The following is a 72,089-nucleotide window of genomic DNA, read 5'->3' on the forward strand; positions in this document are numbered from 1 at the left end:
TAAGGGCAAAAAGGTAGCTTCTTAGTATACAAAAGCTAATGAGAATTTGAAAAATATTTGCACTTGGAAATTAAATAAAACCTTAGTAACAGGGCTGTGTGCGAGTCTGGTGATACCTGCTCAAGAAGGGCCCTATGCTGGCGCCAGAGGAACATTGCTTGTCTAGGTGTTTTTATACTGCAGAGCTGGTTGGAAGACAGGTTACAACTGGAAAAGCCAAAGAAAAGCTTCCATTAACTTCATCTTATTTTAGGGTTCTGGCTCTTGGAACTCTTCAGCTTCCATCTAAGAATGTTGGTCTGTGTCTTCCAAAAGGAGACTATTTTTCTTGGTTGAGCTTTTCTTTTTCTTTTGATTTTATCTCCACCACTCTACAAGCTCTTTCAGCCCACCACTTTTTCCAGAAATGCTGGAAGAGGACCATCACAATTACTATTCTGACCATCAGTGCACAAGCTGAGCCGATGGCCAGAGCAAGGAAGTGGATCTCAGAAACACGTACAGTGTGCACGATGCTGAGCCAGATCTCCCCTATCAGCACATCAACATCAGATGGGTTCTTCACCCGGCAGGTTTATGTCCCACTGTCATCAAACTGCAGCTTCCAGAGGATGACGGAGACATCATACCGGCTTGGGGTTCCCATCCCAGACCACCTGGTCCTTGAAACGCCCACTCATGGGTTTGAAGGGATCCACATGGTAGTCGAAAACAAACTGCTCAGACATCCCCACCTCCAGGTCACTGTTAGTGCATCAGCCATAGGGGCAAAGCTGGAGAAAGTGCACAGAAGTTAAAGAGAATTAAATTGTTCTGTTCTTGCGTTTAGAGAGTGTACCATAAAGCTCAGGGATTTTTTTTTTTTTTTTTGCGGCACTCGGGCCTCTCACCGTCGTGGTCTCTCCCATTGCGGAGCACAGGCTCAGCGGCCATGGCTCACGGGCCCAGCCGCTCCGCGGCATGTGGGATCTTCCCGGACCGGGGCATGAACCCGTGTCCCCTGCATCGGTAGGCGGACTCTCAACCACTGCGCCACCAGGGAAGCCCAAGCTCGGGGATTTTTACTCTTTTTTTTTTTTTTTTTTTTCCGGTACGCGGGCCTCTCACTGTTGTGGCCTCTCCCGTTGCGGAGCACAGGCTCCGGACGCGCAGGCTCAGTGGCCATGGCTCACGGGCCCAGCCTCTCCGCGGCATGTGAGATCCTCCCGGACCAGGGCACAAACCCCTGTCCCCTGCATCGACAGGCGGACTCTCAACCACTGCGCCACCAGGGAAGCCCAGGGATTTTTATTCTTAAGAATAAAAATTCTCGGGAGTTCCCTGGCAGTCCAGTGGTTAGGACTCCATGCTTTCACTGCCGAGGGCCCGGGTTCAATCCCTGGTCTGGGAACTAAGATCCCACAAGCTGTGTGGCGCAGCCAAGGGAAAAAAAAACGAATAAAAATTCTCAGGAGTCACATGTAACTAAAGACTCTGAGAATAGAAAATTTGATTAAATCACATAGTAATCAAGTACAAAGATTACTACAAAAACAATACAGTTCCAGTCAATCCTTGCCTAAAGTATATTATCAAGCACCTGTGAGCAGCCCTAAATTGTACTGAAAACCACAGTACACTTAGGCCCTAGAGGGAAAGTCAAGAGCAAACCTTGATAATGCTTCCTGTCACTCCTTCACCCTAAGATTTTGAATGTCTGTGCTCTTCACAAATGAGACTTTATAAAAGCTGCTTTTAAATTTCAGACATTGGATCACAGTAAATTCAGTGTGAAATAATCCACTGTGGGATAAAAATTCACAGGGGTGACAAATGGAGTTAAGGATGTCTCTGGTGCCTTCCTTCTGAGAAATACTACACCCACAGAGTTACAGTGGATGGCTAGCACCTCAGAAGGCTACACTTCCTTCGGTATACAAGTGAAACTGCCTCAAGGAAACGGAAGCTCTTTTTCTGAAATGATTAGTGTTGAGTACCACACCTAAGACTTAAATAACAGGTTCTAACCCTCCAGGTGGAGTGAAGAAAGGCAGTGGCTTAGAGCAGAGACAGAGCCCCAGGGCAGCCCTTTCAAAGTGGTAGCTGAAGATAGTAGGATTTCTGGTTCTCTTTTCCCTTCATCTAAAGCTGCACTGTGTGATAAGGGGGCCATTTAGCCACTTAGGCTTGTTGAACACTGGAAATGTGGCTAGTATGACTGAGGACCTGACTTTTTACTTTGTCAAGTACACAACATAACATTTACCATCTTAACCATTTCTAAGTTCAGTAGTAAGTACATTCGGTATTGTGCAACCAATCTCCATAGTTCATTTTTATCTTGAAAACCTGAAACTCTCTGCTTATTAACAACTTCCCATTTCCTGCCTCCCCCGTGTCTGGCAGCATCACCATTCTAATTTCTGGCTCTATGAATCTGACTACTTTTGATACTTCATGTAAGTGGAATCATACAATACTTTTCTTTTTGTGACTGGCTTATTTCACGTAGCATAAGGTCCTCAAATTCATGTTCCAGAATTTCCTCCCTTTGTAAAAAGGCTGAATAATATTCCCTTGTCTGTCTACACCACATTTTGTTTATTCATTCATCTGGCAATGGACACTTGGGTTGCTTCCAACTTTTGACTATTGTAAATAATGCTGCTATGAACATTGGTGTACAAATATCTCTAGAGACCGTGTCTTCAATTCTTTCGGTTACATATCCAGAAAACAGAACTGCTGGATCATATGGTAATTCTTTTTAAATTTTTGAGGAGTTATCATACTGTTTTCCACAGCAGCTGCACCATTTTACATTCCTATCAGCAGCACACACAGTTCCAATTTCTCCACATCCTTGCCTTAATGTAAATTTAAAACTCATAATTCAGTTATGGAAAAACTTTTAAGTATGTTTGGACCAACATGGATATAGGAATCTGCTTTTTCAACTGTAAATTTTATGAAATCTAAATATACATTAAGTATTCCTAATAAAAATTAAACTTCCTGACTTAAAAGAATATATGGAGATGTGCTGTAAGTGGAAAACACACACCAGGCTTCAAAGAAGAAAAAAAGAACATAAACTGGCTTATTGATAATGTTATATATTGACTACATACGAGATGTTATTTTGGATATGTTGATCCAAATAATACTATTAAAATTAATATTACCTGTGCTTTTACTTTTGTAAATGTGGCTACTAGAAAAAATATAAATTACATTTGCAGCTCACATTATATTTCTATTGGACAGCACTGCTATAGAGGTAGCTACTACCACTCATACCACATAATAAAAGGCATCAGATTCTGGAAGACAAGCTCCTTCTGCAGTCCAAATTGTTGTAAGTCAAGCAATACCTTTTTTTCTTTTTTAAAAAAATTTATTTATTTATTTATTTGTTTTTGGCTGCGCTGGGTTTTCATTGCTGCGCACAGGCTTTCCTTAGTTGCGGCGAGTAGGGGCTACTCTTTGTTGCTCTGCGCCGGCTTCTCATTGCAGTGGCTTCTCTTCTTGTGGCGCATGGGCTTCAGTAGTTGTGGCACACGGGCTCAGTAGTTGTGGCTTGCAGGTTCTAGAGCGCAGGCTCAGTAGTCGTGTCGCACAGGCTTAGTTGGTCCACCCGCACCAGGGTTCGAACCCGTGTTCCCTGCATTGGTAGGCGGATTCTTAACCACTGCGCCACCAGGGAAGTCCCCAAGCAAGCCCTTTTCAACCTCTCTTCTGCCCTTGTTATCTATATGCATCTTTCTTTTACTACAGGAGGATTACCTGAATGAAAATTTCTATCCACTGTTACTGTGAAAAGCTGGGCTATTATACTTAGTCCCTCAGTGACTGTCTGGGGTCCAGGCTTGAGTATCCTATTTTCTCTGTTTTGTTGGTGTATCATAGCCTGATGCCTTCCATTACAGTATCAATTAACTCCTGTGCCTGCGTCATGGCTGGAGGCTGTGTGACGACACCACACCACAGAAAGCTCAGGAGATGTGTCCATGTGTTTGCAGAGTCGAAAGAGGCATTTTAATTTCTTCTCCTTCGACTTGGACAGTGCTTCCTTGACACAACTTCTCCTCCTGTATCTTTGTGATTCTTACCCACTTACACCTTATTTCCACTCTGAAAGCAGTCAGGAATCTTACTTTTGTCTATGTGATGACAAGATAGTGGGGCAGGACCTAGACTAGGTGTGGTCACTTTCAGTGACTGTGGCTACAATCCCAGAGGGATTGAGGGGAGGGGAGGGGGGGCTATGGGGCCCCAGGAAGGAACCCTGAAATGTCAGGTAGGGAAGATCCAGAAGCTGGAATTGAGGCAGAAGAGCTGTTGTGACTAGAGCTGTTGCTCTTGACTACACCTCTTCTCATTTCTGTTGCTCATACTGGGGTCACTCTAGATACAATAACCATCACCCCAGTTCAAAGCAAAAATAAGCCTTCTCCCTAAAGGGTAAATTGGGCATAAGCTTTTTTTTTTAATGTTTTTAAAAAAATTTATTTGGCTGCATCAGGTCTTAGTTGCGGCACGTGGGCTCTTGGGGCGTGAAGGCTCCAGAGTGCACAGGCTTAGCTGCCTCACAGCTTGTGAGATCTTAGTTCCCCAACCAGGGATCAAACCTGTGTCCCCTGTATTGGAAGGCGGATTCTTTTTTTTTTTTTTTTTGCGGTACGCGGGCCTCTCACTGTTGTGGCCTCTCCCGTTGCGGAGCACAGGCTCCAGACGCGCAGGCTCAGTGGCCATGGCTCACGGACCCAGCCGCTCTGCGGCATGTGGGATCCCCCCGGACCGGGGCACGAACCCGCGTCCCCTGCATCGGCAGGCGGACTCTCAACCACTGCGCCACCAGGGAAGCCCTGGAAGGCAGATTCTTAACCACTGGACCACCAGGGAAGTCCCTGGGCATAAGCTTTTTTTAAATAAAATTTTTGTTTTGGAATAATTTTAAGCCTCCAGATAAGTTGCAAAGATAGTACAGGGAGCTCCTGTATACCCTTTACTTTTTTTCCTGTATTTAATGTCTATATAACCATGGCACATTTGTCAAGACTAAGAAATTCACATTGGTATAATACTCTTAAACTATAGACTTCAGTCTGATTTTACCGTTTATGTCCTTCTACTGTTCTAGAATCCAAACCACAATCCCACATGGCATTTAGCATACAAGCTTTTCACATACCAAGACCTTGCCCCATTTTATCACTCACATTAATGTTTGTTTTGATTTCTCGTTAGAGTATAGGCTCTAAAGTTTTGTATGGTTATGTATAATTCATAAATGTAAGTTTATTCATACTGGTGATGCCCACCAAAGACTACCGAAACATAGTTATGGTCAAACAATGAAGGGTTAACTGCTGTAGTGAGGGAGACCCGACACTATGGGCAACCATGCATCTCAGGAAAGGGGTGTTAAAGAGGGCTTATTATAGTGCTTGGGCTTGTGTTAGGTGATTTGGGGGCAGGCCCAAGGAAACAGGGGTCTGCTCTGGTGCTGTCAGAAAGCGGGGCAATTCAGTGATTCGCTTAATAGTTTTTATCTGGAAAGCAAGAAAAGTGGATCATTAGTGAAGCAATAGTCATTCATGTTAGCTAGGGAAGGGATATTTGGTCATCTTTTTGTGGTTGCAGTGTCCATCTGTTTAGGCACGATTAGTCTTATTTTCTTCACCTTCCATCTCGTCAGAGACCTCATCTGACATCAAAATTCCATGACATCGTTTATGTATATCAGGGCATTCAGGCCAGCTACCAACGGTGGCTCTAGGGGCTCCTAAACTTCTTAGAGCTGAACCTGAGCATAATTAAGATGGAAAACAAAAGGAGATTGCTTAGCAGCTTTTGCTACAGGATATGACAACTGTTGGTCCCTACACTGCTAATTCGACACTGTTCTTGTGCTTAAAAAATAACTCGTCGCCAAGGGCTGGAAAGTTCGATCTGTTTTTTTCAGAGCAGAAACACGGCTGGTTTGGATGTAGCAGGAACTCAAATGACACTGAACTGGCGTGCGTATTTCTTCCAGAAGTGAAGGTCTTAGTGGTGACATCCTCTGCCCCAGCACTTTGTCTCTGAGGACCAGGCCTGAACCGAAAGCCCTGCGGACCTGAAGCAGGAGGTGAGCGGCAGGCAACGAAACTTCATCTGCTGCTCCCCATCGCTCACATTACCGCCTGAACCATCGCTGGAATTACTGCCTGAACCATCCCCCCCACCACTCGCATTACCGCCTGAAACTCCACCCCCCCAAAATTGTCTTAAACAGTCCCTGGTGCCAAAAAGGTTGGGGACCACTGGTCTGAAGGTACAACCCAAAGGAGCCAGGCGAGGTCCCGTGATCCTGCGGAGCAGCGACCCAAGACCTGACAGCACAGCCTGCGGCCGCTCCTCAAGTTCTGCCTCTGGAGCCGCCATTATCGGTCTCCGCTGTTCCCGGTTCCCTCCTTCCTTCTCAGCAGGAAATGACTCTCATTTCCTTCTACCACGCTGGTCTTCAATCCACGCGTCCTTTGGGCTCACTGTTTGGGGGACTCTCCCAGTCAGTAACTTTAGAAGCTCAGGCGTGCCTCACAAGCCCTCCCCTCCCCCGGAGCAGGGATCACATAGGTCCCGCGCCTCCCTTCCCAGCAGCGCCCGGCTCTGCAAGCCCCGGCCCCGCCCTGCGCCTGGCCGACCAATCCCCGGCTCCGCTCCGGACGCGTCACAATGGCGCCCTCGTGGCCCCGTCCCCAGAAGCCCTCCTTGGAGACCCCGTCCCGGCGCGCTCTTTGCGTCCTTCCGGCTCGCTTTCGGAAGTAGGATTGCGCCGCGTCTTCCTGGAGAAGAAGGTGGGGTTTGGCGAGAACCCGGAAGCGGGGCGGGGGCGCGGGTTCCTGGGGCTGTCGTTCCCTGATGCTTGGGCACAGGACCGACAGGGGGCAGAACACGCCGAGAGCCGAAGGGCTTCCGGAGGCGATGCATGCGCAAGACGTGCGGGAGTTGTAGACTCCGGCCCGCCGAGACTTACGCCCCTCGTAAGCCTCGCCCAGGGGTTTCCATGGTGATGGTAAACCGGCCTCAACTGCGACTGCAGAGTTCCCCGCGTTTCACCCTCCTCTAGGTTCTCAGAGGGATAGGGACGACCGAGGTGCTGGATGTGGAGAAGAGCGGGAGCATGGAGACTCGGAACCCTAAGTGAAGGGTGGGACGGGGGCGGGACAGAAGGGGACGAGTTTGGGGAAAATCCCTTTTTTAGGGCATGGATGTCGGAGAGTCCTGGACGGGTCCCATCTTAGGACCTGGGGGTATGAGAGGTCTGCGCCAACATGTAGGGACGCTTTTAAGGGTGTAGACGTGGTTGGAAGAAAGCTCTTTTTACTTTAGTTTGTTTTATTTCTTAAGGCAGTACATTCACATATTTAAAGACTCACAAACTTGCTTACTCAGAAAGTTTTCTCCTACCCATTTCCTGTTCCCTGAGGAAATATTGTCAAACCTTTGAATTTTTCTTCTCCAGAAGTTTTATTTCTTCCTTTTGTATCTGCATCTCTTCTCTGTATTTTTCCTTCATCAGCTTCACTAAATTTGAATACTTCAATCTGAAATATTTCCTGATTGATTTCCTTTGCCTCCTGGTCACGCTTTGCTGCAGCATGTGTGTAGTCAGCCATTTGCTCTTCTCTTTCTAGTCATACCCTTGACTACATTTTGCACTGGTTCCTTTTTGACATCTCACTTTGGAATGAGCCTGAATTCAGCAGGTTGTGGGAGTGGGTCCAGGGCTTTGTCTCACGCTCTCATATTTTTCTTTATTATAAAGATTTGATTGTAGTTATATTTTCCCACTTTAAAAATATGACATATACGAGATATATTGTAAAACATATCTCGAAGGTGTAAAGAATACTACTCAATCCGGGATCTGTGTATCCACCACTAATCTTAAGAAGTAGTACTCTACCCGGTCCCCTTTCCCATTAGATCTGAACACTGCTCTTAGTGGTCATAAAAGGAGGAATAGTAGGAATGAAGCTGTCCTCACAGTGCTTGTAGTCTGCTACAACTAGCATGTGGGCTAGTTTCAAACAAGGTGTAATTCTCTTAGAACTTGTTTCCTCCTGCCCTGTAAAATGGCATAATCTTAGGCTTAAAGGGAGGCTGTATGTGAAGCTTGGGCAGTTGGTACAGTGATTGCTGACTGGTATTTCTGTATTTGGGAGGGATTTATCAATGGCTTTCTTGACGCTTGATTGAGAGTGTTCCTTTTTCCTAAGATCTCTTACCAGTAAAGCTGCATTCATCTGTGACTGTGGATCTACAGAGTTGGGAGGGAAACTTTATGGGAAGACAAGCTAAGAGATAATAGCCTCTTTTATGTGGAAACCTTGACCTTTGTGGGTTTTTTGTTGTTGTTGTTGTTGTTGTTAATGTTGGTACCTGGCATATAAGTGAACCAATAAAAGACTCCTGGCTGTAAAAAAGAAAGAAAGAAATAGAACTCCACCTTTTTTCTTATGACCCTTTGTGTGATCCCGATCATCACAGCTCCCCTCATCACTGTCTTGAATTTTATGTTTGTCAATTACTTGCTTTTCTTTATAATTTGACTAAAATTGTATCCCACAGAAAAATGTATTGAAAAGTTTTGCATGTCTTTGGATTCTGTGTATATTGTTTCCATACTTTATGTTTTCTTCTGTGCCTTTCTTTAGTTAAGACCTTGTCTTAACCTTGTCTTTACTTAAAACCTTGTCTTAACCTTGTTTGTTGTCTTCACAGGAGTATTCCAAGACTAAGCGTAAAGCTATAGTAATTTTTGCTGTTTTATTTATTTATTTATTTTTATAAATAAATAAATAATTTTATTTATTTATTTTCGGCCATGTTGGGTCTTCGTTGCTGCGCGCGGGCTTTCTCTAGTTGCGGCGAGCAGGGGCTACTCTTCGTTGCAGTGCACAGGCTTCCTGGACTAGGGCCCGAACCCATGTCCCCTGCATTGGCAGGTGGATGCTTAACCACTGCGCCACCAGGGAAGTCCCAATTTTTGCTGTTTTATAGTATTCCATTTAGTAAATGGTCAACAACTTATTTCTCCAGTATTCTGTTAACGGACTTATATGTAGGTTGTTTCCAGTTTTTGGTATTATAAACAGTGGTGCTTTGAATCAGCACATATCTTCTGGGGCACATGTGCCAGACTTACTTTTGGGTCTATACATGTAATGCAATGTCATGTCATTACATGAGGGATATTGCTCTACTGTTCATTTTTTATGTTTTTGGGTTTGGTATAAGGGTGTACCTGACCTCATTAAATGAGTTGGGGCAGTGTTTCCTCCTCTTCCACTTTCTGAAAGTTATTGTTTAAAGTTGGTTTTAATTCTTCTCTAAATATTTGGCATATCTTTTCAGCAAAACCATCTGGTCTAGAGATTTTGGGGAGAGTTTTTAAATTACAAATTCAATTTTTAATTTATTATTTATTTATTTAAAAAAATCTAAGTACAGTCACTATTATATGTTTACAGCTCTTTTAAAAATGAATTTATTTATTTGTTTTCAGCTGTGCTGGGTCTTTGTTGCTGCATGTGGGCTTTCTCTAGTTGCGGCGAGCGGGGGCTACTCTTCGTTGTGGTGGGTGGGCTTCTCATTGCGGTGGCTTCTTTTGTCGTGGAGCATGGGCTCTAGGCACGCAGGCTTCAGTAGTTGTGGCACACAGGTTTCAGTAGTTGTGGCGCACGGGCTTAGTTGCTCCGTGGCATGTGGGATCTTCCTGGACCAGGGCTTGAACCCATGTCCCCTGCATTGGCAGGCAGATTCTTAACCACTGCGCCACCAGGGAAGTCTGCAAATTCAATTACTTAATAGTTATAGAGCTGTTCGAATTACCTATTTCATACTGGGGGAGCTGTGGTAGTAGCTTTTTGAGGAATTGATACGTTTCATCTAAGTTGCCAAATTTACGTGAGTAGAGTTCTTTATAGTGTTCCCATATTACCCTTTGAGGTTGTTTTGCCAAAATTGGAATATTTTCAGTCATTATTTGTTCGGATACTTTCCAGGCCCACACTCTTTTTTTTTTCCCTCCTGGGATCCCATGATGTGAACGTTAGCTCTTTTGTTATAGTCCCACAGTTTCTGGAGGCGTTGTTCACTTTTTTTTTTTTTTTTTTTTTGCTGTACGCGGGCCTCTCACTGCTGTGGCCTCTCCCGTTGCGGAGCACAGGCTCCGGACACACAGGCTCCGCGGCCATGGCTCGCGGGCCCAGCCGCTCCGCGGCATGTGGGATCTTCCGGGATCGGGGCACGAACCCGTGTCCCCTGCATCGGCAGGCGGACTCTCAACCACTGCGCCACCATGGAAGCCCCGTTGTTCACTTTTGATGCTCTATTTTCTCTCTCATTCAGATTGGATAATTTCTATTGTTCTTTATTCAAGTTCTCTGACATTCCCCCCTCTGTTGCCTCCATTCTGCTTTTGAGCCCATCTAGTGAGCTTTTAATTTTGGTAATTACATTTTTCAGTTCTAGAATTTTTACTTGGTTCTTTAAATCCTCTCTTTCTTTGATGAGTTGTACCTTTTCACTTGTTTCAAACATGTTCATAATTGCTCATTGAAGCATTTTTGTGATGGCTGCTTTAAATTCCTTGTCAGATATTCCAAATATTGGTGTTCATGTCTTCTGGTTTCCTTTTTTTTTTTTTTTGGCCACGCCACGTGGCTTGTGGTATCTAGTTCCCTGATCAGGGATCAAACCCGGGCCCCTTGCATTGGGAGTGTGGAGTCTTATCCACTGCACCACCAGGGAAGTCCCTGATGATTTTTTTTTTGATGCTGGACACTTCCAACATTTTCATGAGACTCTGGCTCTTACCCAAATCTGCTCTTTTTTGCAGGTTTTCTCTGACACCACACTGGCAAAGGAAAGGGAGATGCTACCTCATTACTGCCAGGTAGGGTGGAAGTTCAGGTTCTCCATTCGGCTTCTGTTGACTGTCTGGGGATGGGCAATGGGAGAGGTGCCTCATTCTAGGGGCCTGGGGCGGCTGTCAGGTTCTCTACTGGACCTTTAATGACAGCAGCTTGGCTGGGAGGGTGAGATGTGTGTGTTGCAGCCTGGTGAGGGGAAGTCTAGGCTTCTTGTTGGGCCTTGGCTGACGTGGGTGAGGGTGGCATCACACTTTTTTTCTGTGGAGCTTGGCTGGAGTAGGGTGGTTATTGTCTAAAAGTTTTGTCTTACAAGGCTGCCCCTTTCCTCATCCTTTGGCTCAGAAGAGCAGGCTTCTCTTAGCACCCATTGACGTTTTCAGACTGCTGGCTTCTCAGTGTAGAATATATGAGGCAAAAAGAAAACCCAGGAGCCCAATGTCATGTCATTTCTTGGGCCCCAAGATCCCTTCTTGGTCTGCTGTTTTCTCTCCACCGTGTTATGTTTATTTATATAATATTCAGGATGTTTAGCTGTATTTAATGGGAGGAATATGAAGCGCACCTTCTTTATCTTGTCCTGAACTGGAAGCTTTGCCTTCAGTTTTGAAAGGTATTTTTGCTCTCTCTGAAATTAGAGTCTGACAGTTTTTTCTTTCAGGACTTTAAAGATGTCATTCCACAGTCTTCTCTGTTGTACTGTTTCCGGTGAGAAATCTGATGTCATCCTTATGTATGTTCTTTATTTAACATGTCTGTTTTTCTGGCTAAGATTTTTTTAAAATCACTTTTTTTTGTTGTTGTTGTTGTTTTTGCGGTACACGGGCCTCTCACTGTTGTGGCCTCTCCCGTTGCGGAGCACAGGCTCCGGACGTGCAGGCTCAGCGGCCGTGGCTCACGGGCCCAGCCGCTCTGCGGCATGTGGGATCTTCCTGGACCAGGGCACGAACCCGTGTCCCCTGCATCGGCAGGCAAACCCTCAACCACTGCGCCACCAGGGAAGCCCAAATCACTTGTTCTGAGCAATTTGATTCTGATGTTATTTGGTGTAGTTTTTTTGGTTTCTTTAGGTTAGGGTTCATTGAGCTTCTTGGAACTGTAGGTTTATAGGTTTTTTTAAGTGTGGAAAGTTTTAGGCCATTGTTTTGTTACCAAACAGAGTTCGTGTGCCTGATGCAGAGTGAGGCCAAACAAATCAAAATGTTGGAGTTTGGAGCAGGGAAAGGTTTATTGCAGAACCAAGCAAGGAGAACGAGTGGCTAATGCTCAAAAGCCCTGAAGTTCCCCATGGTTTTAGGGGAGACGTTTTTATAGGCAAAATTTGGGTGAGGGCTGCAGGGTGTGTGACTTTCTTCTGATTGGTTGGTGGTGAGGTAGCATAGCTGAAATTCAGTGTTTGTGTGCTGGTACCGAATTGAATCTTGGAGACAGAGTTTTGGGCAAAGTACAAAAGTATAGCTTTATTGCTTTGCCAGGCAAAGGGGGCCACAGCAGGCTAATGCCCTCAAAACTGTGTCCAACCCACAGGTGGTAGTGAGGAGTTTTATAGTAATGGTTCACAGAGGAGGGCATGATCAGCTTGTGGACGTTCTTCTCATTGGTTGGTGGTGAGGTAATTGGGAGTCAGCATCATCAAACTTCTGGTTCCAACCGGTCTGGGGTCTACGTGCTTGTGGGCAGCAGACTGTTAACTTCTCCCACCTGGTGAGGGCTTCAGTATCTGTAAAGAGTTCAAAGAAATCGTCATGTGTATCCCTTGAGGGGGAAGCAGGACCCTGCCCCAGGGCTGCACTGTTGTTTCTTGACTGCTCCTCCCTTGTCCGAATCCCCTCCCTTCCCTGATTAGCAGTTGTTTGAACCTGCCCTTTGGAACTCAGGGAAGGTCATGGAGGCTGAATGAAGCCTATTTCCTACAAATAAGAAATGGGGGACACAGAAAGACTTGTGCTTGGGAGCCCCACAGAGTCCTGCTCAGTTACAAAACCAAGATCAGATTCCAGAACCAAGAGATTAGAGTAAAGAACATCATCCACCTGGAGTCTGAAGTTCATCCCCTGCCCCTGCAGCTGAACCATGTGGCTTGTGGTATCTTAGTTTCCCAATCGGGGATTGAATCCATGCCCCCTGCAGTGGAAGCAAGGAGTCCTAACCACTGGACCGCCAGGGAATTCCCCCAGAACCCGTCTTCAGCAAATTAAAATAAGAATCATCTGCAAAACACGTAAAATACAAATTCCTGGGTGTCTCAGTAGGTCAGCAAGAAGCTCAAATGATTCTGCTGCAAATGAAATATTGATTGTAATTTGAGAAATACCAATGAGACTATCAAAAAGACCAATTTAATGAAGAATCAGCAGGCTCCTAGGAGATATAGTCTCTCGTTTTAGGACAGATTTTTTTTTTTTTTTTGGTATGGACCATTTTTAAAGTCTTTATTGAATTTGTTACAATATTGCTTCTGTTTTTTGTTCTGTTTTTTTTGGCCCCAAGGCATATGGGATCCTAGCTCCCTGACCAGGGATTGAACCCGCACTCCCTGTGTTGGAAGCCGAAGTCTTCTACTGGACAGCCAGGGAAGTCCCTAGGACAGATCTTTTTTTTTTTTTTTTTTTTTTTGCGGTACGCGGGCCTCTCACTGTTGTGGCCTCTCCCGCCGCGGAGCACAGGCTCCGGACGCGCAGGCCCAGCGGCCATGGCTCACGGACCCAGCCGCTTTGCGGCATGTGGGATCTTCCCGGACCGGGGCACGAACCCATGTCCCCTGCATCGGCAGGCGGACCCTCAACCACTGCGCCACCAGGGAAGCCCCCTAGGACAGATCTTAATATATGAATGGAGATTGGGGTTATCTACCAGGAGTAGAGCCGTACCAGATAGCTCTTTAGCTAGTCCTGTGTAAAAAAGTGCTTGTTGATCTGGTATAGTTGAGAGGGAAGGCTAGCAATTTCCCCCTTAGAACATTTGGCTTTTGTAGAGATTTTGATTGTCATGGCTACAGGCAGTACTATTGGTATTCAGTGGATAGAGCACAAGGTTGCTGCTAAACATACATTGTGCAGGACAGTTCCCCAAACAAAAAAATTATCTGGTCCCAAGTGTCAATTTTGCTGCTGTTGAGAAAGCCTACTCTAAATCCTGTGTTACCTGAAAACTGGGTTCTCCTCTTGGTGGGTGTTGAGCCAAAAGACACAACCAAGCCAAAGATCGGGAGAAGGAAGGATTTATTACTTGCAGCAAGTAAGGAGAACACCGGGGATCTTTCCCAAAGCAGTGTCCCCCTAAACAGCAAAACTGGGAAAGTTTTAAGCTAAGGGTACATGCATATCCTTGAAGGGGCTTGAACAGGTGAATTCAGCATAGAATTGGGGCACAGGGTGAGAAAGTCCAAACTTTAGTTGATTGAAGTTGTGAAGGTCAGAAAAGGTCAACATCATCATCCCTTAGGTTCCAATTGATCTGGTGGTTGAGCTCTCAAGCGGGGTTTAAATTCAACAAAGCAGTTCAAGAAAGTGCCTCAGGCTAATCTTTGTCATTGAAACAGAACTGGGAGTCTTTGCAACGGATTTACTATCTTTGCTATTGTTATCTCTCTTGCCTGATAACAGGTTGTTCTTTTGTTCCCTTAAATCATTATTACTGAGACCTGTTCAAGGGCAAGCATTGTGGCCAGGCTTAGATTCCAAAATGGCTTAGGCCAAAAATGGCTTGTCTTATGACAAGAAAGCCATGCCTAGTTCTTTTTCTCCCAGGATCCCCTACCCAACCTTCTTACACCTGGACTAACAAAAGATCTTGGAATAAAGAGAAGAGTAATTGCTGGCAAGATTTAAGAGACATGGCTAAAGTAGTTCTAACTCATTTTCTTTGGGAGTTGCTACCATTAGCAATACCCACACCACCACCAAAAGAAATACTAAGCTTTGTGGCAAGAGAAGAATTAAGGGAAGAGTATACAGTGGCCCAGGAAAGCCCCAGGAGCTCCCCTTACATCCGTTCTGTGAAGACTGATCCATGTTGATGACTATTTGCATGGTCTTGGAGGTCCTTGTAGAAGGCGACCAGCAAGGAGAGCTTGTATTTGTAAAGCACGTAGGTTTATGAAGCACTTATACGTTCCTTAGCTTCTTTTCCTTGGGAGGTAACCAGAGTATATCAGTTTCTTGTGGCTGCTGTAACAAATTACCACACTTGACAATTGAAAACGATAGAAATTTATTCTCTAATAGCACTGGGGGCTAGAAGTCTGAAATCAAGGGTTTGGTGGGGCTTCAATCACTCTGAAATCTTTAGGGGAGAATCTGTTCCTTGCTTCTTCCAGCTTCTGGTGGCTGTCAGCATGTTTTGGCATGTAGTAGCTGTATCTCTCTCTGCTCTGTCTTCTTATCACCTTTTCTTATGTGTATGTTTCAAAACTCCCTCTACCTTTCTCTCACCGGCAAACATGTGATTGCATTTATGGTCTACTCAGATAATTCAGGATAAGGTTCTCCTCTCCAGATCCTTAACTTAATCAAATCTTTTGCCATGTAAAGTAATATTCATGGGCCCCAGGGATTAGGATGTGAACTTTTCCTTCAGAAGAGTACAATTCAGTCCACTACACAGGGCAACAGTGACCCGCATTTTACATTATTTTACTAGGTCACGTGGCTAATTAATTGTGGAATTTGGCTTTAAGCTCAAATCTTAGTCCCATCTTTTATGACTATACTGTAAATCATAACAAGAAACAAGAGTGAGAAAAATAATAGCTAAGGCACAAAAGGAGAACAGAGTAGAAATAGAGAAGTAGAAAATAAAATTAAATTGCAGACTTGAGATTTTGGACAGTAAGACAAAAGAAATAGTGCTGTGAAAAAAGGCCAGTAGATGAGCCCAGGGGCAGTTGCCATTAATGAATAATTACTGCCCTCTGAGGGTTTTCTTTGTCACCACATCTGTGGGTTAATGTTTCAGGCCGGTAACTATCTACAGTGGAGATAATACTACCATTTACTTAGAACAGTTGGCTCAGTGCCTTGCAAATAATAGCATTTCATCATTGGAAGGCACCATAGGTACCAGCCATGGTTATCAGTTAACATTTTTGTGGTTAAGTTCTATAAGGACTATTGATTTGATATTTTTATAAACCTCGAAAATAGTTATTTGCCAGATGACTAATACTCTCAAGCAGTAAACTGTGTAGCTCTCATTTTTTCTACTCCTTGTCTACCGAGAGAGAACTATTTTCAGACTAGCTGTTCTCAACTTTGGGTGCACTTTAGAATCACCTGGGGAACTTTAAAAACCATGATGTTCCTGCCCACCCCAGATCAATGAAAGAGCAACCTTTAGGAACAGGACTGAGAGAAGGGGTACTCAAATTTTTTACTACTATTTTTTAATTTTCACATTCACATTTTAAAATTGATACCTAAAATTTTATAAGTTTAAAGAGTTGTAAAGTATTAAATTTCTGGCATATTGTAAGTATTGACTTCAAAAGATAAAAGTCACATTACTTCTTTAAATGTAAATAATAGGTTGTAATTACCATAGTGCAACATCTAATAAACTTCTTACCACTGGGAAATTTCCCATCATTCTTTTCCATTCCACTCCCTCCATAGAATTTTATCCTACTAATATAATATATTTTCATGCTTTAGTGTCTTTTATGACCCTCTCATACTTCTCTAGAACAAAAATATGTATATAAATTTGGATTGAACTTTTAAGATTTCCTGTGTCCACAGGCTTTAAGTACTTAACGTTTCTGGATTGTGGGATCATTATAATACCTATTAAAACATAATTAATAAAAGCAGCATAATATATTACAGTTTAAAAAAATTTTTTATTGGAGTATAGTTGATTTACAGTGTTGTATTAGTTTCAGGTGTACAGCAAAGTGAATCAGTTATACATGTACATATATCCACTCTTTTTTTAGACTCTTTTCCTATATAGGCCATTACAGAGTACTGAGTAGAGGTCCCTGTGCTATACGGTGCCATAAACTAGGCAGCCAATTGTTTTGTGCTCATAAATCCAGCTTTCCATCTGTGAATAACTCTGGGTGACCAGCAATTACCTCTGTTGGATTTCCATTTTAATTATTAGAAAATGATATAGATAGCCTCAAGCTCAAAAGGACCAAAATACGAATATTTGTGGAAGGGCTTGTTTCTGTGAACAAATTTGTCAGAGAACAATAGCCAAATTTTAGGGCTCTTTTCAGCTTGAGCTTGAGGGTAAATGGGTTGGCTGTGTTCCTTCTCATAGATCCTCATCGATTCAGCACAGTGAGAAGACTTTAGTTCATCCCAGATGCTGGTTCTCTGGTTACTATAGCACAGTTTCTCAGAGACTGGACCAAGGATCTGCTGCATCAGAATCACCTTTTGTGCTTGTTAAAAAAAAAATGCTAGTGGGCCAAAGACCTTAACAGATACCACACCAAAGAAGATACACACATGGTAAATAAGCCCGTGAAAAGATGCTCCTCATTATATGTCTTCAGGGAGATGCAAAATAAAACAATGAGATATCACTACGTAACTACTAGAATCTGAAAAGGCTACATACTGTATGATTCCAACTACATGACATTCTGGAAAAGGGAAAACTATGGAGACAAGTTAAAAGATCAGTTTCCAGGGCTTCCCTGGTGGCGCAGTGGTTGAGAGTCCGCCTGCCGATGCAGGGGACACGGGTTCGTGCCCTGGTCCGGGAAGATCCCACATGCCACGGAGCGGCTGGGCCCGCTGAGCCTGCGCGTCCGGAGCCTGTGCTCCGCAACAGGAGAGGCCACAACAGTGAGAGGCCCGCGTACCGCAAAAAAAAAAAAAGATCAGTTTCCAGGGGTTAGGAGGGATAAAAAGGTAGAGCATAGAGGATTGTTGGGGCAGTGAAACAGCTCTGTATGATACTATAATGGTGGATACACATTATTATACATTTGTTCAGACCTATAGAATGTGCAACACCAAGACTGAACTGTAATGTAAACTATAGATTTTGGGTGATAATGACTGATGTGTCAATGTTTGTTTATCAGTTATAACAAAAATACCACTCTAGCAGGGAATGTTAATAATGGGGGAGGCTATGCATGAGTTGGAGAAGGAAGTATATGGAAAACCGCCATACCTTCCTCTCAATTCTTCTGTGAACCTAAAACTGCTCTAAATAGAAAGTCTATTTATTATTTATTTATTTATTTATTATTTATTTATTTGGCTGCGTTGGGTCTTGGTTGTTGCGCGCGGGCTTTCTCTAGTTGTGGCGAGCGGGGGCTCCTCTTGGTTGCGGTGCACAGGCTTCTCATTGCGGTGGCTTCTCTTGTTGCGGAGCACAGGCTATTGGTGCGCGGGCTTCAGTAGTTGTGGCTCGTGGGCCCTAGAGCACAGACTCAGTAGTTGTGACGCAAGGGCTTAGCTGCTCCGCGGCATGTGGGATCTTCCTGGATCAGGGATCGAACCCTCGTCCCCTGCATTGGCAGGCAGATTCTTAACCACTGTGCCACCAGGGAAGCCTAGAAAGTCTATTTAAAAGACAAAAATCCCTACCAATTCCAGGGTCCAACCCCAGACCTACTGAGTCACAATCTCTAAGGATAAATCCCTTGGGACTTCCCTGGTGGTCCAGTGGTAAAACTCCGTGCTTCCATTGCAGGGGGTGTGGGTTTGATCCCTGATCAGGGAACTAAGATCCCGCATGCCGCGCGGTGGTGCAGCCAAAAAAAAAAAAAAAAGGATAGATCCCTTAAATTTTCATTGTCAGCAAGTACCTCAGATGATTCCTATGCCCACTAAAATTTAAAATCTACTTCACTAGAGCACATAGATATGCTTCTTCCTCAGATGAGGCTGCCCAGTTCAGGACTAACTCAGTACCCAGCTGGGTGAGGTGAAGGCATCAGAGGCTGACAACAAATACTTCCTTCCAGCAAATACTCTTCCCCCCTCTTCCTTGCTTTATTAACCTCAAATGGTCGTGTAATACACATATTGTTCTGCAGCTTTATTTTATTTTATTTTTTTTGCTATTGTTTTGCATTTAGCAATGTATTGGGACATAGAGAACTTTTTTTTTTTTAAACTGCCCTGTATTCCAGTGTATGGCTGCACCATAACTTTTATTTATTTATTTATTTTAAAAATATTTATTTTCTTGATTTTTTAGCTGTGTCAGGTCTTCGTTGCGGCGCTCTGGCTTCTCTCTTGTTGCGGTGCGCGGGCTTCTCTCCAGTTGTGGTGTGCAGGTTTTCTTTCTCTAGTTTGGTGCACAGGCTCCAGGGCACATGGGCTCTGTAGTTTGCGGCATGCAGGCTCTCTTGTTGAGGCCCGTGAGCTCAGTAGTTGTGGCGCACGGGCTTAGCTGACCCACGGCATGTGGGAACCTAGTTCCCCGACCAGCGATCAAACCTGCGTCCCCTGCATTGGCAGCCGGATTCTTTACCACTGGACTACCAGGGAAGTCCCCCATAATTTTTAAAATATGTTCCCTAATGATGATTCCTAAATATTTGCCATTACAAAAAATGCTGCCATAAATAATCTTGTACATGCATGTATGTACATATCATTTTGCACCTCTTTGAATATATCTGGAGGATAAATTCCTCCAAGTGGAATATGCTGGGTTAGAGGTATATGCATTTGCAGTTTCCATCTGTGGTGCCAAGTTACCCTCCATAGAGGTAGTACCAATTACATACCCACCAGGAATATGTGTGTCCTACATTATTTTTTAATGGCTGCGTATTATTCTATTGTAGGGATTACCATAATTTGTTTAATCTGTCTGCTGTCTGTGAACATTGAAATTGTTTCTCTAACCCACATTTCTTTAGCTCTCAGAGGCACACTATTTGACTGTCCTATGACTAAACTACCCAGCATGAGGGATTTGACAATCTTGGGAGGATCCTTGTGGTTGACTTATTATTGTTGCGATTATCGTAACAACAGCACTACAAACGTCTAAGTGTGACTCCACCTATGATCTCACTTCTGTGGCTAGACCTCACCTCTAGCCCCTGGGAATTTCTTCTGTGAACCCAGCAGGATGACATCCCTTAAGTCAAATTCCAAAGCTTTGAAGCAGATCAGCAGATCAGGGCCCCCTAATGACTGATTACACACAGCTCTGACCCTACACAGCTTCAAGCTTGTTGTTTTCTGCAGCCTTTCATCCCTGCATCCTGAAGATGAGTCCATTTCTTCCCCAGTGGGAAAGCAAACAGTGGAGTGGGAAGAGTGGTGATGCACGTCCCCCAGGCTATGCAAAGGGGGAACACTCCGACCTCTGCAGTGACTTGTTTGCAAATGCCTTTCCCTTCATGCCAGAGGACCCAAGAGAGAAGTGGGAGTGGGGACAGCTCTGGCACCTGGGAACTGAAGGTTTACCTGCGTGAAGCAATATACGAAGTGGTTTCTGCTCAACATCTCCAGCTTGTTGTATTTTAGTACTGCTCTAGCCTCAAACTTGGATAGTTTCGTATTGTTTGTGAAAGAGTTCTAAAATATTTAGAGGTTCTCAGGGATGGTGGTCTTGGGGTGGAGACACTTCTCCGAAAAGAGTGCTACAATTCCAGCCATGATGGCCTTTTCTCGTTAATCTCCTTGTTTTCTCTATCCTGTATATGGTTAGAAGTCAGAGGGGGATTGAAATGCTACTAGAAATTATTTTGGCCAGAGACACATGAATATTTAATCCTACCAAAGAATAACCAAGAAAGGCATATAGTCAAGGAAGGTTAGCAAAGGAAAACAGAGTAACACTTAATTGGTAAATGTGCTTTTGGCCCCTAATCCCAATATAGACAACTCACATGAAGTTGTCTATAAAGAGGAGGCCTATTCCCACCCAACTTCACCATCCAAAGATCCCAAACCGTAGTACCAGTGTACCGTGAAATGGCCATGAGGAAATAAGAAGGAAGAGAAGGATATGACTACAACTTACTTCCTGTGAGCATGGACCCTGGACCTTATCACTTTAGCAGCTTGGAAAGAAGACAAAATAGGGCTTCCCTGGTGGCACAGTGGTTGAGAGTCCGCTTGCCGATGCAGGGGACACGGGTTCGTGCCTCGGTCCGGGAAGATCCCACATGCCTCAGAGCGGCTGGGCCCGTGAGCCATGGCCGCTGAGCCTGCGCATCTGGAGCCTGTGCTCCGCAACGGGAGAGGCCACAACAGTGAGAGGCCCGTGTACCGCAAAGAAGACAAAATAGCCACACTTCTATGGATGCACTATTGGGAAAAAGCATGTCCTAAGCAGGGAGAAGGTAAGGGCACCGAGGCACAAACATGCTTGGTATGCCCAAGGGACAGCTTCTAATCTATGGATTTTATTATTTAATCCATGATTCTGGCAGGTGTTTTGGATTGCAATTGATAGCTGTGGATTTAATAATTTTAAACGTAGTAGCCTTAATTTCTCAGTTGCACCAGGACTGTTAAGAACTTTGTTTTGTTTTGCTGACATACACTTATTCCTCTTGGCATATTAAAATTCTGAACATCAGTGATATCATTCTTTTCCTAATCACCAACTGTGATGGTGGTATGGTTGGGGGGGACCTTGTAAAGATAGATAACAAACAAAGAAAATCAAATTAATACTGGCAATAAATTAAATACTTTGTTGGAAGTCTCTCGGATTCATAATTTGTATAAATGATTTATAATTTAATTGATCATCTGCTTTCCTGATTATTACATGAACCACAAGGAATACTTAAAACTACCCCACTCTGTTATGGAGAAAAAAATAACCCATATCAAGAGGTCTGAGTCAATAATATCTTGGCAAAACTTGATCTGAATGTCAATTGGCCGCATCATTTGGAAGCAGTTTTGGTGTCCATTCCAGTTTCCATGAAATACAGATATCCATAGCTGTTCACCCTGGAAAACTGCAGCTACATGTGTTCTGTTTCAGCGTTTCTCAAAAGTAGTTTATTCCACAAACATTAGAGGGCAGCATTTGATAGGGATTTCAAAAAGACCGAAAGAATTCTCCACATCAAACCCGCCTGAATGCTCCCTTGGGCTAGGCTTTTCTCTCTTCTGGTTCCACTTTGATTTCAAGCCAGGAAATGCCTTTCCCTGTGGCTTTCACTGCCCACTGCCCTCTTCTTCCTCAAGGGACACAGCGAGCTGGCTGGGGTTCATAGTGGATTAGTGCTCAGCATCTCTTTTCCCTCCTTTTAGGATGGGGCCAAAGGAACGCCAAAAACTCTATCTCCCAATTCCCTTATAGTTAAGATTCCAGATGTGATTTAAGTTTGTCCAGTCAGATGCGCTTTTGGGACATTTGGAAGACAGATATGTACCTGGAGAGGCACTGTTGCTGCTTCTGTTTCCTGCAGGCACGCCTGGTGCGGAGGGCTTGGGCTTTCTGGAGTAGCGTGACCACGTCCAATCACTAGCTTCATGGGGGTCATGGCGAGGGGTCTGAGCATGCAGCTTTTGCTGATGCCAGTGTAGCAGTGTGACTTTGAAAGCAACAGCAGCAGCGGTGGGGCATTGTGATTCCCAGATTGCTGTTTAGGCTGTGAGTTTTTGTAGCTAACAGTTCCAGGGCAGTTTCTGATCGTATCTTCTTGATTTTACCTGGTTCCTTGGCAGACAGTTCTATTGTCTGGGAGCCATTTCTGGAGGCCTTGCCTCAAATTTGCTTCTCCAGATCTTCCAGGTTTTTCCTTTTTTTTTTCTTTCATTCATTTATTTATTTAATACCTGTATACATGTAGTAGTTTCAGAATTGTTTATGTACACTTGTCTTTAGACTTGCAGTTTCTACTCATTCTCAAAGTTACTTAGGTCAGTTCTCTTTACCCCCATACTCTTCCATGAGATTTATCATACAGTTTATTTATTTACTTAAAATTGAAGTATAGTTGGTTTACAATGTTGTGTTAGTTTCTGGTGTACAGCAAAGTGATTCAGTTTTATGTATATATATATATACACACACACACACACACGTACATATATGTATATATATGTGTATGTATTTATATTCTTTTTCAGATTCTTTTCTTTTTTTTTCTTTCTTTTTTTTTTTTTGCGGTATGTGGGCCTCTCACTGCTGTGGCCTCTCCCGTTGCGGAGCACAGGCTCCAGACGCGCAGGCCCAACGGCCATGGCTCACGGGCCCAGCCGCTCCGCGGCACGTGGGATCCTCCCAGACCGGGGCACGAACTTGCGTCCCCCGCATCGGCAGGCGGACTCTCAACCACTGCGCCACCAGGGAAGCCCTCTTTTCTTTTTTTAAAAAAATAAATTTATTTATTTTATTTATTATTTTTGGCTGTGTTGGGTCTTCGTTGCTGCTTTCTGTAGTTGTGGCAAGCGGGGGCTACTCTTCGTTGCAGTGTGCGGGCTTCTCATTGCAGTGGCTTCTCTTGTTGCGGAGCACGGGCTCTAGGCACGTGGGCTTCAGTAGATGTGGCTCGCAGGCTTCAGTAGTTGTGGCTCACGGGCTTAGTTGCTCCGCGGCATGTGGGATCTTCCCGGACCAGGACTCGAGCCCGTGTCCCCTGCATTGGCAGGCGGATTCTTAACCACTGTGCCACCAGGGAAGCCCCCAGATTATTTTCCATTATAGGTTATTGAATATAGTTCCCTGTGCTATACAGTAGGTCCTTGATGTTTATTGGTTTTATATATAGTAGTGTGTGTCTGTTAATCCCAGACTCCTAATTTATTCTTCCCCCTTGCTTCCCCTTTGGTAACCATAAGTTTGTTTTTGCTGTCTGTGAGTCTATTTCTGTTTTGTAAATAAGTTCATTTGTATCATTTTTTAAGATTCCACATATAAATGATGTCATATGGTATTTGTCTTTCTCTGTCTGACTTACTTCACTTAGTATGATAATCTCTAGGTCTATCCATGTTGCTGCAAATGGCATTATTTCATTTTTTTTATGGCTGAGTAATATTCTATTGTGTACATATAGCACATTTCTTTATTCATTCATCTGTCGATGGACATTTAGGTTGCTTCCATGTCTTGGCTATTGTAAATAATGCTGCTATGAACATTGGGGTGCATGTATCTTTTCAAATTAGAGTTTTTCAGTGTTTTATACTCACCCAATTCTCTGTAGTTCTTTTTTTTTTTTTTTTGCGGTACGTGGGCCTCTCACTGCTGTGGCCTCTCCCATTGCGGAGCACAGGCTCCGGATGTGCAGGCTCAGCAGCCATGGCTCACGGGCCCAGCCGCTCCGCGGCATGTGGGATCCTCCCGGACCAGGGCACAAACCCGTGTCTCCTGCATCGGCAGGCGGACTCTCAACCACTGCGCCACCAGGAAAGCCCTCTCTGCAGTTCTTAAATGCCTTCCTGCTTAAAATAGCTAAACTGGTTTCTGTTTTTCTAAAAGTGACCCATGAATGATACATTGGCTGAAGGTAAGCAAAGGCTACGGCCCAAGAATAGCACTGTCATGCATATCTCTATGATCTTTGTAGCCTTCAGGTGAACTGATGAAAAACCACCATGAAATCTCAGGAGTAATGAGTTACTTCTTCCTGTGTTCCTTGCCCCACTTCTAAAGTACATAATTATGATCCCACCACTGTTACTATTATAATGGATGTGAGGTGGTAATCTCTTGGTCTGCGTGTTGGCAATCAAGCTCACAGCCATAATTCATTCAAAAATCATTTACCTAGCAGGTGACAGTGAGCCAGTCTAGAAAGGCTTGTTAGGAACTAACCACACTAACATTAGTGTAGTGTGGCTTCCCTGGTCCCACAGACCCACTGGCTGATGCATTCTGATATCACTGGCTTAAGGAATCTACAGATCTGAGGATGCCTGCCAAGTTCCTCAACTATTCTGCATACTTTCCTTGTGAATGAGGCACAGCTGGGATGGGTTCCCTGACATTATCCACACACTAGTATGAGAAATATCTAAGCCCTTTCAACCTCATAGGATTGGCTGTAAACAAGACACATTCTACTTATTTATGCTTTTCAACAACTGCTCTTGGGGTATTTCCAGTCCAAGGGCACTTTACATGAATATGCAGTATACCAGCCACTCTTAGAATGACATTGTTACTCCAGATGGTGTATCAAATACAGAGTCTCTGGTAAGTGGATTCTTCACTGATAAATGTCCAGATTTTCACATAAGATACTTGACAAGATTTCAAACTGAACCTACAGTGTACAAAATTAACCTCAGAGTTTGATTTTCAGGGAGTCACAAACTGAAATTCCTCAATTTTCTATGACCAGTATGCTACCAGAATCCCTAACTTTTGTAGCTGCAGGGCTGAGATTGTTATAAGAATTAGAAAAGGAATCAGAGATTTCCAAGTACTCAATCTCTCTTAAAAACCCACCATTGAAATTTCACTGCATAAGGAAGCCCTCTACCTTCTTTGTCCATAGAAACTGTTTTTTGCCATCCTGAGAGTTCTCTCCAGGAGGAAGCTGATACTCCCCCTCACATCTGCTGTCAGCAGGCCAGGGACTAGGACCAGGTCCCATTTTTCCCTGGGGTCATATGCAAAAGCAGACATTTCAAAAGGAAGTTTATGTTTTGAAAACATTGCAAGAATTGCTTAATTTTTATCAACCAAAAAAATAAAAAATAAAAAGCAAACTTTTTACTAATTTATGTTGAGGCTGTTTGGCTCAGAAGTGTGGCTGGGGGTTAAATTTGTTTCCAGGGGTGACAATTCCCTGATGGTCTTTACCCTACAACTTGCTCCCTGGAACCAGTTTTCGTATCTGTTAGGATTCTTCAGTTGTGAACAACATAAATCAACTCTGGATAACTGGATTGTTGTAGTGGTTAATAGCTTAGGCTTTCCTAAGGTACAAATTCTGACTCTCCGACTTACTAATTGTCACTGGACAATCAAACTAATCTCCATTTGCTCTCTGCAAAAGGGAATAATAAAAAGACTACAAACTTCATAAGGCCTTGTGAAGAACAAGTGGGCAATTCCATTTGAAGTTTTGGTACATGGTAACAATTTGGTAGATTTTAATTATAATTTTATTTCTAGCTGGCCCTTCATTTCTTGAAAGAATCATAATGATCATTAAATAAATCCCTGCTGCCTCTCACCCTGGAGTCCACCATGTAGAGTTGTGGATGTAATAAATAAGTTGTTTCCGAATGAGCACTTGTACTTTGCAGTGTCGGCCCTCATGGTGTTAAATTTGGAGCTTATGCTTGAAATCGTTTGTGTTAGTCCTAGAGTGAGCAGACCTTGACACAAAGTTGGGAATGCAAGAGGTTTATTGGGAGGTAATAAAAGAAGTGGGATCACCTTCAGACTGTGATGTAAACTCTGGTGGCAGCAAGGGGAGAGGAGGAGGAAGCAGGACTGGGGAAGGAGAGCCTCAGACTGCGATGCAGAGATGACAGAACTTCAGCCAACCCAATGCGGAGCTCTAGAGCAAAGATTGCTCTCAGAGGAATATGCAGAAATGGCCAGGCCCTTATGTCCCTGCTGTGCTGTCATTGGCTGGGGGATGCCTTGGAAGAGAATGGTTTCAGCCTGCAAGTTAATGGCAGATCCCAAAAGCATGAACAGCTGAGGCTGCCAGCAAGTTCTTCCTTGAAAGGAGTTCTGAGTGGTCAGCCTCCATGGCTGTCGTGGTCCACCCCTTGTGCTGCATGGCAGCAGCTTCTCTAGGGTTTCAATGAGCCTCTCCTCCTAATGGCGAAGTTATGGGTTCCAACTGGTGTTCACTGTTCCCCTCCAGTGGCCATTCTAAATTCCCCTCTCCCTCATCTACCCCCTCTCTGTCCTTAGTGGCTTATCGATTGGTTTGACCCATGTGCTAATTCTAAGGACTCTGAACTCCTAGGAATCATACTCTTCGTCTTCTCAGATCAAGGTGGCTGCGCTTGTCCATTTACAGTTACGATTGGACAAGGGAAAAACCAGAGGTACCCCAGTGGGTCATCTGAGTTCCACACATGTTCCTCCCTGTCCCAGTTGTGTCACAGCAGGCCTGCCTCCTATGGATCGAGCTCAATAACTTCTGTTAAGGCAGTAACTCCTGTTCTTGCCTGCTGATCCTAAATATAAGGAGACCAAAGTTCCCAGGCAGCCGTGTCTTACAGATCAATGGAAACCTTGCTATGTCTCTTTGCAAGGGTATGTCCCCTTTTGGAATCAGGACCTGTAATCCCGCAGAGCCCAGAGTTGTTTGGACAGAAAGCACAAAGTCCCCTGATGGGTCATTGCAAATGATGTTAAGTGGGGCCACTCCTGCTTGGTTCCTGGATCCACGAATTCTTCCTATTGGGGACGTGGAATCAATAGGTCTCTGATTCAGTGTGTGCACTGCATCCTGGAGGATGGTACCCCATCCTTGCAGAGTATTACCTAGGAGTTAGTACTTCTGTAGGTCATTTCATTATTCTAACAGGTTGGCAGCTTCTAGATGGAGCAATATATGATATGACCATTGGATCTCATGGTCTTGGCCCCTCCCATACCTCCTTTTCCCTACCTGATTTGGATGCTATACTGTGTAGGGCTTTAAGACTGTGGCTCAGGTGCTCCCTAGCCATGCCCTCCAAATCTGACTCACTGATGGACTTACAGACTCTTAGGTTGGAGGAGACTCAGAAGTCATCTGTTCAGGTTTAATCTGATTCCGGATTCACATCAACAGCACCCTTAAAAAGAGATAAACCCAAGGATTACAAAATCTATGATACCAATGCCATTATTATTCCCCTTTTAAGATCTCATGGTAGATACCACTTTTTTTTTTTTTTTTTTGCGGTACACGGGCCTCTCACTGTTGTGGCCTCTCCCGTTGCGGAGCACAGGCTCCGGACGCGCAGGCTCAGCGGCCCTGGCTCACGGGCCCAGCCGCTCCGCGGCGTGTGGGATCCTCCCGGACCGGGGCACGAACCTGTGTCCCTTGCATTGGCAGGCGGACTCTCAACCACTGCGCCACCAGGGAAGCCCCCCCCCCTTTTTTAATGACATTTCTTTCTATGCTGAGTCCAAACGGGGCCTCAGAATCCTTTTCAACAAAACCGGAAGCAGCTAACACTAAACCATCTGATCTTCCACATTGGGTTGAAACCTATGTGTCGTTCTGATCTACCCTGTACCCAAGAGCTAGCCAAAGACTGGGAATTTCATTGCTACTTGCAAGAGCTAGCTTCATTCCTGTAAAAACATGCTGCCTCATTTGACCTTTGAAACCCCCAGAACATGTATATAAATAATTAGTAAATTCTTGGAGAATGAATGAATGAAGAAAGAAAGGTTCGCAGACGTGTTTCATAACTTGCTTCGGATAACCCAGAAGATCTGTTGACTCATCAAACATTTATTGAGAACTTAACTATGTTAAGTACTAGTCTAGGAGTTGGGAGATAGAGTTTAGTAACCAGACAAGATACCTACCCTTATGGAGCTTGCATTGTAGTATACATTGATAATAAGGATACTGAGAATAGATAGGGAACAGGAAAGTAGCAAATAGTCCAGGTGCATATGGTGGAAATAACATGATTTTTGTAATAGGAGTAACTGAGAGTGTGGTTCTTTATGTGAGGTGGTCAGGAAAGTCTGCAATGAGAAAAACATTTTTTAATTGTAAAATATACATAACATAAAATTCACCATTTAACCATTTAAAAATGTACAGTTCAGTGGTATTAAGTATATTCACATTGTTGTACACCCATGACCACCGTCCATTTCCAGAACTGCTTTTATCATCACAAACTGAAACCCTGTACCCGTTAAGCAATAACTCGCCCTTTCTCCCTTCCCTCAACCCCTGGTAACCATTATTATTACTTTCCATCTCTGTGAATTCGCCTGTTCTAGGTAACTCATATAAGTGACAAATAACACAATATTTGTTCTTCTGTATCTGGCTTATTTCACTTAGCATAATGTCTTCAGTGTTCATCCATGTTGTAGCATGTATGAGAAAATGACTTTTTAGAAAGCTTTTAATTGAAGTATAACATACAAAGAGAAAAGTGAGTAACTCCTCCCAAGCTGAACACATCAGGGTAAGCAGCACCTAGATAAGAAACCTAGAGTTCTCAGAGCTCTCAGAGCTCCTGGTTTGAACTTCTTCCCTTGGGTGGATTCTTGGCTTTTCTCCCAGCATGGCCCCCAAACACCAGTCTTCACTTCCACCTCAAGCAAAGAAACCGAAGAAACCGAGACGGACTCCTGCCTCCAGGCCAGAGGAAACGTCTGCGTCTCCGAACTTGCCAAAGGAAGAAAAAGAACAGCAAGAAGCAATTGAACATATTGATGAAGTACAAAATGAAATAGACAGACTTAATGAACAAGCCAGTGAGGAGATTTTGAAAGTAGAACAGAAATATAACAAACTCCGCCAACCATTTTTTCAGAAGAGGTCGGAATTGATCGCCAAGATCCCAAATTTTTGGGTAACAACATTTGTTAACCATCCACAAGTGTCTGCACTGCTTGGGGAGGAGGATGAAGAGGCGCTGCATTATTTGACAAGAGTCGAAGTGACAGAATTTGAAGATATTAAATCAGGTTACAGAATAGATTTTTATTTTGATGAAAACCCTTACTTTGAAAATAAAGTTCTCTCCAAAGAATTTCATCTGAATGAGAGTGGTGATCCATCTTCAAAGTCCACTGAAATCAAATGGAAATCCGGAAAGGATTTGACAAAACGTTCAAGTCAAACTCAGAATAAAGCCAGCAGGAAGAGACAGCATGAGGAACCAGAAAGCTTCTTCACCTGGTTTACTGATCATTCTGATGCAGGTGCAGATGAGTTAGGAGAGGTCATCAAAGATGATATTTGGCCAAATCCATTACAGTACTACTTGGTTCCGGACATGGATGATGAGGAAGGGGAGGGAGAAGAAGATGATGATGATGATGAAGAAGAAGAAGGATTGGAAGATATTGATGAAGAAGGGGATGAGGACGAAGGTGAAGAAGATGAAGATGATGATGAGGGGGAGGAAGGAGAGGAAGATGAAGGAGAAGACGACTAATGGAACACTGATGGATTCCGACCTTCCTTTTTTAATTTTCTCCAGTCCCTGGGAGCAAGTTGCAGTCTTTTTTTTTTTTTTTTTTTTTCTCCTTCTCCTCCTGTGCTCAGTTGCCCTGTTTTTGAGGTGTCTTTTCTCCTTTATACCATGGCTCACAACTTATTTTGGGGGGAAATACCTTGAGCAGAATTCAGTGGGAAAAGAATCTCTACCCCTTTCTGTTCCAAATTCATTTTTATCCCTTCCTGTCTCAACAAAAACTTTATGGAATCAACACCACCATGCTCTGTGGGAAAAAAGAAAAACCTTCTGCTCCCTTAGCTCTGCTGGAAGCTGGAGGGTGCTAGGCCCCTGTGTAGTAGTGCATAGAATTCTAGCTTTTTTCCTCCTTTCTCTGTATATTGGGCTCAGAGATTACACTGTGTCTCTATGTGAATATGGACAGTTAGCATTTACCAACATGTATCTGTCTACTTTCTCTTGTTTAAAAAAAGAAAAAAAAAACTTAAAAAAATGGGGTTATAGAAGGTCAGCAAAGGGTGGGTTTGAGATGTTTGGGTGGGTTAAGTGGGCATTTTGACAACATGGCTTCTCCTTTGGCATGTTTAATTGTGATGTTTAACGGACATCCTTGCAGTTTAAGACGACACTTTTAAAATAAATTCTCTCCTAATGATGACTTGAGCCCTGCCACTCGATGGGAGAATCAGCAGAACCTGTAGGGTCTTATTTGCAATTGACATTCTCTATTGTAATTTTGTTCCTGTTTATTTTTAAATTTTTCTTTTTGTTTCACTGGAAAGGAAAGATGATGCTCAGTTTTAAACGTTAAAAGTGTACAAGTTGCTTTGTTACAATAAAACTAAATGTGTACACACAAAAAAAAAAAAAAAAAAAAGAAACCTAGTGACTGGCACCACAGAAGATCCCCCCATGCTCCCTTCCAGTCCTAACCCCAGTGATAAGCTCTATCCTGACTTCTAAGAATACAGATTAATTTCACCTAGTTTTTAACTTTATATAAATGAAACCATGCAGTATTTATTCTTCTTCTGTCTGCTTTCTTTTGCTCAGTATTATGTTTGTGGCATTCATCCATATTGTTGTGTATAGTTACAGTTCTTTTATTCTTGTTGCAATGTATGAATATTCTCATTGCTATGTGTGAAAAGTCTCATTCTGTTGTATGAATATACCACAACTTATTTATCCTTTATACTGTCGATGGTACTTAGGTAGTTTCTGTTTTTAGCTCTTATAAATGGTGCTGCTATGAACATTCTTTTTTTTTTTTTTTTTTTTGCGGTACGCAGGCCTCTCACTGTTGTGGCCTCTCCCGTTGTGGGGCACAGGCTCCAGACGCGCAGGCTCAGTGGCCACGGCTCATGGGCCTAGCCACTCCGCGGCATGTGGGATCTTCCTGGACCGGGGCACGAACCCGTGTCCCCTGCATCGGCAGGCGGACTCTCAGCCACTGAGCCACCAGGGAAGCCCTGCTATGAACATTCTTGAACATGTCTTTTGGTGAACCCATGAATAGATTTATATTACTTATATGCATATGTAATATATGTTGAATATACGGTATATAATGTGAATATGTAATATGAACCTATATACAGGTTTCCCCTATTATCTGAAAGCAGAGCATTCTTATGAAACCTTTTGTAAGCCAAAATGGCGAAGTGAAGAAACAATTACCTAAGGACACATCTTGCTAATGGATGCACAGGATAAATGGCACTAAAGCACAGATGCTCACAGACACAGTTCAAAGCTATGGCGGCTTGATGCTGAGATGCTGAGTGTAGCTCCCAGGGAAGGAGCTTGGCGGGGCCACTCTCGTTACTCAGGTGAGTACTGCCTCTAGAATGGCTCCCTGTAAAACAAACACTGGACACTGTTTTCACTTTTCACCTTTTTTTTTTCAAAAGCAAGAATCCTCTTCAGATTTCTTTCAGTTAGCAAAAACAGGTACTAATGTAGCTCTTTGATTAAAGTGAAGGGGTGTAAAACAAACTTTCTAAAATGGGGGATATCTGTATATGCAATGTACATACTTATTCAGTGGAAATGCTGGGCCCCAGAGTATGTGTATGTTCAGCTTTAGGAGCTTTCCAAAGTGCTTTACCCGTTTAGAAAGGATCACATTCCAACAGAGGCCCGAAGGACAAAGGGGGATGCAAGCTGCATTGAGATTTCTCTCCTAACATCTCCATGGCTGTTCTGCCAAAAAAGTGTCCTTTCTTAAAGTGGTTAGACCAAACAGGAGAAGTCCTCCACCTCCTTTCTGCTGTGGTCTCCCAGTGACACTTTGGTGAGAGGAGCCTCTGTCATTTTGGTCAGACTCAGGGCGACAGGAGATGATGACTGATGACTCAGCCTCCCTGGCTCCACTTCCCAGAGCTCCACTCACCACATCAGTAAGCCTGGCACTGAGGGGGAGACAGAATCACAACACGTGTTGCTGTCCATTCTCGCAGAGATGTCAAGAGCCAAGGCCCGAGAAGAGGAGAGAACTGGGGTAAATATGTCAGTGGGAAAAAGACCAAGCTAGGGACCTGAAATTCACGTCTAAAGAATTAAGTAACAGTGGCAAATGAAAACAAAAGGCCCGACTGCTAAAATAACCCATGGTACCTGTCTCAGATTCCCAGGCATCTCTATGTTTTGGGGAGGTCTTGGGACTCAGGGCTTGGCCAAATGTGTGGCCTGGGAGGAAAGCCATCAATAGAAGTTGGAATTTGGGCTTTCTTCTCAACAGAAATGAAAGGAGGCAGAAAAAAAAACAAAAAAACAAAAACCTGGCCACAGTAATGCCTGTAAATGGTATGTGGGTGTGAGGCCCTGCCTCTTTGTCCTGGTTCAGGAAGTATGAACAAAACTAGTAGAAATGGGTCATTTTGGGAAAAAGTTTCCAGTGTGAAAAAAGAGTCTAGTTGCTTTGCCCTCCGGTGTTTTAGAGTTTCCTCTGGGTACAGAGAGATACCAGTGTGCTGCTTTCAGATGGTGCTCATAAAGTCCTGTCTTTTAAAGAAAAGAAACAGTAAAAATGATTGGTGCGTCAAGGTGAGGTTTCCTTTTACACACGTGTGGCCACAAGTGACTGAGCCTTTTCTGAACTGCATGCAGTGTCTTTAAAGTGGCTAAGCAGGTGTGCAGCAAACTGCCCTTAAGTCACAGTGCCCAGGGCTATAAAGGGCCGAGTCTTATGCCAAAATCTCTTTTGGTTATTTTTCTTTATTTAGTAGGTACAAAAAATGAGATTTTAGAAGTATCACAGGCTCATCATTTTGAACTTTAGTTGAGTGTTCATGTTTATAGATTAGAGCTGTAGATGTAGAAAGCATTAAAGATGGGAATGTATATATCCTGTCACAGTTGTGTGTATGTGTGTTCTAAGAAAATTTCTTGTATGAGATAAGTCTCTTTCATTTATTTGTTTTCCCTAAGAGTTTTCTGGGAAATAATGGTTAAATTAGCTAAGAAAATTCTGATTAGTTGAGTTTCACTTATATCAGTTTCCTTCTATAGGCATAAAGGAAAGAAGAGAGGGAGAAATGGCCCATTTAAACATGCGGCCCCATGTGGTCCAGTCTGTATGACCTGTCACATTCAACTAAACACAGGTTTGACATCTGAGACAAATCAGAAGGTAATTCATACATTTACTGAGACTCTCAAAGAATGTCAAAAGAGTAGAAATCCTTAAAATTATTTCTTCATCTCTTGTTCTATTTCCCAGCCACTCTAAAGTTCTTTCCAAAGACTCTCTCAACTCACCAAATCTCTTTCTCATCCCTGCATGCCCTCAGAGTTCTTGTCTTTTCCCCCTTTTTTCTCCCCCAACAAAGTAAGTTTCTTACCCCCCCATTTCTAAGGTTAAAATTATATACATCCTCAGTTTGTCTATTGTCTTCTAATATTCAGATCTTTCTTTTTTAAAATATTATTGAAGTATAGTTGATTTACAATGTGTTAATCTCTGCTGTACAGCAAAGTGATTCATTTATACATATATATATTCTTTTTCATATTCTTTTCCATTATGGTTTGTCACAGGTTGTTGAATACAGTTCCCTGTGCTATATAGTAGGACCTTGTTGTTTATCCATCCTATATATGTTTGCATCTGCTAATCCCAAACTCCCAGTCCTTCCCTCCCCTTCCCGCCTCCCCCTTGGCAATCACAAGTCTGTTCTCCATATATCTATGAGTCCATTTCATAGGTATGTTCATATGTGTCATATTTTAGATTCCACACACAAGTGATATCATTTGGTATTTGTCTTTCTCTTTCTGACTTACTGGCTTAGCATGATAATCTCTAGGTCCATCCATGTTGCTGCAAATGGCATTATTTCATTCTTTTTTATGGCTGAGTAGTATTCTAGATCTTTCTGTTCATTGTTCTGATTAGCTTCACAGAAGGCCTGGAGACAAGCACACAGTCACAGAGGGGCAAAGTTGTAAACTCTTATACATTAATGATTTTGGCGCCACTTGCTCAGTAATTTTTAATATAATCCATGTAACAGGAAGGGATGAAGGAAAGAGTTGAAATGTGGAACAAGATGAGCAACAGCTTTGAGCAGAGAAATAATTCTGCCTAGACCCACCTCTTCCTCTCCTCTGTTGACATCACATATGCTCATACATTTCCCTGGAAGCCCCATTTCTTGAAACCTGATAATCATAAACCAATAAACCATCCACTTGGAAATGTGGCTACTTTTTGATGGTTATTTGATCAGAAGAAGAAACCTAAAAGGGAGAGAACAGAATTTCAAGGTCAAGTTTAGCCATTTCTCTGGTATCTCATGTCTAATGCCTGAGAGTTTCTTCATTAAGACTCATTCCTCTATTAAAATCAAACAGTATCTGGACTTCCCTGGTGGTGCAGTGGTTAAGAATCTGCCTGCCAGTGCAGGGTTCGAGCCCTGGTCTGGGAAGCTCCCCTATACCACGGAGCAACTAAGCCTGCAGGCCACAACTACTGAGCCTGCACTCTAGAGCCTGGAAGCCACAACTATTGAGCCCGCACACCTAGAGCCCATGCTCTGCAGCAAGAGAAGCCACCGCAATGAGAAGCCCACGCACCACAACGAAGAGTAGCCTCCACTCGCTGCAACTAGAGAAAGCCTGCGCGCAGCAAAGACCCAACACAGCCAAAAATAAAACAAAGAAAAGAAAACATATAAGTATATGATTTGATAAGATAAAAGCATGACAAAAAGTTAGACTAGAAAAAATACTAAATACATACTCAATATATACTCAACATTCCTAAGAGGTTGTTAGATAAGAGTTTTTATAGTGTGACAGAACAAAAAAATACTTCCTCAATGAAGAGTATATTTAGAAAATTTCCATGTCATTTGTACTTGTCTAGAAAGAGCTATTTAAAAAGCATCTAGCTGTCTTGAGATTAAACTTCTCTGCCCTTGGAGAAAGAAGCAATTGCCTGTTCACTCATTCATTAACTCAAAATATATTTAAATAGAATTCACCATGTACCAAGCACAGTATTAGGTACTAGGAGTAGGACAGAGAATAACATGGGTGACTTCCCTTGTGGCGCAATGGTTAAGAATCTGCCTGCTAATGCTGGGGACACGGGTTCGAGCCCTGGTCCAGGAAGGTCCTACATGCCACGGAGCAACTAAGCCCGCGGGCCACAACTACTGAGCCTGTGCTCTAGAGCCTGCGAGCCACAACTACTGAGCCCACCTGCCACAACTACTGAAGCCCTTGTGCCTAGAGCCTGTGCTCGGCAAAAAGAGAAGCCACCGCAATGAGAAGCCCGTGCACCGCAACGAAGGGTAGCCCCCGCTCGCTGCAACTAGAGAGAAAGCCCGCGCACAGCGGGCGAAGACCCAACACAGCCAAAAATAAATAAATAAATAAATAAATTTATATACATAAAAATAGACTAACATGGGGCTTCCCTGGTGGCGCAGTGGTTGAGAGTCTGCCTGCTGATGCAGGGCACGTGGGTTCGTGCCCCAGTCCGGGAGGATCCCACATGCCGCGGAGCGGCTGGGCCCGTGAGCCATGGCCGCTAAGCCTGCGCGTCCGGAGCCTGTGCCCCGCAACGGGAGAGGCCACAACAGCGAGAGGCCCGGGAAAAAAAAAGGCTAACATGGTCCTTACCCTCATGTAGCTTACAGTGTAATAGGGAAAGCAGACATTGAGTAGGTTATTACTCATTCAGACATTGAATGTGTGCATTGAGAGTTATGATGGAGAAGTACATGGTGCTATTGAAGCTAGTCAGTCAGGGAAGGCTTTAGGAAGAATATGATTTTAAATAAAAGAGGACAGAGTTGCCTTCCTTTCTTTGGCATATTAAACCATATGAATATCTGTTGAGCGATCCACGTGCTACTGTTGTCACCTCTGGGCATGTCTTTCTCCTTTGCCTGAAAAGAATACATTAACCTCAGATTAAGCAAAGAGCTCATAAAATGCTTGATGGCACACCGACCAATCAAAACATACCAAGCATTCTTCTTCAGAGGATTGGGAAAGAGATTCATTTTGAAATAATTATCTGGCAATAGGTTCAACCTGAAAAAAATAAACATGAAGCCATAATTATTTTTCAACAGAACTAGAGACATTCATCCTAGTTTTTGAAACTGTATATCTATTTCAGAGCACTGGAAGCTCAATACTATGTTTTATGTTCTAAGGGTAAAAACATGATGTCTGTTTTATTTCACAACATGAATTGAAAGCATTTGTGGGACAGGATGTTATTTTGGTTCAATAGATTGTTCAAGGTTCCTTAGGAGTTTTATCCAGTAACTGCTTTCAGCTTTAAGATATTAATGTTTCCTTTTGGTTTTCAAATCCAAAGACTGTAAGCAGATTTTTCTGTTTTTGATGCCTTAGTCTACTGCTAGGGTGGTTTAAGGTCATCAATCACATAACTGAGAGTAATAAAGGACTCTGGCTAGGAGTTTTTACACAAATAAAACTTGCATTGGTTTGAGTAGGGATGGAGATTATTCAAGGATTGCGGGAATAGCTTGGAGTCAAACCTCAAAAATGTCCCAGGTTTGCAGCTCATGCTCTGGTTGGGAAGGCTGCCCCTCAACGTTAATTCAGGTAAGATGCTGGCCAGACTCAAGCTAGGAAAATGAGAGGACCTGATGGGAACAATAAAGGGATTGATACCCTTGGGCTATTCAGCAAGTCTTGAGAATCTTTCTGCCAAGAAAACCTGCTCTCTCTCCTTTCTTTCTCTGAGGATCCAAGTCCAGGGTTTGTGTTTAGGAACACAATGAACTAAGTCAAATTTGTCATAGACTGTTTTCTCTCAGGACCCTTTTCCCCTTCCCGGATCTGTTATTCTTATCTTCCCGTGCTCAGAATTTTCCTACTGCCCTATAGAGGCCCAGAGTTCACCACTGTGGAGCGCTATTTGGTCTGCCCTACTTGGCTCAATATTGCTACCTGTTTTGGTATTTTCCCCCCAATTTTACACTTCCCCACTATTTCAGTTTCCTATTGTTGCAAACAAGTTCCTGCAAACTTAGGGCTTAAAACAGCACAAATTTATTATTTTACACTTCTGGAGGTCAGAAGTCTGAAATGGCCTCATTGTGTTAAAATCAAAGTCAGCAGGGCTGTGTTGCTTTCTGGAGACTCTAGGGGAGAATCCATTATCTTGTCTTTGCTAGTTTCTATAAGCTTCCTTTCATCTTCAAAGCCAGCAATGGCTGGTTGACTCTTTCTCGCATCATATATCTCTAACTTTGCTTTTGTCATCACATTCTATTCTGACTCTTAACTCTCTTAGTATTTCCCCTTCCAATCATAGCACTCTTCCATACCATTGGAGGTAACCATTGAAGTAACTTTTATGCGTTCATTACCTTGATTTTCATTTTAGTTTTGCCACCCAGTTACATATACCTAAACAATATATTTTTATCTTTGAACTTTATATAAGTGAAATCAAACACTACCTATTTTATTTTGGTTGACTTTCTCCACATAAATTTTTTTTGAAATAAACTCAAATTTATAGAAAAGCTGAAAATATGGGTCAAAACTTTTTTTTCCTGTACTATTTGAGATAGATTGCTAACATAATGCCCCATCATTTTAGAATTTTTTAGTTTTTTTATAAACAAGAACATTCTGCTGCATAACCTCAATGCAACCATCAAAAGCAGGCAATTAGTCTTGGTGCAGTAACATCTACTCCTTAGATTCCATTTAAGTTTTGTAAATTGTCCTAATAAAGTCATATATAGCTAATAGACCCCATTCAGAATCACATGTTGCATTTATTTGTCCTGTATCTTTAGTCTTGTGCAATCCAAAATAGTTCCTCAAATTTTCCTTGACTTTCAGGACCATGACACTTTTACAGATTATAGGTCAGTTATTTTGTGGAATGTCCCTTAATTGGAGCTTATCTGATGTTTCCTCTTGATCAGATTTAATTTATGCATCTTGGCAGAAAAACTATAGAAGTGATATTATGTTCTTTGCATTCTACCAGGTGGCACATAATTTCAATTTGTTCCGTTATTGATGTTGTTGATTTTGGTCATTTGATTAAGCTAGGTCTGCTAGGCTTCTCAGTTGTAGATTTAGTCTTTTCCCCTTTATAATTAATAGATATTTTATGGGAAGATTTTTTATGATATTGAAGTACCTCATTTAAATATACCACAAAACTTTCAGTTTATTCATTTAAAATGTATATTAAATTTGGGTCATGGTTTCCAGTTTTACTCAATGGGTTATAATGCTTTAATATATTATTTATTGTGATGCTTATATCATCCCAGACAGGGGTCCCTTCAAGATAGTTCTTTGCCCCTTTGACATATCACCATCATTCTTTGAGAAATTTCTAATTTTCTGGCACAAGAAGAAAGAATGTTCCAGGATTGTCTTCTACTTTCCCTGCCTCTACCCTGGAACCAGCTATACCTCTGAGAAATTTAACTCCCAGATTCCATTTAATGGATATTTAGAGAACAAGATCTGGGCACTATGTGTGCTCACTGCTACTGAGGGTACTGCTGCTCCCATGCCCTTTCAGTGGACATAGCTCGAGAGTATATGTATGTGTATTCATACATTTATATGTATATATGCATATATACATCATATGTATATATATAATATTCACACATAACAATACTCATTTATATCTGTATTTATTTCTCTATCAATCTATGTGTTAAAAACTGTGAGTCCACAATGATAACTCTAATTTTAATTCAATACCACAGGGTTTATTCTAGTTTTCCCTTTCCACATTTTTACTCCTTTTCTCTGAACAGTTAGAAAGCTGCTTCCCATTATTCTTAACAAATTTACTTAATCGATGAATCCTTTGTGTACAACCAATCTCCCATCACAGCTGCTGGTCCCTCCCCTACTCTTCTGCTCTCATCATTTTACTGGTGCTCTGACACCATGCAATGGGCCTGTGACCACCCTTATGACCCTTTGTAATCCCTCCAACTTGCTCTTTCCTAAGCAACCACTTATTTCTATCTCAGTAGATTAGTTCAAATTTTCCACTGTAAGTGGAATCATAGTGTGTACTCTTTCATTCAGCCTAATTAATTTAAGATTTATCCATGTTGTTGTGTTACTAGTTCATTCCTTGTTATTGCAGAGCTGTATACCATTGTATGGATACACAAAAAATTTGTTTCTCTGTTCACCTGTTGATGGACATTTGTGTTGTTTCCACTTTTTGTCTAATAAAAATAAAGCTGCCATAAACTTTCATGTGCAAGTCTTTGTATGGATATATATCTCCTTTTTACTTGGATATATACCTATGAATCAGATGACTAGATAATATTATAGGTATATGTTTAACTTCTAAAGAAACTGTCAAAATATTTTCCAAAGTGGTGTATCATTTACATTTCTACCAGCAGTGTGTGAAAGTTTCAGGTTTTCTACATCCTTGTCCAAACTCAGTAAGGTCAGTCTTTTTTTTTTTTTTTTTTTAGTAAATTTATGTATTTATTTATTTTTGGCTGCATTGGGTCTTTGTTGCTGCATGCGGGCTTTCTCTAGTTGCAGTGAGCGGGGGCTACTCTTCATTGCAGTGCACGGGCTTCTCATTGCAGTGGCTTCTCTTGTTGTGGAGCATGGGCTCTAGGTGCACAGGCTTCAATAGTTGTGGCTTGTGGGCTGTAGAGCGCAGGCTCAGTAGTTGTGGCACACAGGCTTAGTTGCTCCGTGGCATGTGAGATCTTCCCCGACCAGCGATCAAACCTGTGTCCCCTGCATTGGCAGGAGGATTCTTTTTTTTTTAATTAACATCTTTATTGGAGTATAATTGCTTTACAATGTCATGTTAGTTTCTGCTTTATAACAAAGTGAATCAGTTTTACATATACATATGTTCCCATATCTCTTCCCTCTTGTGTCTCCCTCCCTCCCACCCTCCCTATCCCACCCCTCTAGGTAGTCACAAACCACCTAGCTGATCTCCCTGTGCTATGCGGCTACTTCCCACTAGCTATTTATTTTACGTTTGGCAGTGTATATATGTCCATGCCACTCTCTGGCAGGAGGATTCTTAACCACTGCACCACCAGGGAAGTCCCAAGGTCAGTCTTTTTAAATTTTAGCCATTGTAATAGGTATGTAGTACCTCATTGTGCTTTTAATTTGCATTTCCCTAATGATGTTGAACTTATTTTCATATGCCATCTGTATATCTTCTTCTTTTTTAAAAAAATTATTGATATATTTATTTGGCTGTGCTGGGGCTTAGTTGCAGCACGCGAGATCTTTGTTGAGGCATGTGGGATCTTTATTTTTTTTTTAGCTGTGGCATGTGGGATCTAGTTCCCTGACCAGGAATGGACCTCAGGCCCCCTGCATTGGGAGTGTGGGGTCTTATCCACTGGACCACCAGGGAAGTCCCTGTATATCTTCTTTGGTGAAGTATTTGATTAAATCTTCTGCCTAATTTTTAGTTTTGTTGTTTGTTCTCTTGTAGTTGAGTTTTGAGAGTTCTTTGTATATTCTGGTTACAAGTGTTTTATCAGGTATATACTTTGCAAAGATTTTTCCCAGTATGTGGCTTGCTTTTTCATTCTCATTTGTTAATTTCATTTCATTTTCATTCTTTCACTTAAGAATGTTTCTTTTGGGCCTCCCTGGTGGCGCAGTGGTTAAGAGTCCGCCTGCCGATGCAGGGGATACGGGTTTGTGCCCCGGTCTGGGAGGATCCCATATGCCGCGGAGCGGCTGGGCCCGTGAGCCATGGCCGCTGGGCCTGCGCATCCGGAGCCTGTGCTCCGCAACGGGAGAGGCCACAACAGTGAGAGGCCCACATACCGCAAAAAAAAAAAAAAAAAGAATGTTTCTTTTATTTTATTTTATTTATTTATTATTTATTTATTATTTATTTTTGGCTGTGTTGGGTCTTCGTTTCTGTGTGAGGGCTTTCTCTAGTTGCGGCGAGCGGGGGCCACTCTTCATCGCGATGTGCGGGCCTCTCACTATCGCGGCCTCTCTTGTTGCGGAGCACAGGCTGCAGATGCGCAGGCTCAGTAGTTGTGACTCACGGGCCTAGTTGCTCCGCGGCATGTGGGATCTTCCCAGACCAGGGCTCGAACCTGTGTCCCCTGCATCGGCAGGCAGATTCTCAACCACTGCGCCACCAGGGAAGCCCAAGAATGTTTCTTAAAGAGCAAAAAATTTTAAACTTTGATGAAGTCCAGTTTATGAATTTCCTTGTTATGAATTATCTTTTTGGCATCATATATAAGAAATCTTTACTTAACCCATGTTCACCATAAGTATTGAATATTTTTGCTGCTGTTATAAATGGTAAGCCTTTTCAATTTCAATATCCAGATCTTTGTTGCTAGTATATAGATGTAATGCTATTTAGTTCCTCTCCATCGTGTTTGGAGGCACATAATGACTGGTTTCCCACTCTTAGTCATGCTAAGATTTTTTAAAAAAATAAATTTATATTTATTTATTTATTTGTTTTTATTTTTGGCTGTGTTGGGTCTTTGTTGCCGCGTGCAGGCTTTCTCTAGTTGTGGCAAGCGGAGGCTACTCTTTGTTGCAGTGCGCAGACTTCTCATTGCGGTGGCTTCTCTTGTTGTGGAGCATGGGCTCTAGGCACACAGGCTTCAGTAGTTGTGGCATGCAGGCTCAGTACTTGTGGCTCACGGGCTTAGTTGCTCTGCAACATGTGGGATCTTCCTGGACCAGGGCTCGAACCTGTGTCCCCTGCACTGGCAGGCGGATTCTTAACCACTGTACCACCAGGGAAGTCCCAGTCATGCTAAGATTTGAAATGAGATAGTGTAATCAGTATGATCTACAGTATCCGTGAAAATGTTATCCATCAACCTTTCACCTAATATTTCTGGACCAAAAAACATTGCCTAAGTGATCTATTTTCATTAGGGGTTGCAAACTGATGATATTCTAATGCTATTGTTCTTCTTGCATTTACTAGCTGTGATTCATTTATAAAGAAGAAATTTCCTTGGTCATTTATTTTGTTAGCCTGAAGTAGTGTACCAGGAAACAATATAAAAACTTGATTCTTTCTTTTTATTGATCATTTTTAGAATAAAGATTTCATGCTCTAGCAACTTCTAAAAGTGATGAATGGGGACTTCCTTAGTGGTCCAGTGGTTAAGAATCTGCCTTCCAATGCAGGGGACGTGGGTTCGATCCTTGGTCAGGGAACTAAGATCCCACGCACTACAACTAGAGAGCCCGTGTGCTGCAACTACAGAGCCCATGTGCTCTGGAGCCTGCATGCCACAACTAGAGAGAAGCCCACATGCCTCAACAAAAGATCCTGTGTTCCACAACTAAACCCGTCACAGCCAAAAATAAATAAATATTAAAAAATAAAAATAAAGTGATGAATGAGTTTTTACTTTTGGATTATCATTACGAACACATGTTTTTGTATATACTTCACATACTTCAGCTTATCAAAGCTATTATAGTTTAGATGCTAGAATTTGTCCCATCTTGGCCAGTATGAGACCCCTTCTAATTGGCTCCTGTGTTCTTTCAGTATGACTCTAGTAGTAACTGATAACTTTCTTGCTTTCAGGCCAGACAAGATGTCTCAGATTCATCCTGCATATTTCCTATTACAGATTTGTAACTGCCATTTCTATAAGGTGCCCTGGGTCCCCTCTTGGAGAAATGGTATAGAGAGATCACAATCTAGATGCTAGAGGCACTCATTGCTCTGGGATTGTCATTGTTTCTGTCAATGGTGAATGTTCATAAGCAGAAGTATTTAATTTAAATTTTGTCAGATTTATTAATTTTTGGGGAGGTGTTGTGCCACATGTCTTGAGGGATCTTATTTCCCCAACTAGGGATTGAATCCAGGCCACTGGAGTGAAAGCATGGAGTCCTAACCACTGGACGGCCAGGGAATTCCCCATATTTTTCTTTTTTAAAAAAATTAATTAATTAAATTTTGGCTGCGTTGGGCCTTCGTTGCTGCACATAGGCTTTCTCTATTTGCAGTGAGCGGGGCCTACTTTTCGTTGCGGTGCGTGGACTTCTCATTGCAGTGGCTTCTCTTGTTGCGGAGCACAGGCTCTAGACGTGGGCTTTAGTAGTTGTGGCTTGTGGGCTGTAGAGCGCAGCCTCAGTAGCTGTGGCGCACGGGCTTAGTTGCTCTGCGGCATGTGGGATCTTCCAGGACCAGGGCTCGAACCCGTGTCCTCTGCATTGGCAGGTGGATTCTTAACCACTGAGCCACCAGGGAAGTCTCCCCATATTTTTCTTAATATTAACCTTATCTTTTTTGTGTGTGTCTTGTTTGAGAATATTTTCTTACCCTGAAGTTCTAAAAATGTTCTCCTATATCATCTTCTCAAATGGTTTATTGTCCTGCCTTTCGTACTTAGTGCCATGAGCTAACTGGTATTGATTTCGTTGCATGGTAAGTGTTCCAATATAATTTTCCTCCCAAATACTGCTCAACTTTCCTGTCATTGTGTATTGAAAAGTTCACCCATTTCTAATTACTCTGCAGTACTACCTTTGTTCTAAATCATCTATCCATATATGTGTAGGTCAGTTTCTGGAGCACACATACTTTATGCTATTGGTCTAGTTGTCTGTCTGTGCACCACTATTATAGTTTAATGTCAATTTCCAGTAGAGTCAATCTTCCTACTGTAATTATTTCTTGTGTATTCTAGGCTTTTTGTATTTTATACATATTTTAGAATCGGTTTGTTAATATCTCTCTGAAAACCCATGGAGATTTTTATTGGATTGCATTGAAATTTTAGATAAAATTGTTGAGAACTGTTATCTTTATGCTTTTGCATCTTCCAATCCATGTACATATACCTCTTTATTTCTTTAGGTCTCTTTTAATTTTCTTTATTAAAATTTTGCAGTTTTTGCTGTATAAATTATACAAATCTTCAGTTATAGATATTCCTAGTTACTTAATATTTTGATATTATAATAAATGGAATATTCTTTTAACTTCTGTTTTCTAAATGTTTGCTGCTTATATACAGAAGTAACAAAAATTGTTGTATAAGTTTCAGGTACAGCATTATAATTTGACATCTATAACACTACAAATTGATCACCAGCACAAGTCTAGTTACCATCCATCACCAACAGTTGACCCCCTTTACCAATTTCATGCATCCCCCAGTTCCCTTCCTCTCTGGTAACCACTAATGTGATCTCTGTATCTATGAGTTTGTTTTTGTTTTATTTTATTTGTTCATTTTGTTTTTGTTTTTGTTTTAGATTCCACATGAGTGAACATATATGGTATTTGTCTTTCTCCATCTGACTTATTTCACTTAGCATAATGCTCTCAAGTTCCATCCATGTTGTTGCAAATATCAGAATATCATTCTTTTTTAAGGGAGAGTAGTATTCCATTGTGTGTGTGTATCACTGTCACATCTTTTTTTATACACTCATCCATCAATGGACACTTAAGTTGTTTCCCTATCTTGGCTAATGTAAATAATGCTGCTGTGAACATAGGGGTGCATATATCTTTTCATGTGTTTTGTATACACACCTAGAAGTGGAATAACTGGATCATATGGTAGCTCTATTCTTAATTTTTTTAGGAATCTCCATACTGTTTTCCATAGTGGCTAAACCAATTTATAGTTCCACCAGCAGTGCACTAGGGTTGCCTTTTTCCCATATCGTCTCCTACATTTCTTCTTTCTTTCTTTTTTTTTAATGGTAAAATGCCATTCTAACAGGTATTAGCTGTGAGGTGATATCTCACTGTGGTTTTGATTTGCATTTCCCTAATGATTAGTGATGTTGAACATCTTTTCATGTGTCTGTTGCCCATCTGTATGTCTTCTTTGGAAAAATGTTCATTCAGATTTTCTGACTATTTTTAAATTGGGTTATTTTTTGTTGTTAAGTTATATGAGTTCTTTATACATTTTGGATATTATTCCCTTATAAAATATATGATTTGCAAATGTTTTCCTCCATTCAGTAGTCATCTTTTCACTTTGTTGATGGTTTCCTTTGTTGTGCATAAGCTTTTTAGTTTGATATAGTCCCATTTGTTTATTTTTGCTTTTGTTTCCTTTGCCTTTGTAGTCAGATCCATAAAAACATCACTAAAACAGATGTCAGTGAGGTTACTGCCTATGTTTTCTTCTAGGAATTTTATGGTTTCAGGTCTTACATTCAAGTCTTTAATCCATTCTTAGTTAATTTTTGTGCATGGTGTAAGATAGTGGTCTACTTTCATTCTTTTGTGTGTGGCTCTTTAGTTTTCCCAACACCATTAAATGAAAAGATTGTCCTTTCTCCATTTTATGTTCTTTGCTCCTTTGTCATAAATTGTCCATATGATTGTGGGCATATTTCTGGGCTCTCAATTCTGTTCCATTGATCGTTGTGTCTGATTTTGTGCCAGTACCATACTGTTTTGATTACTGCAGCTTTTAAGTACAGTTTGAAATCAGGGAGTATGATACCACCAGCTGTGTTCATTTTTCTCTCAAGATTGTTTTGGCTATTTGGAATCATCTGTGGTTCATACAAATTTTAAAATTATTCATTCTAGTTCTGTGAAAAATGTCGTAGGGATTTTGATAGGGATCATACTGAATCTGTAGATTGCTTTGTGTAGTATGGACATTTTAACAATATTAATTCTTCCAATCCATGATCATGGATTTCCTTTTATTTGTGTCTTCTTCAACTTCTTTCATCAGTGCCTTATAGTTTTCAGAGTACAGATCTTTCACCTCTTGGTTAAATTTATTCCTAGGTAATTTATTCTTTTTAATGCAATTATAAGTGGAATTACATTTTTTTCTCTTGCTGATAGTGCATTATTAGTGTATAGAAATACCACAAATTTCTGTATATTGATTTTGTGTCCTGCCATTTTACTGAATTCATTTATTATTCCTGAGAGTTTTTTGGTGAAGTCTTTAGGGTTTTCTACATATAGTACCATGTTATCTGTAAATAGTGACATTTACTTCTTTCTTTCTGATTTGGATGACTTTTATTTCTTTTTCTTGACTAATTGCTGAGTCTAGGACTTCCAGTACTGTGTTGAATAGAAGTGGTGAGAGTGGGCAACCTGGTCTTGTTCCTGATTAGAGGAAAATCTTTCAGCTTTTCACCATTGAGTATGATGTTAGTAGTCAGCTTGTCCTATATGGCCTTTATTATGTTGAGGTATATTCTCTCTATACCCACATTGTTGAGATTTTTCATCATAAATGGATGTTGAATTTATAAAATGCTTTTGTTTTGCATCTGTTGAGATGATCATATGATTTTTGTCTTTCATTTTGTTAATGTGATGTATCACATTGATTGATTTGCAGATGTTGAACCATCCTTGCATCCGACTTGAATGTGGTGTATGATCTTTTTAATGTATTTTTGGATTCAGTTTGCTAATATTTTGTTGAGTATTTTGCATTGAGGTTCATCAAGGATATTGGCTAGTAATTTTCTTTTTTTTTTTTTTTTTTTCAGTATCCTTGGCTGGTTTTGGTGTCAGGGTAGTACTGGCTTCATAAAATGTGTTTGGAAGGTTTCCCTTTTCTTCAGTTTTTTCTTTGAAAGACTTTGAGAAGGATAGGTATTAAATCTTCTTTGCGTGTTTTGTAGAATTTGCCAGTGAAGCTATCTGGTTCTGGGCTTTTGTTTGTTGGGAGATGTTTGATTACTGTTTCAATTTCCTTACTAGTAATTTGTCTATTCAGATTTTCTATGAATTAACAGATTTTTGTATTGATTTTGTACCTAGCAATCTTGCTAAACTGAATTAATAATTTATTTCTAGATTATTTTTGTATTTCTATATATAAAATCATATCACCTGCAAATAATGACATTTTTGTGTCCAACCCAAATATATTTCCTTTTTTTTGAATTTTTAAATTTTATTTTATTTATTTTTTTATACAGCAGGTTCTTATTAATTATCCATTTTATACATATTAGTGTATATATGTTAATCCCAATCTCCCAATTCATCACACCACCCCCACCACTTTTCCCCCTTGGTGTCCATACATTTGTTCTCTACATCTGTGTCTCAATTTCTGCCCTGCAAACCGGTTCATCTGTACCATTTTTCTAGGTTCCTCATATATGCATTAATATATGATATTTGTTTTTCTCTTTCTGACTTACTTCATTCTGTATGACAGCCTCTAGATTCATCCACATCTCTACAAATGACCCAATTTCGTTCCTTTTTATGGCCAAGTAATATTCCATTGTATATATGTACCACATCTTCTTTATCCATTCGTCTGTCGATGGACATTTAGGTTGTTTCCATGACCTGGCTATTGTGAATAGTGCTGAAATGAACATTGGGGTGCATGTGTCTTTTTGAATTATGGTTTTGTCTGGGTATATGTCCAGTAGTGGGATTGCTGGGTCATATGGTAATTCTATTTTTAGTTTTTTAAGGAACCTCCATACTGTTCTCCATAGTGACTGTATCAATATACATTCCCACCAACAGTGCAAGAGTGTTCCCTTTTCTCCACACCCTCTCCAGCATTTGTTGTTTGTAGCTTTGCTGATGTTGCCCATTCTAACTTGTGTGAGGTAATACCTCATTGTAGTTTTGATTTGCATTCCTCTAATAATTAGTGATGTTGAACAGCTTTTCATGTGCTTCTTGGCCATCTGTATGTCTTCTTTGGAGAAATATCTATTTAGGTCTTCTGCCCATTTTTGGATTGGGTTGTTTGTTTTTTAATATTGAGCTACATGAGCTGTTTATATATTTTGGAGATTAATCTTTTGTCTGTTGATTTGTTTGCAAATATTTTCTCCCATTCTGAGGGTTGTCTTTTCATTTTGTTTGTAGTTTCCTTTGCTTTGCAAAAGCTTTTAAGTTTCATTAGGTCCCATTTGTTTATTTTTGTTTTTATTTCCATTACTCTAGGAGGTGGATCAAAAAAGGTCTTGCTGTGATTTATGTCAAAGAGTGTTCTTCCTGTGTTTTCCTCTAAGAGTTTTTTAGTGTCCAGTCTTACAAATTTAATCCATTTTGAGTTTATTTTTGTGTATGGTGTTAGGGAGTGTTCTAATTTCATTCTTTTCCATGTAGTTCTCCAGTTTTCCCAGCACCACTTATTGAAGAGACTGTCTTTTCTCCATTGTATATCCTTGCCTCCTTTGTCATAGATTAGTTGACCATAGGGCGTGGGTTTATCTCTGGGCTTTCTATCCTGTTCCATTGATCTATATTTCTGTTTTTGTGCCAGTACCATATTGTCTTGATGACTGTAGCTTTGTAGAATAGTCTGGAGTCAGGGAGTCTGATTCCTCCAGCTCTTTTTTTTCCCTGAAGACTGCTTAGGCTGTTCGGGGTCTTTTGTGTCTTCATACAAATTTTAAGACTTTTTGTTCTAGTTCTGTAAAAAATGCCATTGGTAATTTGATAGGGATTGCATTGAATCTGTAGATTGCTTTGGGTAGTGTAGTAATTTTCATAATATTGATTCTTCCAATCCAAGAACATGGTATATCTATCCATCTGTTTGTAGCATCTTTAATTTCTTTCATCAGTGTCTTATAGTTTTCTGCATACAGGTTTTTTGTCTCCCTAGGTAGGTTTATTCCTAGGTATTTTATTCTTTTTGTTGCAATGGTAAATGGGAGTGTTTCCTTAATTTCTCTTTCAGATTTTTCATCATTAGTGTACAGGAATGCAAGAGATTTCTGTGCATTAATTTTGTATCCTGCAACTTTACCAAATTCATTGATTAACTCTAGTAGTTTTCTGGTAGCATCTTTAGCATTCTCTATGTATAGTGTCATGTCATCTGCAAATAGTGACAGTTTTATTTCTTGTTTTCCAATTTGTATTCCTTTTATTTCTTTTTCTTCTTTGATTGCCATGGCTAGGACATCCCAAACTATGTTGCATAATAGTGGTGAGAGTGGACATCCTTGTCTTGTTCCTGATCTTAGAGGAAATGCTTTCAGTTTTTCACCATTGAGATTGATGTTTGCTGTGGGTTTGTCATATATGGCCTTTATTATGTTGAGGTAGGTTCCCTCTATGCCCACTTTCTGGAGAGTTTTTATCATAAATGGGTGTTGAATTTTGTCAAAAGCTTTTTCTGCATCTATTGAGATGATCATATGGTTTTTATTCTTCAATTTGTTAATATGGTGTACCACATTGATTGATTTGCATATACTGAAGAATCCTTGCATCCCTGGGATAAATCCCACTTGATCATGGTGTATGATCCTTTTAATGTGTTGTTGGATTCTGTTTGCTAGTATTTTGTTGAGGATTTTTGCATCTATATTCATCAGTGATACTGGTCTGTAATTTTCTTTTTTTGTAGTATCTGTCTGGTTTCGGTATCAGGGTGATGGTGGCCTCATAGAATGAGTTTGGGAGTATTCCTTCCTCTGCAATTTTTTGGAAGAGTTTGAGAAGGATGGGTGTTAGCTCTTCTCTAAATGTTTGATAGAATTCACCTGTGAAGCCATCTGGTCCTGGACTTTTGTTTGTTGGAAGATTTTTAATCACAGTTTCAATTTCATTACTTGTGATGGGTCTGTTCATATTTTCTATTTCTTCCTGGTTCAGTCTTGGAAGGTTATACCTTTCTATGAATTTGTCCATTTCTTCCAGGTTGTCCATTTTATTGGCATAGAGTTGCTTGTAGCAGTCTCTTAGGATGCTTTGTATTTCTGTGGTGTCTGTTGTAACTTTCCCTTTTTCATTTCTAATTTTATTGATTTGAGTCCTCTCCCTCTTTTTGTTGATGAGTCTGGCTAATGGTTTATCAGTTTTGTTTATGTTCTCAAAGAACCAGCTTTTAGTTTTATTGATCTGTGCTATTGTTTTCTTTGTTTCTACTTCATTTATTTCTGCTCTGATCTTTATGATTTCTTTCCTTCTACTAACTTTGGGTTTTGTTTGTTCTTCTTTCTCTAGTTCCTTTAGGTGTAAGGTTATATTGTTTATTTGAGATTTTTCTTGTTTCTTGAGGTAGGCTTATATTGCTATAAAATTCCCTCTTAGAACTGCTTTTGCTGCATCCCCTAGGGTTTGGATCATTGTGTTTTCATTGTCATTTGTCTCTAGGTAATTTTTGGTTTCTTCTTTGATTTCTTCAGTGATCTCTTGGTTATTTAGTAATGTATTGTTTAGCCTCCATGTGTTTGTGTTTTTGACATTTTTTCCCCTGTAATTGATTTGTAATCTCATAGCGTTGTGGTTATAAAAGATGCTTGATATGATTTCAATTTTCTTAAATTTACTGAGGCTTGATTTGTGACCCAAGATGTGATCTATCCTGGAGAATGTTCCCTGCACACTTGAGAAGAAAGTGTAATCTGCTGTTTTTGGATGGAATGTCCTATAAATATCAATTAAATCTCTCTGGTCTATTGTGTCATTTAAAGCTTGTGTTTCCTTATTCATTTTCTGTTTGGATGATCTGTCTATTGGTGTAAGTGAGGTGTTAAAGTCCCCCACTATTATTGTGTTACTGTCGATTTCCTCTTTTATAGCTGTTAGCAGTTGCCTTATGTATTGAGGTGCTCCTATGTTGGGTGCATATATATTTATAATTGTTGTATCTTCTTCTTGGATTGACCCCTTGATCATTATGTAGTGTTCTTCCTTGTCTCTTGTAACATTCTTTATTTTAAAATCTATTTTTTTCATATGAATATTGCTACTCCAGCTTTCTTTTGATTTCCATTTGCATGGACTATCTGTTTCCATCCCCTCACTTTCAGTCTGTATGTGTCCCTAAGTCTGAAGTGGGTCTCTTGTAGACAGCATATAGATGGGTCTTGTTTTTGTATCCATTCAGCGAGCCTGTGTCTTTTGGTTGGAACATTTAATTCATTCACATTTAAGGTAATTATCAATATGTATGTTCCTATGACCATTTTCTTAATTGTTTTGGGTTTGTTTCTGTAGGTCCTTTTCTTCTCTTGTGTTTCCCACTTAGAGAAGTTCCTTTAGCATTTGGTGTAGAGCTGGTTTGGTGTTGTTGAATTCTCTTAGCTATTGCTTGTCCGTAAAGCTTTTGATTTCTCCATGGAATCTGAATGAGATCCTTGCCAGGTAGAGTGATCTTGGTTGTAGGTTCTTCCCTTTCAGCACTTTAAGTATATCATGCTACTCCCATCTGGCTTGTAGAATTTGTGCTGAGAAATAAGCTGTTAACCTTATGAGAGTTCCCTTGTATGTTATTTGTCATTTTTCCCTTGCTGCTTTCAATAATTTTTCTTTGTCTTTAATTTTTGCCAATTTGCTTACTATGTGTCTTGGCGTGTTTCTCCTTGAGTTTATCCTGTATGGGACTCTCTGCACTTCCTGGTCTTTGGTGGCTATTTCCTTTCCCATTTTAGGGAAGTTTTTGACTATAATCTTTTCAAATATTTTCTCTGTCCTTTCTCTCTCTCTTCTCCTTCTGGGACCCCTATAATGCGAATGTTGTTGCATTTAATGTTGTCCCAGTGGTCTCTTAGGTTGTCTTCATTTCTTTTCATTTGTTTTTCTTTATTCTGTTCTGCAGCAGTGAATTCCACCATTCTGTCTTCCAGATCACTTATCCGTTCTTCTGCCTCAGTTTTTCTGCTATTTTTTTCCTTCTAGTGTATTTTTCACTTCAGTTATTGTGCTGTTCATCTCTGTTTGTTTGTTCTTTAGTTCTTTTGGATCTTTGTTAAACATTTCTTGCATATTCTCAATCTTTGCCTCCATTCTTTTTCTGAGATCCTGGATCATCTTCACTATCATTATTGTGAATTCTTTTTCTGGAATGTTTCCTATCTCCACTTCATTTAGTTGTTTTTCTGAGGTTTTATCTTGGTCCTTCATTTGGTACATAGCCCTCTGCCTTTTCATGTTGTCTGTCTTTCTGTGAATGTGGTTTTTGTTCCATAGGCTGCAGGACTGTAGTTCTTCTTGCTTCTGCTGTCTGCCCTCTGTATATCATATTTTTTTGTCTTGCTTAATAGTTTTGGCTAGGACTCCTAGGGCAATGTTGACAAGAAGTGGGACAGTGACCTCCTTATTTTGTTCCTTACATTAAGCAGATAATTTTCAGTGTTTCCTCATTAAAACTTGTTTGCTTATGGGTTTTTATTTTTATTTATTTATTTATTTTGCTGTACATGGGTCTCTCACTATTTTGGCCTCTCCCATTGCGGAGCACAGGCTGCGGATGCACAGGCTCAGCGGCCATGGCGCACGGGCCCAGCCGCTCCACGGCATGTGGAATCTTCCTGGACCGGGGCACGAACCCATGTCCCCTGCATCGGCAGGCAGATTCTCAACCACTGCGCCACCAGGGAAGCCCTTTATTTTTATTTTTAAAAATATTTACTGATTTAGTTTTGGCTGTGCCGGGTCTTAGTTGCAGCACGTGGGATCTTCATTGTGGCATGTGGGATCTTTAGTTGCAGCATGTGGGGTTCTTAGTTGTGGCCTGTGGACTTCTTGGTTGCGGCATGCATGTGGGATCTAGTTCCTCAAACAGGGATCGAATCCAGGCCCGCTGCATTGTGAGTGCAGAGTGTTACCCACTGGACTTCCAGGGAAGTCCCTTCTTATGGATTTTTAAAATTTATTTTTATTTATTATTTTCTCGTAAGGAGGATACATTCTAATCCTAGTGTGCTGGACTTTTTCTTTTTAACTACAAAAGAATATTGAATTTCCCTTTTTTCCCCGTCTATTGAATTTTTGTTTTCCTTCTTGAACTTTTTAAAATGGCAAATTACATTGGTTGATTATTTTCAAGTGTTAAACCAAAACACAGTGTGAATTGCTGGCATAAACCCTTCCTGGTTTATATCATTTAGCTATACTGCCAGTTCAGGTTGCCACTTTAGTGAGGTTTCAAGGATGAGTGAAAGTAGGTGCATGTTTTCAGTGTGCCATCTTTACATGCAAGTTAATAGTCAGTAATTTTTGCCAGCTAATTTACTATGTTGGCACCTTCACTTCTATGCAGTATTCCTTGCCACCCTTCTACCCTGATTCCTGCCATTGCTATTTGCATTGTCTTCTGGTTGTGAATGTAATATGAATGTTCCCAGCATTGTGCTTATACTACATTGCAAATATTTTATTTGTGCTAATTTTCCTTTATTGGGAGTGAACTCCTTGAGATCCCAATCTTGCCTCTTTGTCTTTATGCTATCAGATGCCTCACACAGTACATGTCTAGTAAATTTTGATGAAAGGAAGCCTGGACAGGAAACTCCATCTTTCCCTGATATGTATCAAAAAATCCCTTACTGCCACATTACCATTTGCTGACTACTAAGAATGACAGCTGCCAAATGGTGTACAAGAATGGGTTTAAATGCCCCATGAGGTGTAGTAAGTTACACTAGTATAGAACCATTCTATTTAATCTTTCAAAGCATTTTCACAATTATCTTCTTCTTTGATCATCACAGCAACTGTGAAATAGGTAAATTACTAGCTCTAACCTTGCTTTACACATAAGTAAATAGGGCCCAGGGAGACTAAATGTTTATCCAAGACCATTTGGCTAATGTTTGGCCAAATTTGGGTTAGAATCCAGGTCTCCAGCCATTTAAACTTGGGCTTTTCTCAGTAGACCAGTGGTTCTGAAACTGTATGTCTCAGGGGTTGGCACTGAATGGGGATGGGAGATAAGATGGAGGATGAATGATCAGGGACCTGAGCCCTCCACCTCTCTCACAGTTCTGCTTTTGTCCCCTTTACATGTTAGTGTTCCAAATAATTTTTCTTTCTGAAAATAGCTCTGTTGCTGATTACAACCTGAATTTACTAATCTTTAAGCACATAATTTCTTTCTGGCACTATGTGATGTTTCAGTTTTACTTTGTACCTTCCTCGTCCTAGACTTGGTATCAACCATTTCTCTAAGGAGTTCTGGTTCCTTTTGTGGGGAATGAGATTTAGAATATAATATCTGGACTCTAGGTGTGCTCATTGCTACTGGTGCCTCATTATTTCTAACTCTTTTCAGGGACAGCACTAGGAAATTACCTTTTTAAAAAATCCCGAGTTTTTACTGATACATCTAATTCAAATCCAATGCCACAGTGTTTCTTATCTTCTCCCATTCCATTTTTGTATTGCCCTTCTCCCGTTATGAAAACCCTGCTTCCCAAATAACACTGCAAACAGTATTTACTCATTTTCTCTATCCTGAAATGCACACAAAACAGTATTAGAACAATGCCACCAGTACTCTTATTCAAAACAAAACTACTGGGCTTCTCTGGTGGCGCAGTGGTTGAGAGTTCGCCTGCCAATGCAGGGGACACGGGTTCGTGCCCCGGTCTGGGAAGCTCCCACATGCCGCGGAGCGGCTGGGCCCGTGAGCCATGGCCACTGAGCCTGTGCGTCCGGAGCCTGTGCTCCGCAACAGGAGAGGCCACGGCAGTGAGAGGCCTGCGTACCGCAAAAAAACGAAAACAAAAACAAAAGCAAACTACTAAACAGAGTTCAAATTTTCTTTGTGGTTCTTTTTTTATCCTTAGACTATATCATAGTAAGTGTGAACAGTCAGAGAATAGTGTTCAAAATTCACTTGAATTAATTATTTTCCCTGTGTGATTAAGTGTTCTATCAACTTGATTTATAGGTAGAGTCATTTGTTTTTGTTTGTATTCAACTTTAGAGTTTGGGTTTTAAAAATCCATTTTGATTTAACTTAAAAATATTTATAATATTTACATGTTTTATGGGTGAATATATATATTTACTCAGAGAAGTCCTGATCCCTATTTCTTCACTCTTCACCCAGTTTCCAACTACTCCACTCCATATAGATAATCATTTTCATCTGTTGTCTATCTTTTCTCTGCTTCTGTATACACACTCTTTTTTCTTCTTTCTTATAAAAATGGTAGAATAGTCCATACTCACCCTATTGTACCTAGCTTTAAACTTTAAAAAATATGTTTGAATTTATCAATTTATAACTTTAGTACTTTTTGTTTCTTGTTTAAGAATCCCTTAACTTCCCAAAGGTCATGAAAATTTTCTACTATATTATCCTTTAAATTTTCAAAGTTTTGCCTCTTTCATTTAAGTCTTTAATCAATCTAGAATTGATTTTACATATGGTGTGAGAGAGCGATCCTTTTTTTTTTTTTTTTTTGCTGTTGTTTATTTTGTTTTTCGGTATGAATGTCCATCTATCCCATATAGTTTGTTGAGTAGTCTGTTTTTGCCCACTGATCTTTAATGTCGGTTTAGTTATATGTCAAGTTGATGCACTTTCATGGATTTGCTTCTGGGCTTTTTTATAAATTTACTTTTTTTTTTTTTTTTTTTGGCGGTACGCGGGCCTCTCACTGTTGTGGCCTCTCCCATTGCGGAGCACAGGCTCTGGACGCACAGGCCCAGCGGCCATGGCTCACGGGCCCAGCCGCTCCGCGGCATGTGGGATCTTCCCGGACCGGGGTACGAACCGGTGTCCCCTGCATCGGCAGGCGGATTCTTAACCACTGCGCCACCAGGGAAGCCCGACTTATTTTTATTTACTTATTATCTTTGCTGTGTTGGGTCTTCGTTGCTGCACGCGGGCTTTCTCTAGTTGCAGCGAGTGGGGCCTACTCCTCTTTGCAGTGCGCGGGCTTCTCATTGCGGTGTCTTCTCTTGTTGCGGAGCACGGGCTCTAGAGTGTGCGGGCTTCAGTAGATGCAGCACATGGGCTCAATAGTTGTGGCTCGTGGGCTTTAGAGCGCAGGCTCAGTAGTTGTGGCACATGGGCTTAGTTGCTCTGCGGATCTGGGATCTTCCAGGACCAGGGCTTGAACCTGTGGCCCCTGCATTGGCAGCGGATTCTTAACCACTGTGCCACCAGGGAAGCCCTGGCCTTTTTGTTTTTTTCTGTTTTACCTGTCATTTCATCTATTTCTGAGAAAAATCTCTTATTTTTAAATTTCAGACATATTTTTTCAATCTACTATTTTCATTTTTAAAAATAGTTACTGTTTCTCTGCTGGGGGATTTTCTACTGTTCATTCATTTGAATGTTTTTCTTCTATGTTCTTGAGGATACTTACAATAAAATCTTTGCTAATTCTAACAAATGGTCAGTCAGTTTCCACTGATTACCTTTTCTCTTGAATGTGCATCACATCATTCTATTTCTTTATATGTCTAGCAATTTTGAATTATATCCTGGATGCTGTAAAGATATTTTGTAGACTCTGAATTCTGTTATATTCCTCTGAGAATGTTGATTTTTCAGGCAATTAACTTTGCTGAACTCAGACTCCTAAATATGTCTACTTTGCAGGTGAAATCTCTGCTTAACTACTCTAGCCTTAGCAGAGCTACTTAGAGTCTGCTCCACACATGCACAGTTCAGGGATCAGCCAGAGATTTGGGAAGAATTTATATACAGAATTTGGAACTTTCCCTTTTCAGCTCTCTTCTTTGCTGGATTTCTCCCCTCAGTTTTTAGCTATTGTTTCTGCCCAAACTCTGTCCTTTGGTTTTTCAAGCCACTGACATTACAGACTGAGTTTCAGCCAACTAATTCCTGCCCTCAAATAAAAATCCACTTGAAAATGGAAAACTCACCCAGTTCTGTTACTTTTATCTAAGTGTAGACTCCTACCCAGTTTCTGCCTGCTTTTATTTTGTTATTATTTTTTATTTTGAAAGACATTTCTTTTTTTATTTTTTTATTATTATTTTTTTATTTTTTTATTTTTTTGCGGTATGCGGGCCTCTCACTGCCGTGGCCTCCCCCGCTGCGGAGCACAGGCTCCGGATGCGCAGGCTCCGGACGCGCAGGCTCAGCGGCCATGGCTCACGGGCCCAGCCGCTCCGCGGCACATGGGATCCTCCCAGACCGGGGCACGAACCCATATCCCCTGCATCGGCAGGCGGACTCTCAACCACTTGCGCCACCAGGGAGGCCCTAAAGACATTTCTTTTTTTAAATTAATTTTTATTGGAGTATAGTTGATTTACAATGTTGTGTTAGTTTCAGGTGCACAGCAAAGTGAATCAGTTATGCATATACATATATCCACTCTTTTTTAGATTCTGTTTCCATAGAGGTCATTACAGAGTACTGAGTACAGTTTCCTGTGCTATACAGTAGGTTCTTATTAGTTAGCTATTTTATATATAGTACTGTGTATATGTCAATCCCAATCTCCCACTTTATCCCTCCCCTCCCCCTTACCCCCTTGGTAACTATAAGTATGTTTTCTACATCTGTGACTCTATTTCACAAAAAGTGGAGTTTTGTAAATAGGTCCATTTGTACCATTTTTTAGATTCCACATATAAGCTACCTGCTTTTAGTTGCTTTCCAGTTCTTTCAGGAAGTTGTCTTTTATATTTATTCTAGAATTTTAGTTCGTATATACAGAGAGTTAGTCTGATAGGAGCTACTCAGTCATTATTAGGAACAGAGTACCCACACTATTTTATTTATTTTGGCTTTTAATTAAACTTATATCTTGTATAACAAGTCCCCTCACCTTAGTCTAATTCTTCAGAAATGTATTAGATGTTCTTGTGTAGAACCTGAAGACTTACATAGTAATGCTTCTGCCTCCCAAGTATGAATGGAAGGACTTCAGAATTAGTCATGCCAAAGAAAGGATATGTGAAATATAGGGAAGGAAGTTGTTTGTTTATGCATTGTACCTGTAACTCTAATGTCAGGGATGATGGCAACCTGAGACACAGGCATGATATACATGTGCATGTCTGGTGTGTTGAGGGAAGGTCATTTAATCACCAGGACAGAATATTTGAGGACAGTAAGTATTTTAGTTGAATGCAGAAACACTTGGGAAGTCTTCAAATGAAGACATGGGTGATTTAATAGGCTATGGCAGGAGTCAGGTGAACTGAGAAGCTGAACCAAAGCAGTGTCAATCAGAATGCAGAAAGGGACCAGATTTGAAAGAGAATTAAAAACTGATAAACCTTGTATTCAGTGATATGGTGCTGAAGGAAATATTTATAAGGGTAAGATACATTTTCTCCATTACTCAAATCACAGCATACATTAACCTCTTACTCAGCTTACACATGTAATAACACTCTAGAAAGTCTAGAAAAAGAGGAAAAATCACCCCAAATTCCACTATCCTTATAAAATAACAAATATTTTATATTCCCTTCCAGACTTTATTCAGAAACAAAGGTATATTTTTAAAATATGTAATCATACCCCATGTTGAATGTCCTTGATACATCATAATTTTGTATTATTTCTGTCATCTCAGTGAATAAGAAAATTTCATCTTGCTGGTCTTCATAATTACATCATTTTTAATGTCTGCATATTATTCCGTTATTTCACACACCCCAACTTTCTGTACCATTATTCAATTTCTTGGACATTTAAATTGCTACTAACACTACTGTAAATAATACTCCATGGGAATTCCCTGGCGGTCCAGTGGTGAGGACTCCGTGCTTCCGCTGCATGGGGCCAGAGCTTGCTCCCTCATCGGGAAACAGATCCCACAAGCTGCGCAGCGCAGCCAAAGGAAAAAAAAAAGCTCCATGAACATGTTTATGTATATAATTAGCCTTTCCCTTTTGTGGGAGATAGATTGTCAGCATTAAGGTATCTGTAGTAGAGTTGATACATTTAATATTGTTTCATGTATTTTAATATTTACTCACTAGAGCCCTGACATTACAAAGCCCTTAGAGTGATATGTGTGAGAATCTTTATATTCTAGATCATTACTAAGAGAAGGGACTTTGCCTGTTGATGGCTGTAGCATCTAGTGTAGTGCCTATTATTAAGAGTCATAAGAGCTGTGTTTTGAATGAGTAAATCAGTGAATAAATTAGTTCAGTTGTCTTCTGTGGAGAGTTGAACTCATTTCTCGCCATCTGGATGCAGTTTGATTTCAGGTGTACCCTGTGCTATTGGCAAGGTCTGGAGAGCCATTTAGATAGTCACTCCTGCGATCTGGATTTTACAGAAGTCTGGAATGTTGCCCTGAGAACACAATCTGCAACAGTCTCTGTCTGGGATTTTTACTTTTGCTTCCTGGATCACTACAGACCCAAGTATTTCCATGGACTTCCTTCTGGAAAACAAAAAAAGAATGTGCTCTTTTCTTTCTGGAGGAAACTTTCCCATTAGTTTCTACCTCAGTGGGACAGGTCCTTGTAGGGCAGGCTAAACTTGGGCCAGAACGTTTGGAAATCTTGACTCTATTCTCTCCTTGGCTTCAGAAAACAACTGGGATCACGCTCAGCTTAGACTGGATAAGTTTCTGTTTTGTTGTTGATGCTTTTTTTTTTTTTTCTTTTTTTGTAAAGGGAGCGAAACAATTTTGGTTCAGATCAATGTGTAAAAAAGAAGGTTGGTAATCAGAATCATAGAATTATAGAATAGAGAGCTTCTATCGATGTCATTTTTCTTTTACTAAAAATAATGACTACTTATGGCATTTTGTGCCAGGCCTTGTTCTAGCACTTTCCTTACATGACTTCACTTAATTTAATCATCACAACAACCCAGCCTGATGAAGTAGGTATTATGATTTCCACTCTGTAAATTAGGAAAATGCTCAAAGATTTTATTTTTACTTGAAGTATAGTTGATTTACAATGTTTTGTTAATTTCTGCTCTATGGCAGAGTGACTCAGTTATACACCTATATACATTCTCTTTTATATTCTTTTCCATTATGGTTTATCCCAAGATATTGAATATAGTTCCCTGTGCTTAAAGATCTTAAGTCACCTTTTCATAAGCACACACAAGTGATGGAGTAAGGATTCAAAAATAGGTCTGGCTGATACCAGTGTTCATGCCTGTAAATCCATTTGCAAAGCACTTTCCTTTCGATTCTGCTCTGTAAATCACAGCTGCAGCATCAGGAAGGAGACTGATTAGTCCTGTGAGGCAGAGGTGGAGACAGAGATTCAGAGATCATGTTCTTTGCCATCCAAGTTCTCACAGGAAAGAATGATAAGAGCCAGGCTGTACATGTGGACTGTCTGGTTCCCTGTCCCATACCCTTTCCACTGCTCCCCCTGGAGATCTCTCTGAATCTTCCCATTATAGTTGAGGAAACTGGGGCCCAGAGTATTTCAGTGATTTACCAAGGTCATACAGCTGGCTAGCAAACTAAGATTAGAGCCCAGATTTTCTGCCTCCCAAGCTAGTGTCTTTCTTATTACGTCTACATGGCAAACAAAAGCTAGTTGTTAAAGAATATTCAATGTGAGTTATATTCCAAACCAGAAAAGACATTAACACAGTCCCTCCAGTGCAGAGACATTTAACTCATCATCTTCATTGTGTTAAAATGTCCTCCATCATATGAGATACCTAGTCGATCTGTTAATCATCAAGTATGTACTGAGTGACTAATATAAATGTGCTTAGCACTGGGAACAGCCCCTGAGTGGGGTCTCCATGGTCAGTCTATGAAAAGTCTCAGGATTAGCAACTCTCCCTCCTCCAGTGTAGACCTCAAAAGAGTCAAAGTAAGTAGAATTTTCTGCCTCAACAGCTGTATTTATTTTGGGCTGTTTCTCCACCTACAACGCCCATTTGCTGTCCTTGGAGCTTCTGAACCTGTTTATTTTCAACCTCCCAGAGGCAGCCAGCTGTTGTATTCCTGTGTCATGGCAGAGAGAAGTCTTCTGGAGGGAAGCAAGCCATTTCAAAAGCGTAAAGGAAATAACCCAAAGTAGAGTTTACCAACTGAGGCTATTTCCTGAGCAGGACACCAACCCTGCTCTCAAATATCTTATTCAAATAGCTTAACAAGACATAACTGGAGACAGAACTTGAGTGTCGAAAATTACACAATAAAATAAAAAGAGCTAAGGAGTAATATAAACTCAGGTCTTAAGTGATATCAAGTGAATGTGATTGAACAGTCTCCTAGTTGAAGAGTCTCCTAGTCGAACAGTCTCCTAGTTGGTTAGATGGGACTAAACAGAGAAATATTTTGTTTGGGCTACAAGTTTGCTTCTTTATGTGCTTGCTTTTTAGTGACCCAATATTTAAAAACTGAGAGCATTTATCTAAAAATCCAGATTTCTGACTCCTGAAAAAAAATGGAAGGTCTACTAATATGTGTTTGTCCTCGTGTCGGGTAACTATGGGCTGGAGAGGTGGGTGTGTTAGGTGAAACACACACTCCCCAGTTTGCCACAGTCCTCAGAGGTAGTGTGACAAGCACTGTGGCAGGCACGACAGCTCATTGACTACTCACAGAAGACTCTACTAGGTAGGTATTATCCTTCCTATTTTATAAATGGGAAAAGCAAGGCTCAGAAAGGTTATGTGGTCAGCCGGAAGCCACCTACTTAGTGAATAGCTAGAATTCACACCCATGGCTGCCTGAGTACGTCCCTTCTAGATGCTGCCTCCCAGAGAACTAGGAAGTGATAAAGTTGGGTCTTGACTCCAGACTGACTCCAAGCCTACTGGCCATTCTAAAATGTTATACTATGTCAGAGGCACAGACCCTGCTACATGCAATGGAAGCAAGCAAATATGTCACGATGAACCAAGAAGAAAAGAACCATTCCTACTGGGAAATGACTTACAAATCCAGGAATAACTTCTGAAGATAATACATTGTGATAGACAAATTATAAATAGGCCAGACTATCACCAAACATTTGACCTGTGCTGCTTAGGTAGGTTGAAAGTTTTGGCCATTAGCAGCATACTAGAGCTACTCGAAAGCACTGTTAGGTATTTTTATGGGAAGGATTGAATCCCGTGAGGAAGCTAAACAAAGAGTACAAATTCCAAATGGCCTGGGCAGAGAAAAGGAGCAGGAAGACCTGTATTCTAGGCCTTGGAGGGCAGATCTAGGCCCACTGTCTCCTGGGCAGTGGCCACCAAGGGCTGGACCTCAAAGAGACTGAAGCACCATGTCAAAACTCATCACTTTGCCTAAAGCTTATCCTGGGTAGTGGAAATACAAAAGATTTAAATGTCAGTTATTCTGTTTTGTATTTTTTTTTTAAAAAGTGTTCATAAGTTGCAAAGCTTGGAATCAAGTCCAGGACTTCTTGGGTTCTCTCTACTATATGTCACCTTCCAGAAAACACATGGTAGAGAGGGGTGGGGAAGGTATTCCAGGTAGGGGGATGCTGTGTTAGGAAATTTCAGATTCTGTTTGGATAGAGAAGGAAACAAAATAATAGAGGTTGAAGCCTCTGACAACAGTTACCAGATTTATCACTTACCCTGTTATCACAGGTTGCAGAGGACTGATCATGCTGTCACCACTGAGATGCCCAAGGGCCGTATCTCTAATGACCACTCTGCCCTTTTTACTCTCCTTTCCTTGGCCATTTAGCCCCACTGCAGACCATTTAGCCTCCCTACTCCAAGTTCCTGGATCAGTCTTCTTCCTGATCAGGGTAAGTTATAGACTGGTGGGTAAACCATGAACCAGCTGTAATGGGAGTAATGTGTAATAACAGCAACAAAAACCAAAATGACAATTGCTATAACAGTAATAATAACAGTTACTTTTACTGAGCTATTTCTGCATTCTAAACACTTTGTTAAATAACTTACATGCTTTAAACCATTTAACTATTTTATCATCCTGTAAAGTCTATATTATGAGGAGACAATTCTCTGAGGGTATCTTGCATTTCTGCACATCTTGTGAGCAAGGCACTGGCTCCCCTTTGTTCCAGACTAACTTTTTTTTATTTTTATTTTTTATTTACTTATTTTTGGCTGCCTTGGGTCTTCGTTGTTGCGCACGGGCTTTCTCTAGTTGCGGTGAGCGGGGGCTACTCTTTGTTGCAGTGCACAGGCTTCTTATTGGGGTGGCTTCTCTGGTTGCGGAGCATGGGCTCTAGGCATGTGGGCTTCAGTAGTTGTGGCACGTGGGCTCAGTAGTTGTGGCTCCCAGCCTCTGGAGCGCAGACTCGGTAGTTGTGGTGCACGGGCTTAGTTGCTCCGGGGCATTTGGGATCTTCCGGACCAGGGCTCAAACCGTGTCCCCTGCATTGGCAGGTAGATTCGCAACCACTGCGCCACCAGGGAAGTCTCCCAGACTAACTTTTGAAGGATGCTTGTATAACAAACAGCCTTGGAAGACAGAGATGGTGTTTCCTCTCAGAGCGAAGGACAGACGTGTTTATTGACCATTATAAATGATTCAGGTTCCTTAAACTCAGGGTTCTTCTTTTGTAACACAACCTTCTTTGCATCTCCATGTGGGAAATGGGGCTTGGGGAGCCAGCACAGAAATGGCTGATCCTCTGGCCACTGCTGTTGCTGTTAAGTAACTGTCCTTTGCCTCTGACCCAGGAATTTTATGTCTTCTACTAGCACCCATGAAACTGTGGCAGGCTAATCTATTAGTTTGCAAGTAGAGCAGTGTCTCAGAGTGTACATGGTCTTTGAAAGATTTTATTATTCCCATTTTACAGAATAGAAACTGAGGTTGTTGCAGGTGTTTTCAACTGCTCGTATTTATTATATCTGATCTTATACTTCAGTCTGTTGCCTGGATATTCTGCCTTTTAGAGATTAAATCTCCATTTTGAAGCATATTTCTGGCACCCAAGTCCCAGTTTTATTCTCTGTTCCTGAGATAGTCATCTATTATCTATCCCAGTGTTTATTCAGTGCATAATATCTGTGTTGTTCTCATCAGTTCTCCTAGGGAATGAAATCTTTCCTTGAACCCCAACTCCCATATCTCATAGTATTGTGGTGGAAATTAAGTAAAAATAATGGATGTAAAAGCACCTAACACGGGGCTTCCCTGGTGGCGCAGTGGTTGAGAGTCCGCCTGCCGATGCAGGGGACGTGGATTCGTGCCCTGGTCTGGGAGGATCCCGCATGCCACGGAGTGGCTGGGCCTGTGAGCCATGGCTGCTGGACCTGCGCGTCCGGACCCTGTGCTCCGCAATGGGAGAGGCCACAATGGTGAGAGGCCCGTGTACCGCAAAAAAAAAAAAAAAAAAAAATCACCTAACACAAATGATTCTCAAACTTTAGGTGGTATCTGAAATACTGGCATATTTCTCTTAAAATGCAGAACCCCAGACCTCATCCCAAGAGATTCTGAATCAGTAGATCTAGATTAAAATAAAAAACCAGGATTTCCATTATCTTAGTCCTTGCTTACTTCTTGTCCTGTCCTTTCTTACCCTGTGCTTTATGTTCTAGCGACTCCTAGCTGTGTGTAATTCTCTCTGCTTCTGCTCTTCTGTACTTTGGCCATCTTTCTTCTCTAAGTAGAAGAGCTGACCCCTCCTCATCCTTTAGCTCAGGTGTCTCCTCCTTTAGGAAGCCTTCCCCATCTAATGAGGGGATATCATTTCTTCATCGTCCCAAAGCTTGCTGTTGCTTACCTCTATCATTTACTTGTACCTTTTATTAAGATTATGTGTGTCTCCACCAGCAGACTATCAACTCTGTGAGGGCAGGTAATTTGTCCTATTCACTTTTACACTTTACATGGGAAGCCTTTTATGGAATAGTAGAGTATCTGGTTCACAACAGGTACTGGGCTTTTTTTTTTTTTTTTTTTTTTTTCCTGTGGTACGCGGGCCTCTCACTGTTGTGGCCTCTCCCGTTGCGGAGCACAGGCTCCGGACGCGCAGGCTCAGCTGCCATGGCTCACGGGCCCAGCCACTCCGCAGCATGTGGGATCTTCCTGGACCGGGTCATGAACCTGCGTCCCCTGCATCGGCAGGCGGACTCTCAACCACTGTGCCACCAGGGAAGCCTGGTACTGGGCTTTGAAATCAATTTTTGTTGAATAAATAAAAGAATGGGGCTTCCCTGGTGGCGCAGTGGTTAAGAGTCCACCTGCCAATTCAGGGGACACAGGTTCGAGCCCCAGTCCTGGAAGATCCCACATGCCGCGGAGCAACTAAGCCCGTGTGCTGCAAGTACTGAGCCTGTGCTCTAGAGCCCGCGTGTCACAACTACTGAAGCCTGCATGCCTGGAGCCCATGCTCTGCAACAAGAGAAGCCACCACCGTGAGAAGCCCACACACTGCAGCAAAGAGTAGCCCCCTCTAGCTGCAACTAGAGAAAGCCCGTGTGCAGCCACGAAGACCCATCTCAACCAAAAATAAAATAAATTAATTTAAAAAAAAGAAGAATGAAGCCATTTGTTTGCAGAAAGCTTTCAATATAAAATCCCTTTGGGACTTTCCTGGCAGTCCAGAGGTTAAGACTCCATGCTTCCACAGCAGGGGGCGTGAGTTCAATCCCTGGTCAGGGAACTAAGATCCCGCATGCTGTGCAGGCTGGCCAAAAAAAATTTTTTAAACGTCTATTAATGATAATACTCTTGATTTTCTTAAAAACATTTATTTCATGTGAGGTAAGACCAGAAATATAAGGAAAGAGAGAGAGAGAGAGAGAGAGAAGTTGAATTTCAGCGTGGGTAGAGAGAGAAAAAGATAATATAGCCTGGCCTCCTCATTGTTTTTTCTTTTCCATTATGGTTTGTTACAGGATACTGAATACAATTCCCTATGCTATACAGTAAGACCTTGTTGTTTATCCATTCTATATATAATAGTTTGCATCTGCTAACTCCAAACTCCCAACCCCTTCTTCCCCCACTCCCCTCTGCCTTGGCAACCACAAATCTGTTCTCTATGTCTGTGAGTCTGTTTCTGTTTCGTAGATAAGTTCATTTCTGTCATATTTTAGATTCCACATATAAGTAATATCATATGGTATTTGTCTTTCTCTTTCTGACTTACTTCACTTAGTATGATAATCTCTAGGTCCATCCGTGTTGCTGCAAATGGCATTATTTCATTCTTTTTAATGTCTGAGTAGTATTCCATTGTATATATACCAGATCTTCTTTTCTTTTTAATTTTTAAAAAATTTATTTAGGGCCTCCCTGGTGGCGCAAGTGGTTGAGAGTCCGCCTGTCGATGCAGGGGATGCGGGTTCGTGCCCCGGTCTGGGAGGATCCCATGTGCCGCGGAGCGGCTGGGCCCGTGAGCCATGGCCGCTGGGCCTGCGCGTCCGGAGCCTGTGCTCCGCAGCGGGGGAGACCACAGCAGTGAGAGGCCCGCATACCGCAAATAAATAAATAAATAAATAAATAAATAAAAATTTATTTATTTATTTATTTATTTCTGGCCATGTTGGGTCTTCGTTGCTGCATGTGGGCTTTTCTCAGTTGCGGTGAGTGGGGCGACTCTTCATTGTGGTGTGCAGGCTTCTCATTGTGGTGGCTTCTCCTGTTGCGGAGCACGAGATCTAGGCTTGCGGGCTTCAGTAGTTGGCACGTGGGCTCAGTAGTTGTGGCTCGTGGGCTCTAGAGTGCAGGCTCAGTAGTTGTGGCAGACAGGCTTTGTTGCTTCACGGCATGTGGGATCTTCCCGGACCAGGGATTGAACCCGTTTCTCCTGCATTGGCAGGTAGATTCTTAACCACTGTACCTCCAGGGAAGTTCTTTTTAAATTTTTACTGGAGTATAGTTGATTTACAATGTTTGTTAGTTTTAGGTGTACAGCAAAGTGAATCAGTTATACATATACATATATCCACTCTTTTTTAGATTCTTTTCCCATATAGGTCATTACAGAGTATTGAGTAGAGTTCCCTGTGCCATACAGTAGGTCCTTATTAGTTATCTGTTTTATATATAGCAGTGTGTATATGTCAATCCCAATCTCCCAGTTTATCCCTCCCCTCCCTTTCCCCCCTGGGAACCATGAGTTTGTTTTCTACATCTGTGACTCTATTTCTGTTTTGTGAATAAGTTCATTTGTATCATTTAAAAAAATTTTACTTATTTTTATTTGTTTATTTTTGGCTGCATTGGGTCTTCATTGCTGTGTGCAGGCTTTCTCTAGTTGCGGCGAGCAGGGGCTACTCTTCGTTGCAGTGTGCGGGCTTCTCATTGCGGTGGCTTCTCTTGTCGCAGAGCATGGGCTCTGGGTGTGTGGGCTTCAGTAGTTGTGGCATGTGGGCTCTAGAGCGCAGGCTCAGTAGTTGTGGCACATGGGCTTAGTTGCTCCATGGCATGTGGTATCTTCCCGGACCAGGGCTCGAACCCATGTCCCCTGCATTGGCAGGCAGATTCTTAACCACTGTTCCACCAGGAAAGTCCCTGTACCCATTTTTTAGATTTCACATATAAGCAATATCATATGATATTTGTCTTTCTCTCTCTGACTTACTTCACACATCTCTAGGTCCATCCATGTTGCTACAAATGGCATTATTTTGTTCTTTTTTATGGCTGAGTAATATTCCATTGTATATATGTACCACATCTTCTTTATCCATTCCTCTGTTGATGGATATTTAGGTTACTTCCATATTCTGACCATTGTAAATAGTGCTGCAGTGAACGTTGGGGTGTGTGTATCTTTTTGAAGTATGGTTTTCTCCAGATATATGCCCAGGAGTGGGATTGCTGGATCATATGGTAGCTTTATTTTTAGTTTTGTTTTTTGTTTTTTGGGGTTTTTTTTTGCTGTACGCGGGCCTCTCACTGTTGTAGCCTCTCCCGTTGCGGAGCACAGGCTCCGGACGCACAGGTTCAGTGGCCATGGCTCACGGGCCCAGCCGCTCCGTGGCATGTGGGGTCTTCCCGGACCGGAGCACGAACCTGTGTCCCCTGCATCGGCAGGCGGACTCTCAACCACTGCGCCACCAGGGAAGCCCTATTTTTAGTTTTTTAAGGAACCTCCATACTGTTTTCCATAGTGGCTGCACCAATTTACATTCCCACCAACAGTGTAGGAGGGTTCCCTTTTCTCCACACCCTCTCCAGCATTTGTTATTTGTAGACTTTTTAATGATGGCCATTCTGACCAGCATGAGGTGGTACCTCATTGTAATTTTTTATTTGCATTTCTCTAATAATTAGTGATGATGAGCATCTTGTCATGTGTCTATTGCTGGCCTTCTCATTTTACTGAGAAGGAAACTGAGATTAGAGAGAATAAGAATAACATCACATAGCTTGTTAGTGGCAAAGCGAGATTGGAAGCTTCATCTCTGGTTTTCCAGTCTTAAGCTCTCTAGACTAATCATGGTCCCTCCCTTCCATTAAGTTATGGCCCTACCCAAAGCCCAGCTAAGGTTTTCACCATCCTGGCTTTTACTGACCTCATCTGATATTAATAATGCCGTTATTTCACATTATCTGAAGAATTCCTACACCATGTTTTCTTTACGTAAATTTTGCTTTCTCTGATGTATACCCAGTATTGTGGGGTGTTTTTTTTTGTTTTTTTTTTTTTTTTTTTTCGGTACGCGGGCCTCTCACTGCCGTGGCCTCCCCCGTTGCGGAGCACAGGCTCCGGACGCGCAGGCCCAGCGGCCATGGCTCACGGGCCCAGCCGCTCCGCGGCATATGGGATCCTCCCAGACCAGGGCACGAACCCGTATCCCCTGCATCGGCAGGCGGACTCTCAACCACTGCGCCACCAGGGAGGCCCTTGTGGGGTGTTTTTAAAAAGCTTTTATTGTGTTTATCTTCAGTGTTTAATTAGAGTTTTGCTTCTGTATCCTGTGCATCAAATTTGCCTCCCCATCTTGACTATTTTTGATCCAATAGGTTTTTCTAGAGAAACGACTCTTTCACTAGTATTTAGGGGAGGAAAATGTGGTATAACATTAAAAAAAATAAGCCTCCTTGGTTTCCCAAATTTCATCCAAAATATAATCATCTCCATGTGTGTTTCTTCTCTCACTTTTATAATCAGATGTGGAAAATATTTAACATCCCATTGAGTCCTCCAGTTTCAATCAGTACACATGATAAATTGCATGGGGGTGTTTAATTTGCCTTGCAATGGAAACCTTTATCTTTGCCCTGTGGCCTGACTGTAGTTTAATAAAAGAAAGGCCCTTTGAATAGGTCTTGTGCAATGTGGGGTCCCAACCAGGTCTATGAATAATTTATTAGGCAAGGATCTTGTTTCTGTTTATGAAATACTATTCTGGAGACGGTTAGGGCTAGACCTGTGCAGTAGTCACAAAGTTCTTCTTGAGTTCCAGCTAGAAATATGCAGAAAATTATTGTTGCTGTAACTCCTCAAGCATATGGCTAGGTTCAGGGCAATCTGTTAACTTCTTGTGTTGTGTCCAAAAGTTTCCAGTTATCAACAAAAGATGGCATACCAGCCCGATTACTCTTGATGTATTCCAGTCAAGGATTCCAAGTAACCATAGTTGTGTGGGCGTATGTGGTCTGAAATAACAGGAATCAGTGAAAATTTCAAGTGTAAATACACAACGGAGATCATTTACATATCACAACCAGATGAACGTATCCCACTGAGCTGAGTGTGCTTTCCACAGGAAGCAGGAATTTTTGGGCCACCTCCCAACCCCTGATTCTCAGCGGTTGTAAACTATTTGAGATACATTTTGTTTCGAGTTTTGCAACAGACTTCTCTAACAGCTTATTTGCTTCATGTGTCAACAAACTTGAAAAACTAGCCTCTTACATAAGATAATGAGAAATGTGAAAAGCTATTGTTAGTGACCTGGTTCCCCCCAAAACTTGGTCAAAGATATTACAGACTGTGACATGGAAGTGGGCTTATCTTGATGGGTCTTAGTATGTCCCTTCAGTTCCTAGATAACTCTTATACTCATTGGAATGAATTGGCTTGGGATCCTTTTCAAGGATGTTTATATTTAGTGACTCCATGAGCCAAAAAATAACAGAGTAAGAGAGGGAAAAGAGGACTTTGCATCATTCCAGGAAAATAGTTGCTGCCTGCTTTGGAGGCAAGTTATCCCCAGGGATAAGGCCACAGGGAGATCCCGGAGAGCAAAGTCCTGACCGCCCAGGTCCTGTGACCACACTCAACACTTTCTTCATCTGCTCAGATATTAGCAGAAACTACCAAGCCTGTCTGTGAAAGTGGCAAAAGTTCAAGCTTGATCTTCCCAAAATGCAGCTCAGATGAAGTCGCTGAATTTTTACCAGTTCTCCATCATTTATAAAATTAAGTGCAAACTCCTCAGCCTGGCTCTCAATACCCTCCCCAAATAATTATTCCAATCTTATCTTCCATTAATCACACAGATTCTGAGAAAACTAGATTACTGGCTAGTCCATGAAACAGCCCCTATCTTTTCATTTTGTTGTCTTGGTTCATGCCGTATGACAAACACTATGGATATTGGTACAGTTATTAACTCTAGTGTTGAGTACTGACTGTGTGCCAGGCACCATGTGATGACTGTCCATGCATTGTCTTATTTAATTCTCATAACAATCTGGACACAGACTTACTATTTAATTGCTTAAGATCACAGAACCTGCAAGTGGCAGAGTAAGGATTTTGATTCTCTCATGTCATATGTCTGACATGAGAGCCCTCATTATACTGCATCTGGACTTCTATAAAAAATCTTATCTCTGTCCGCCTGCCGATGCAGGGGACACGGGTTCGTGCCCCGGTCTGGGAAGATCCCACATGCCGCGGAGCGGCTGGGCCCATGAGCCATGGCCGTTGAGCCTGCGCGTCCAGAGCCTGTGCTCTGCAACGGGAGAGGCCACAACAGTGAGAGGCCCGCATACCGCAAAAAAAAAAAAAAAAATCTTATCTCTGAGAGAGATCATTTTCTCTACTTTTTTTTTATAATATGTAATTTTATTTGTTAATTGTCTTTTTGAATGCATTTATGAGGTGGCTGAAATGTAAAGGAAAAAGTAAATCAGCAGAAAAGACAAGAAAAGGTTAATCCAAAGCATCAGTGCTATAATTTAGCTGAATGGCTATACAGTAAAATACTTTCATAATATATTTTTAAAAAATTTTGTTGGAGTATAGTTGATTTACAATGTTGTATTAGTTTCAGGTGTACAGCAAAGTGAATCAGTTATACATTCTCTACCAGTTTTAAAACTAATCACCTAGCAATCGTTCTGACCTCTTCCCTAACTACATCGTGAGAGTGGGGATCATGACTCTGTATTTTCTATATCCCATGCAACACCGTGGTCTTGCTCAGAGTAGGTCTTCATTTGTTCTAGGCAGCTCTCTGATTATCTGGAGATCAGCACAGGATTCTGAAAAGGAAAGCATACTAGACCAAAAGGAGGATTTGGTGAGATTGATCTCTGGCATCCCAGCCTCTCTCTGCGCTCCTCTTTTCTTCCTGAGAGAAGGTCCCATTCTCCAGTGCACCATCAGAACTGGGAGGCAGAAAGATATAAGGGTTCTATCAGGGCCAGACATTGATATGCTGGAGCTCGTTTGTACCACTTCACAAGTGTCAATAACGAGTATGTTTTCTAAACTTTGTGTTTAGAGACATAACACTGGAAACTTGAAATTGGCCAAGTGGGAGTGTTCACACTATGGAAATCAGCTGACACTACAAATTAGGACCCCTGCCCCCCACCAAGGAGCTGGCTTGCCAGTATGCTAGGGTCTGCCCAAAGATGTGAGGGACACGTGACTCCAGTTGCCTCTTGCCTTTTCCCTGCTCCCTTTGACTCTCTCAAATTTTGGACCCACAGAACTTTGTTAAGTGCCTTCTATAAGCAGATACTCTGCCAGGTGATATGAAGAATACTATGATTACTTCCATCTAATTCCTCACGAGGAAGTAACAGGTACATGAATAACATGAATAATTGTTAACTGATAACCTTATTTGTTTTTTCCTCGATTTGTTTTAAAATTAGAAGTATACATATTTACATATATGAAAGTACAGAAAAAATGTAAGTGCCATGA

General features: G+C 41.5%; 1 protein-coding gene, 1 non-coding gene and 1 pseudogene across 2 annotated transcripts; 2 read left to right on the forward strand and 1 right to left on the reverse strand.

The window, feature by feature from the left end:
- Window positions 1-285: 285 nt before the first annotated feature.
- On the reverse strand, window positions 286-781 carry LOC132488517 (myelin protein zero-like protein 2; annotated as a pseudogene).
- A 7,145-nt stretch (window positions 782-7,926) lies between these two features.
- LOC132501730 (small nucleolar RNA SNORA61) lies at window positions 7,927-8,063 on the forward strand. The gene has a single exon (XR_009534299.1). It is a non-coding gene; the product is annotated as a small nucleolar RNA SNORA61 (small nucleolar RNA).
- A 20,957-nt stretch (window positions 8,064-29,020) lies between these two features.
- On the forward strand, window positions 29,021-30,306 carry LOC132484090 (protein SET). Its single transcript, XM_060090219.1, has one exon. The coding sequence runs from the start codon at window positions 29,021-29,023 to the stop codon at window positions 29,897-29,899; it is 879 nt and encodes a 292-aa protein (XP_059946202.1). The 3' UTR covers window positions 29,900-30,306.
- The last annotated feature ends 41,783 nt before the right edge of the window (window positions 30,307-72,089 follow it).

Source organism: Mesoplodon densirostris, chromosome 1 (genome assembly GCF_025265405.1).
Source record: "Mesoplodon densirostris isolate mMesDen1 chromosome 1, mMesDen1 primary haplotype, whole genome shotgun sequence".
Taxonomy (NCBI): Eukaryota; Metazoa; Chordata; class Mammalia; order Artiodactyla; family Ziphiidae; genus Mesoplodon; species Mesoplodon densirostris.

Coding starts and splice junctions, on each gene's coding strand:
- LOC132484090 (XM_060090219.1), top strand. CDS start 29,021: ATGGCCCCCAAACACCAGTCTTCACTTCCACCTCAAGCAAAGAAACCG.